This window comes from Polypterus senegalus, chromosome 4, assembly GCF_016835505.1.
Source record: "Polypterus senegalus isolate Bchr_013 chromosome 4, ASM1683550v1, whole genome shotgun sequence".
NCBI lineage: Eukaryota > Metazoa > Chordata > Cladistia > Polypteriformes > Polypteridae > Polypterus > Polypterus senegalus.
This window is the reverse complement of record NC_053157.1, coordinates 208,417,886-208,489,974: the sequence shown is the minus strand read 5'-3', so window position 1 is coordinate 208,489,974 and position 72,089 is coordinate 208,417,886. Positions and strand designations below refer to the sequence as shown.

The 72,089-nt window shown below is 37.5% G+C and overlaps 1 protein-coding gene across 1 annotated transcript; it reads left to right on the top strand.

Annotated features, from left to right (window-relative positions):
- The first annotated feature begins 44,237 nt into the window (after positions 1-44,237).
- Positions 44,238-47,981, top strand: noto (notochord homeobox). The gene is made up of 3 exons (XM_039752817.1): positions 44,238-45,066; positions 45,159-45,343; positions 47,725-47,981. Exons 1-3 carry the CDS (start codon positions 44,715-44,717, stop codon positions 47,941-47,943), a joined length of 756 nt encoding a protein of 251 aa, XP_039608751.1. The 5' UTR covers positions 44,238-44,714; the 3' UTR covers positions 47,944-47,981.
- The last annotated feature ends 24,108 nt before the right edge of the window (positions 47,982-72,089 follow it).

Below are 72,089 nucleotides of genomic sequence, written 5' to 3'. Positions count from 1 at the left end.
ACATTTTTCAATATCAGGATTCAAACATGACTGTGTTTAGGTTTACTTCCAGCCTGGTGCCTCTGTGACATTTGCTTAGTCTGTCTTTGTCATGAGCAGTTTATTTTCAGATATTCTAGCTTTCTCCCAGCATCCCTAGAACATGAAGTGTAGGTTGATTAGTAACTGTAAACCAGTCCAGCATGTGTGCACTACAGTGCATTGGTACCCTGACCAATTATTGGTTCCTACCTTGTATCCTAAGCTGTCAGGACAGGGACTCTCAACTACCTTGAACTGGATATGTGAATTAGATAACAGATTTATATTTACTTATCTGGCTGATGCCATTATTAAAGGTGACTTAAAACATTTGAGATAATGTTGGTCACATTTTCTTCTGTTTTTCCAGTTGCAGTACAGGCAGTTAAAATGACTTAAACATGGTCGCACAGTATCAGTAGCAGGGTGTGAACCCACAATTTCTGGGTTTGAAATCCAAAGACTTAACACCACACTGCCTTAATAATACAGTAGAGGGATGAGGTCTCAGTATTACAAAGAATAGAGCACAAAAGACCTCTAGGTTATATTCATTTTATTTTATTGAAGATAAAATATTAATCAACAATATTATTTTAAATGCACATCTATGTATGCCAAGTTCAAGTTTATTTTTATTTTAACAGAGTGGAATGAAATTCTTACTTTCATTTCTGATCAACTTGCAACATACTGCAGCTCTTAGGCACCGTAATCAAAGTATTACTACATCTTTCAACACCAGTTTGTGCCATTCATCAGTCATTATGTGAAATAGAGCCAGGGCACTTAATCACCCATGTTCCACATGCAAATGCTGTATGTGAGCAAATGTGCTATACCTGAAGGGTGCCTTAGTGTAGTATTCTCTACAGAAGGGTGTTATACAATGTAACTTTAGTTTAGGGTTAGTTATGTTCATGTATTCACACTGAAAATCTCTTAATAGTTTATTAACAGTAAGAATCACGTTTTGTGAAGGCAAAGGGGTGCCAAAGAACCCAAAATACGAACACACCAGTCAGTTGGGTTAAAATAAAGGGTGTGTTTATTACAAATACCTTTTATACACAAGCACAAGTCATCTCTCCTTCAATCATCTCTCCTTTCTCCCTCGCACTGCCCTCCTCCAGTTGAGTGTTGCCTTCCTTCCTCCCAGCTATGTCTCGCCTGGACTAGGAAGTGAGGTCCATTTTATTGAGGACCCGGGAGTACTACCAGTGCCAGAGCTGTTGCTTGTTGGAAGCACTTCTAGGTCACACAGAAGTCCCACATAACAGGGAGTAAATCTCCCTGCAGCGCCCTCTTGCAGCACCCATGGACCCCAGCAGGACTGCACTGTCGGACTACAATTCCCGGCATTCACTGCAGGTTCCCGAATGCGCTCTGGTATCAAAGGAAGCTGCCATTTAGTGACTGGGGCGAATTAACACCCCCCAGAGACAGTTCTGTCCTGTTTTTCCCTTTCTTCCTAGCCAAGGAAGGTCCTAGAAATATATCCGTTTGGGAGAGCTATTTAAGAAAGTAGGTTGAAGTGGCATGGACATGTGATAAGGAGAGACCCTGGATATGTGGACAAAAGGATGTTGGGAATGGAAGTACAGGTGAAGAGAAAGCGAGGGAGGCCAAAGCAGAGGTGGATGGACAGAGTAAAAGAAGATTTGAAGGAAAATGGTCTGACTGAGGTGGAGGTGAATGACTGAGCTGTATGGAGAAGGTTGATCAAACATATCAACCCTACATAGAAGTGGGAGAAGATGAATAGAAAGAAGAAGAAAATTTAAGCAATGTGAGAAAACAATACAAATCCTGGACAGATGTTCATTTTATCAATATTAATTCTCCAATGTAAAGTTAGATGAAGAGGTGAACATTTATTAATGTTTAGTTTGATACTTTTCATGAAATTGCAAAAATTTTACTTAAAACAATCTTTAGGATTTTTGTGACAATAGCTCCTAAGCCTTTGACTTATTCTGAGACAAAGAACATGGATCTAGTTTAAGCTAACATAAATGGCTGTTCAGTGGGAAAATGCACTGTGAGGATTTTGCTTTCAATAAGAAGCTCAGGTGTTTGAGCCTGTTGGGAAGTCAATTTGATAAATAAATCAACTTTATAAAGTACCTTTCTTAAAGTACAACCATAATAAGTTATTGTATACAGAAAACAGTAGAACAGCGTTTCTCAGCCTTTAAGTATTTGCGACCCGAGTTTTCATAACAGTTTTAATCTCGCCCCCACCCAAACATTTTTTTGAAATGTAGATGCATATTTTATTATGCCTACTTAACTTTTATCGACATTTATCTAACTCTATATTTATTGTTCTAGTATCAGAATGTAGTTTAAGTTAATTTGTTTTGGTTTCAACAGATGTTTTTTTCATATTTTTGATTCTTGTTTTCTTTTTTTCACATCTTCGCGCCTGCCTAGGAGGGCCCACCCCACAGGTTGAGAACCACTGCAGCAGAACAATTCATCGTGAATCCACCCATCCATTTTCTTAACATGTTTAATCCAATTTTTGATTTTTGAGATGGTATCTTTGAATACATAGTAAATTTCCAGGAAGCACTAATAACAGTAGTAGTATTATAGTCATTTTTTAAAAAAAAAGTAAAATCAGCATTGACGCTTGTTCAGTATGAGAAGAAACTATATAAAACCCTTGTTTGAAGCTTTTATGCCAAGCAGACCTGTCCCTCATCCCAGTTTTTAAATGTGTTAAACTGTAAAGCATGCAGTTGTTTGTGCTTCTACATAGTAATGTCTTCATTGCATGTGACCTTCCACTTCCAAAATCTTAATTTGCCAATATATATATAACCAATTACCTTATACTTTTGTCATTTGTTAGTCAAAGCTAAAAAACATTTAGATCACAATTTGGTGTTTTTTTTTTTTCTTTTCTCAGATTGTCTGGTTTGCCATTCTTCCAGAGGATCAAATAGCAATCAGTTGAAAAGTATGTCTCATTACATGGTAAATGTCTGATTTGTTTGTTGCCAGCTTGTAAATGCCAGAGATGTGATGCTGTCATTATAGAGACACCAGTTTTCAAAGCCTCTGTCCCACTGTGACTCACCACATTACTATTAGTTGAAAAGAATATTGGCAAGTTTGGCTTGCCTCTTTCAGTTTCGTCTTGCTGTAAAATGAAAACAACAAAGGCTGGTTGCCCTGGAGAAAATTAAACATACGTTTTATTGCAGCACACTTGGCAGGCTTTCAGACATTGTGATGAAGTAACATTCAAGATCCTGAATTCTGGACCACCTGCAAACTATCACAGTCAACTAATGTACTCTCTGAACTACACCGAGTTGTACAGAAGGTCAGGTGGATGATGCATACAAGGGGCCTCCACTAGAGGGCCCTGTGAGATCCTAGAAAAACAATTCTCAAGCTGTGTGGTCCTCTGCTATAAACAGCAAAGTCTACAATAGAGTACATTGCACTAATTAAGCCCATTGTTTCATTCAGTGACTCAAGTGTACCTTTAAAGCTTAGAACCGGAGCCATTGCCTTGTTAATGAGATACTTAAACTGAAATACTAAGCCCACTGCTGAATTTGTTGCAAGAGAAAGTCCTCTTTTGTTCATGGAAAACACTTCTCCTTTGATCAGGTGTCCATCTGCTTCTCCACTCTTAGGAGTACCCAGACATTTAGTTCTTATGGCAGGTTATGGCTTCTTTTCCATAGGTGCACCTGCTTCCTTTGTACTGGAAAGTGTAAGTTTAACCTGTGTAAACAATTTGTAATTATATGGCACAAGAGTACTCATGCATTCATAGCACAAGGTCACAATTACTTTGTGGTAATTAAAGCCAGTGGCATTAAGTAAAAGCAAAAAAAGTAAAGCATACAACATCTCTCATGGTGAAGTCCAACCCAAAATCCACAAAACTGCTATCCATGCCATCACAAGTGGATTACAATTAACTAATTTGCTTATTGTCAACAGTGGAATTTGACCTGTAGCCTTGTGGCTAGCAGTCTAACTCCTTCACCGCCAGGCGTCACAAGAAGAGACTCATAAAATCCAGTTGATAATCCCAGAAACTATTTAAATTGCAAACTTTCCTAACTAATTCTGGTATTCAGTCAGTCTTTGTTAAATATAGTTTTATTTATTTTATTTTTATTTAGTTTATTTTAGACTGCACCTTTTGCCGAAAGTAATTCTAGTGATGATGGCACAGTGGTAGAACTGCTGCCTCACAAAAAGGAGACCAGTGTTCACATCCTGAGTCCTCTTTATGTGAAGTTTACATGTTCTCCCTGTATCTGCATGGGTTTTCTCTGGATATTCCTAATTCTTCCCACAGTCCAAAGACATGCAGGTTAAGTGGATTGGTGATCCAAAATTAGCTGTAGCGAGTGTGTGTGTTCATGGTGAAATGGAATTGTGCCCTGTCCAGGGATTATTCCTGCTGTGTGCCCAATACTTGCTAAGTGAGTTTAGAAAATGGTTAATTCCATTGGTATATTATTTCTAGCAGTCAAAAGTTTGGAATCACCAAGAAATTTTCATATTTTTCATAGAAATTTATATTAATATACAATTTGTATTAAGGTACCCTTACATTGATTTAAAAATATAGTCAAGACATTACTGATGTTGCAAATGGCCATTACTGTTAGAAGTGACTGATTTATTATTTACTACTCATTTAGTACTGGAAAGCCTGATTTTAAGGTGCCGCAATACTCTCTCAGTGCATTCTTGTTTAGTAATTTTAAATGCTAATTGGTTATTAGATTTACCTTTTAAATTTTGTTAGTACTGATGAAACCTGTTGTTCTGTTTATTAAAGTAAGTACATTGTCTTTCCTTTGATTGGAAGATACTGGCATTTCTAAAGTTCAGTTCTGGGTTAAAAATGGCCAAAAAACAGTTGTCCCAGAACAATGTCAGACTATCGTATTGTTGTGAAATGAAGGTTATTCTGTGTGACAGACTGCCAAGAAACAGAAAATTTCATACAAAAGTGTTTACTACTGTTTTGAGAGAAGGGGCAAACTAGTTCAAACTTATACAGAAAAAGAAGTAGAAGGTTCACATGCACAACTACACATTTAGACTCTGTAGTCTGAGAATCAAATGTCTTACAGGTCTTCACTAGGCTACGTCCTTAAATACCAACATTGAAAATGCAAGCTACATTGAAAAGATGACTCCAAGATGCTAGTCTTAGAAGCAGAGTTTCAAAGAGAAAGCCGTATCTTTAATTGGCAAATTAAAAGAAAAAAATTAAAACGGGTAAAAGTTTGGGATCTTCCAGGAATCCACTATCCAATGTCAATGTTATTTTGCCCATCTATCTATCTATCTATCTATCTATCTATCTATCTATCTATCTATCTATCTATCTATCTATCTATCTATCTATCTATCTATGGTTGGCACAAACCACCCTGTCAATCGGCTCGGCTCTGATATACAATGTTTTACATGCCTGAGCCTGTCCCACCACTACTGACAGAAGGCAAAAACTGGCCAAAGAAAAGGTTCCAATCTGTCACCGGACATCAACTCATATTGACTCAAACAAGGGTGCTTTAGATTCACCAAATAAGGTAACATACATATTTTTGGGATGCGGAAGGACACCACTTGACATAAATGAAATCCATACGAACAGGCTAGGAATCTGCCAGCTGCATGCAAACAGTGTTAGGCCTGGATTCTAATTCAGTCTCAAGTGAGGCAACAGCTAGGATACAGGATTCACCAAGACTTACCACAGTCATCTCTACATGCGTAGTGTGTACAGACTTGATAGATAGTAAGCAAATCTTAACAGCCTCACAATTGGACAGCCGAAATATCCAAGTGCAGTACAAACATGCCAAATCTGAAACTCTTCAACCTTACCATATTAATATATACAGTAAATTGTGACAGAATGTGACTTACTATTGGCAAGTCTGCCATTATGGGCTTGAGTCTGATTTTTTACTCACTATAAGTAGATTGAATGATCTATCTATCTATCTATCTATCTATCTATCTATCTATCTATCTATCTATCTATTCAGACCCCTTCATTTCCTGCACACTTTATTGTGTCATAGATTTAATTTTAAATGGAAAAGTTTTCCATTCATGCTCATCAGTCTACACTCAATAACCTATAATGACTAAGTGAAAACATGTTTCCAGAAATATTTCCACATTTATTAAGAAGTCATCCATGTGCATGGTGGAAGGTCCATCATAAGGAATGCTCAGGCACACACTAGCATCTATTCATTTTAGGCCAATTTAGTTTCAACCAACACAACTTTGGAATGATGGTTTTGGGGTGTGGTGTTAACATTAGCACAGGACAACACAGAAACATGACATAGACAGTTCTGGAGTAGTGATCTGTATCCAGTATTCTGTATTCGAGGCACAAACTAATGTGTCCCCATGAACTGTCAAAAATGTTACACATTTTTACCAATCCCTCTCCCACTTGGACAGAGGCCGTGGTGCTGTAAGAATTATGTTTCTGGACTTCTCTAGCACCTTCAACACCATCCATCCTCTGCTCCTTAGGGACAAGCTGACTGAGATATGAGTAGACTCACACCTGGTGGCATGGACTATCTTACAAACAGACCTCAATATGTGCGTCTTGTGAACTGCAGGTCTGACATTGTGGTCAGCAGCACAGGAGCATCGCAGGGGACTGTACTTTCTCCGGTCCTGTTCAGTCTATATACATCAGACTTCCAATACGGCTCGGAGTCCTGCCAAGTTCGCTGATGACACTGCTATTGTGGGCTGCATCAGGAGTGGGCAGGAGGAGGAGTACAGGAAGCTAATCAAAGACTTTGTTAAATGGTGCGACTCAAACCACTTACACCTGAACACTAGCACGACCAAGGAGCTGGTGGTGGATTTTAGGAGGCCCAGGCCCTTCATGGACCCCGTGATCATCAGAGGAGACTATGTGCAGAGGGTGCAGACCTATAAATACCTGGGAGTGCAGCTGGATGACAAATTGGACTGGACTGCCAATACTGATGCTCTGTGTAAGAAAGGTCAGAGCCGATTATACTTTCTTAGAAGGTTGGTGTCCTTCAACATCTGCAATAAGATGCTGCAGATGTTCTACCAGACGGTTTTGGCGAGTGCCCTCTTCTACACGGTGGTGTGCTGGGGAGGCAGAATAAAGATGAAGGATGCCTCACACCTGGACAAACTTGTTAAGAAGGCAGGGTCTATTGTAGGAGTAAAGTTGGACAGTTTAACATCTGTAGCAGAGCAACGGGCATTAAGCAAGCTCCTGTCAATCATGAAGAATCCACTGCATCCACTGAACAGTGTCATCTCCAGGCAGAGGAGTAGCTTCAGTGACAGATTTTTGCCACTGTCTTGCTCCACTGACAGACTGAGAAGATCGTTTCTCCCCCACACTATGTGACTCTTCAATTCCACCCTGGGGAGTAAATGCTAACATTACGTTATTAAGTTATTGTCGGCTTTTGCATGCATTTTTATTACTATTTAATTTAATATTGTTTTTTTGTATCAGTATACTGCTGCTGGATTATGTGAATTTCCCCTTGGGATTAATAAAGTATCTATCACATGACATTCTCCAAGAAAAACATCTGATTTTAGTTATAATATTTTCTTAAGCCAATGTGTATAAAAAACATAATCATCAACTATATAGATAGTCAATAATCTATCTATCTATCTATCTATCTATCTATCTATCTATCTATCTATCTATCTATCTATCTATCTATCTATCTATCTATCTATCCACCAAACATTATACTTAACTAGCCAACCCGCGGCATAGTATACGCCGCATAATCAGGCCGCTTTTTAAATGATTTTTAAGCACAGAGGAAAAAATAAACATTTGAAAAATCCGTAATTTAATAAACCACCAAGAAAAGTAACATTGCAACAATGCACGCTACGAACCAACATACAATTGTCCATGACTGAAAACTTGTTCAGTACGCACTGCCCGCTTATGTGCCCGCCCCCAACTCCCTACCTGAGTCGTTTTCGTCTGTGTACAGTCCACACGCACCTGTGAGTCACGTTGACTGTTAATTTTCCACACACCGCCTCAGTCAGTTTCCACGTTGATTTTTCATTGTTCTTTGCGGTTCCGGCTGCTTTTTTTTTATATATAATCCACCAAGTCACCCGACCATGGGGGGTTTTACAAAGGGCAGGGATGTAATCAGTGCAAGCGTATGACCCGCATGTACTGGGAATTTCTCGTTCGTGGGGAACAATTGGAAGCCACGGTCTCCATCACGAATGGGGTTCAACGGCTTACCGACGCCGGGTCGACACACGTTGATCCATTCAGTGTAGCCCGCGTGCAGTACCGGACATACAAGTGCATCACAGACCTGTTAATGCTCAATCTCACGTGGCTGAAAGCCACTTGTCCCTCTAAGAATTTGGACGCCGACCGCTGTTGGGTCGTGTAACTATTTAGCAGGCGGGAGTCTCGTTCGTTTTCGGAAATAACCAGCTCCACCAACTAAGAACTGCCCTGCACCATCACCCACAGAATCGAGAAAGAGCTATCAATCTGTCAATCCTGTCCGTGTCCGGTTTCCTGTGTTGAGTCAAATGAAGTAAAAGGCTCCACACCTGGTGGTGCCCTTCCGTCAATTCCTTTAAGTTTCAGCTTTGTAACCATACTCCCCCCTGAACCCAAAGACTTTGGTTACCCGGTTGGCTGCCCGGCGGGTCATGGGAATGACGCCGCTGGATCGCCTTTTGCGGGCCTGCATTGGTGAAGCAGGTGAGACGGTAATGAAACAGAGGCACAGGGCTTATTGGTTTTTAAAGACTGTTTCCTTCATTGGGTTTTAACCAATGCATGGAAGGAACCAACACACAATCGTCTGTGCGGAGCTCAGGGTGGAACGGGAGGAGAGGAGAAGGACATCCACTCCGCTCCCTCCGTCATGCTAGTCTGCTGATTTCTCGTTCAGTATACACTGCCTGCTCATGTGTCATCTTTGTACAGTCCAGATGCACCTGTGACTCACGTAGACTTTTCATTGCTCTGTGCGGTTTTGGCTGCCTTTCTATATATAATCCACCAAGACACCCGACCACGGTGGGAGGGGGTGTGTGCAAAGTGTAGGAGTATCTAAGAAGATGCATGTTTGTCGCGGAATGCGGATTGCTGTATGTAGCGTGTAAAACAGTTTGCTATAGTGCATGCGGTCGTGCGTCGTAACCGTAAACTCATTTTTTAAAGACTGCTCACTTCATTGTGTTTTAACCTCAGTTGTAAAGGAACGTTTTAAGGATACCCCTCACAAACAGTTTTACACGCCGCATATGGCGATTCACCTCCGCGAGAAACATGCCTCTATTAACAGTCAACGTGGGTCGGAGCTGCACGTGACCTCTACGACAGACGAATATAAATGACGCCGGTTTTTTTGTGTCATCGTGTCCGAGTTGGTGGGCGTGGCTCTGTGAGTTGTCGTCGTATCCAATGGCATTAGAGTTGGTGGGCGTGGCTCCTTCCTGCGTGAGCCATAGGTGTCTCACTTGCCGGCGGCTTAGTGAATCCACGCCCCTTCCGGAGTGCTTTCAAAGGTTGTCTTGCCTTAGTGAATTATATATATAGATGTTTGGCCAAAATTACAAAAGTATTATTCTTACAGAGTATCATTACCATGACTACATATATTGCAAAATTAAAATATTGTTACTCTTCTACACAGTGCTCTGCAACTTACAGTAAATGGTAAGAAGAGTAAGAATCAGGCTTACCAGCACAGAGAGACAGTAAACAGAAAAATATATGGAGACAATGTAACATCATGGTTTATTCAACTAGCTGTCCATCCCACTGAAAAGTGGTGATAATGTTGTTTAGATAATCTTTTGATAAATAATTTAATACTGTCTATTACTCTCTTCACCATGAGTAAAGCAATTAAAACTAATATGTGCACTGCCTTGATAAAAATACCTTTTTTCCACCATTATATAGAATACAGTTTATATTTGAGATATAATCGGTTATGTTTATTTGAAATTTCCAATTGGACCACAGGCAGGTGAAGTGACTTGCTAATGCTCAGGGTTTGAACCTACAAGCTTAGGGCTTGAAGTCCAAAGCCTTAACCAGAACAGATTTCAAATTTTACACTCTCTACCTGGTTGTTGCCCATCACATCAGTTAAGAAGAGTCTTCTGTTGATCCTTAGTCTTTAATTTCATAAAATATTTTTTAAAGATATGCATATTAAAAATTAATCATGTTGCAGCTTGATAATGAAACAGATCACTACTTATTTCTCATCACAAGTTTGCTTTTTATCGTACCCATAATTCTGTTCACCTAATTTATAATCCTCCTCTTCCATTATAGTTTTGTGGGGAGTTTGTTTACCCCAGCAGCATCAGTCACATTGTAGAACTCAAATCTGACTGGGGTGCCTGCCTATCATTGTGCACACATAAATATTTTCTGACACTAGGCCAATTTAGAGTTTCCATTTAACTAAAATACAAATTTTTGAGAAGTGAGAACTCACATGGACACAGGTAGGACATGCAGACTTCATGCTGATAGTGAGCTGACATTAAATTGGATCCACATCCCTGGTATTAACATAATGCTATCATGCCATTTCAAACATACAATGCTGAAATTGGCTATGACATTTGTATGGCTGTTTATGGAATATCATTAGAAAACATCAGGTTGATTTAGCTGCATTCCCTGATAAGGGAATAAGGAGAGAATTTCTGTAGCAGTTAGAAAATCCTTAAGTAAATGACATACCATTTTGAATCTGCATGATCTAATTCAGATTTGTAAGGGCCAGATCCTGTCCTGGCAATCCTGGGTGCAATGAAAGGAGCCACTATGGATGGGATACCAGTATATCACAACAACGATTTTGAGTCATTGATTAACCCTAACATGTGAGTGTAGGATGCTAAACAAAGACTTACACAGACACAGGGAGACAAACAATCTCCACATTGACAATGACCAGGATGTCAACACAGGATAGTGAACTGAGAATACTGTGAGTATTTCTAAAACACAGTTCTTGGCAACTATATAGCCACAGTATAGCACAGAAATGTGTATATTTCGATAGTTGAAGCACTATCAGATAAATCAATTTGCTTACATACAATGAAAGGTAGTTCGAGTAGGGGCCTAAATAACATTGGAAAAACTTAATCACTGTAATAAAAGCTACCCCTATCCTTACTTTATGTAATAGTGCCTTAATTTTCATTTTCTCTAAAGCCTTTCATACTAAACATTGCCTATGAGTAGTTCATAAAGAGATTCTCTTTGCAAGCTCACAATTCTAAATTACTGAGTCAAGCAAGAAAATTTAAGTGGACATGGAATAAGAGTGCTGTCTTTCTTCCAGGCCAGACAATCAATACACAAAATCTGCAATCCAAGGCCTCCACCCTTGTATGTATACACACTTATTTGTTTCCAGGATCTGAGGTGGGTTAAGCTGTGATTAACTTGGTAATGACCCCTCTTCTAGGCTCTTGTAGGGACTCTGATGGCCTGTTGTTGTTATTCAAAGAGCCAAAAAAGTCTCAATTAACACCAGGCTCTCCTCAGCCCTAACCCATTAACTTGTCCTATTGAGCTTATTGATGGTTTTCAATAAAGCTCCAAATTGCTCTGCAGGACACTTTCTAGTTTTATACAATATGAAAACCACAATATAAAATTACTTTTGAATCAATGAAATCAGTTTTCATTAATTGTATTTTCTTACTCTCTTTTTAGACTCATTTTATGTATTTTATATAGCATTTTTCCTAGCATCTAAAATGCCAACACACATCACAACAGTAATCACTCAATAAGAAGTTAGCACCTACATAATAAATGTTCATTCAAATCAGAAATCTAATAAAATTTTGAGTTACCAAATGACCCATTTTATCAAATATTCATGAAATACAGTACCTTGCTATGGTGCTCAATATGAAAGGCATAATATAATATAAAGTGCTCACTGTATTTATTATTCTCATATCTATGACACTGGATAACACATTTTTTGAAACGTTTAGCTTTCTGAAAAATGTTGTGACTATGACAGGCAGATTCAAACTGAACACGATATAATTTCAGACTGACTGTGTGTTGTAGGAATTTGGAAAAACCTGAAATTACTGTTTGAAAAATTTAGTGTATTTAACTGTTGAATCATTTAATAAGGCTGATGCATTTTTTTTAGTTCAATTGAGTGCAAGAGCAGCTTACTGCAGCCATTGCATGAGGTCCTGTGCCAGTGCTAGAAAGAGGAAGCCATACCACAGGACATGAGAGATGCCAGAATCATTACCCTGTACAAGAATAGGGGACAGTAGTGACTGCACCAACTATAAAGGCTCCTCTCTGCTGGGTGTCATTGGCAAGGTCTTCACTCACACCCTCCTGAAATATCTGCATCTACCCAGAGTCACAGTGCAACTTCCATGCCAGCCGATCAACTGTAGACATGATATTCTCTCTCCATCAACTCCAGGAGATGTGCAGAGAATAGAAGAAGCCCTTCTACCTTGCCTTCACAGACCTGACTAAAATGTTCAACCTTGTCAGCAGACAAGAATTGTTCCAGGTCCTCATCAAGATAGGTTGCCAGCCCAGACTGCAGAGTATGATAAAATCCTTCCACATCAACATTAGGGGGACAGTGCAGTATAACAGAAGCACCTCTGAGCCCGTTGAGATCCGCAGTGGAGTGAATCAAGGCTGTGTCCTTGCTACAACATTATTCAGCATCTTCATCGCTGTGCACATGAAGCACGCATTTGGCTAGGGAAGTAATCTACCTACCTATAATATGTAAAGTGGGTGACGAGAATTATGAATGAAACGGGGATATTTTGTGATTAGAACTGAAATAAAAAAGAACTGTGCCCAATCCACTAGGCTTATTTCATGAACTAAGACAGCTTTATGTGCTCTGCAATTGTTTCCTATGCTATGCAAAAAAGTCTAAATTCTGACTGCCTTTCTGAAGACTCTGCTCGTATGTTTTTGAAGATTCCTCCACAACAAGGGCAGGCTGTTCAGCCTAGCCTGCCTTAGAACCAAAACGAAAGTGGACGAGTCCATCATCAGAGACATGCTGTTCACTGATGATGCAGCAATTGGAACCCACTCACAGCAAGCCCTCCAGAGCCTGATGGTTCAGTTTGTCCAGGCCTGCAAGGATTTTGGTCTAACCACAAGTCTAAAAAAGACCAATGTGATGGGACAGGATTCTGAGGTATGGCCAGTCATCACCATCAACAGCTACGAAGTGGAAGTCATTCACCAGTTCATCTACCTGGATTCCAGCATCAGTGACAACTTCTCCCTGGATGATGAAATCAACAAACGCATTAGGATGGCCGCAACAACTCTTGCCCACCTCAATGCAAACATCTAGGAGAACACCAAACTTATAATCAATACTAAGATAGCTGACTACACTGCTTGTGTGATCAGCACAGAGACCTGGATAACAAATGTCAGGTAGAAGAAATGACTTAACACCTTCCACCTGTGATGCCTCTACCACATCTTGGGCGTCCCCTGGAAGGACAAATTGACCAACACTTAGGTTCTGTTGTGTGCTGGCTTACCCAGCATGTACACGTTTCTCAGACAATGCAGACTGCACTGGTTTGGTCACGTCTGCCACATAAATGACAGTCACATCCTCGAAGACATCATCGATGGCCAACTGGCATCAGGCAAGAGAACAGCAGGCTGCCCACAGCTACGCTACAGGAACATCTGCAAGTGGGACATGAAGGGCCTACGCATCAGCACCAAGTCCTGGGAAGACTTTACAGCCAATCATTCAAAGTGGAGAGGCATCATGAAGCAGCACCTCAAGTCCAGAGAAGAAACAGTCTGGAAAGCAGCAGTTAATAAGCAAGGCCGCAGGAAGCAATGCTGCTCCACAGACATAACTGAGTCCACCCACAAGTGTGACCGCTGTAACAGAGATTGCCACTCCGGCAATGACACTGCAACAATGGCAAAAACAACAACAGCAAGGGAAACTAGAGCACAGCTTTCCAAAGTCATCTTTGACTGAAGAAGGCCTTATGCTATGCCTAGTAGCAGTGCCACTACTCTTACATTTTTGTGATCAACAATCCAGAATTCATAAGATACACCAAAAGGTGTTGGGGAAGAAAAATCTTCATTGTCAAATGTAATTTACTTTTAAATTCTTATTTATTGCATTTGAACAACTTTGTTCTGAAATTCTGTGACCTGTTTTTAAAGATCCCATTGATACTGATATACCGTACATATACCAGACTGTAATTTGTCTTTGTTTTCAGCCTTTGTCTATGTAATCAGAATAATAAGTTTAATGTGACTGTGCTCTGTACAAAAAATATTTTATAAATTCTCTCACATGTACAGGCCAGATTTAGCACACAGGGGCTCATCATTTAGAATTGCTAGGCAACTATTAGAAAGGGACAACTACGAAAACGGGCATTGTACTATTTCTGTATGTTAGAGATGAAATTGAATCCTCTCCTTGCCTTGTTTGGAATGGCATGATTTACCTAAGTAAGGGCCTGCACAGGGAGAAAACAGTATAAAAGACTTGGACAGCAGCCAAACACCTTGAAGCCGACGGATGGGTGGAAGATTACATCATCTGATCTTGAAATTACTTTCAGCGCATCGATGAATGTGGCAGACTCTCACATGGGTTTGTCATTTGGCTTCCTTTCATCTGTTAAGCCCCGTAAATTGTCATTAAAGAAAGCTAAGTTATTTTCTCTTATGTGATTTCTTACTGCCGTATCACTATGGGAGGGATATTGCTTTTTTACATTATATCTATATAGTTTTGAGTTACTTAAAGCACTGCAATTACAAAAGAACTTATTCCAACCAGGGAGCTATCGCCCCCTAGAGGAAATAGTCTATAGAATGGTTTCCTCCAGATCTACAGTATAGATATGTCCTATTAACTGATTGAGCTATGAACCATAAAGAAGACTGATTTATTAACCACTACAGTTACTTTGTGTTTATTTTATTTACATTTTTTAATAACATCACACAAATGCTCAGTAAAAATTTTCAATATTTCTACATCTGCAGTGCTGGCAGGTTAAGTAACTTGCTGTAGTGCACATTGGATATTGATAGCTTTGTGGTTTATAGTCATGGTTTTTTCTATGATACCTGCGTTTCCTTTTGTGCATATGATTTATTTTAGACTGTTGCTTAGAAAAATCATATATTAGACTGATGCTTTTATCTAGAGTTACACAATTAGGATACAGCATAATTGTTTGTATTTATTTTTACAAATGAAGGGCAAAGGATTTAAGTGACTTGCTCAGAAAAGGTGCATCTGAATATTGTGGTAACTGCCGTAGCCATTACTCCACACCATCTTTGTTATGGTTGATGATTTTGGTTTTATTAGTATGTAAAGCTATGTATACTATATAAAATGAGATCTGAAGAATTTAGATCTACAAAGCATCCATGTTGGTTTTATCTCCCTTATCCTTAAGATATGTTTTAGGTTAAATTTGGGGACTATGTTTACCCTGTATATGTGAATTGGGGTATTTTTAAGCATACCCTGCAATGGACTTGTGTTCCATCATGAGTTCTTAAGAGTTGGTTAAGGTCTTGTGTTGAGTACTGCTGGATAAAGTGGGTGGCTGTATCAAGTCATAAGACACAGGAAGCAGAGAGTTATGGTGCGAGAAACCCTAACAGAAGTAGCTGATGTTAAGAGTGGCGCCCCACAGTGGTCAGTTCTAGGGCTGCTGCTATTTTTATATATATATATATATATATATAAATAATTTAGATGGAAATATACCTGTAATTAAGAAGCTGGTTAAGTGTACAGATGATAGCAAGCTCTTGGAAGATAATCTAGGTCTTGGACAGCATGCAGGCTTGGGCAGATTTGTGGCAGATGAAATTTAATGTAAATAAATGTAAAGTATTATATGTAGGAAGTAAAAATGTCAGGTTTGAATATGCAATGGGTGGTCGGAAAATAAATTGAAAGTACACCTTATGAGAAGGATTTTGGTGTCGTAGTGGACTAGTGTCAACTGCCAAACAGTATTCAGAAGGCATTAAGAAGGCTAACAGAATTTTAGGTTATACAGCACAATGTGTAGAGTACAAGTCCAAGGGATTCAAGTTTATAATGCACTGATGACACCTCATCTTGAGTACTGTGTGCAGTTTTGGTCTTCAGGAAATAAAAAAGACATAGCAGCACTAGAAAATGTCCAGAGAAGAGTGATTAGGCTGATTCCATGGCTACAGGGGTTAAATTATGAGGAAAGATTAACAGAGCTGAGCATTTTAAGTTTAAGCAAAAATAGACTAAGAGGAGACATGATGAAAGTGTTTACAATTAAGAAGTGAATTAGTACAGTTGATCGAGACTTTAAAATGAGTTCATCAAGAACATGGGATACAGTTAGAAACTTGTTCCTGGTAAATTTCACACAAACATTAGGAAGTTTTTCTTTATACAGAAACCATACATAGGCACATAGAAAGGTTACCAAGTGTTGTGGCAAAACAGTAGGACTTTCAAAATTAAACTTGATGTTATTTTAGAAGAAATAAGTGGATAGGACTACTGGATTGGTGAAGAGAGGAAAATCTAGACAGTCTATACAGATTTATTTTACTGTTATGATATCAAAAGAAAAAAATCTGTAGATTATAAATGTCGAACAGTTACTCAATTTAAAAAAAAATGTTTATTTTATATATTGTTTATTTAATCTATTATATATTTGGTGTTTATTGCTAATCTCCATTCCATTTTTTTTAAAATGTATGCTGCACTTCTGTTCAATTCAATTCCATTGAATTCCTTTGAATATTCAAAAACCCTTTTCAGAAATGGAAAAGCAGTGTAGCCTTTTTTAGTAAAAGGGGACATTTCATAGAACTGAGGTTTTGTTAGCAACACAGTGATCAGGATGTTCTTCAGTAAACTTGTGGTGCAAAGTAAACAGAAGGCTTTTCTGATGTGTTTGGCAGTTAACTCTCATTTACTGACTCATTGTGTGACCAGGAAATGCAATTCTAACACAGCCACGGAGGTCGGGGGGAAGCAGCAAGTCTCTGTGTGTACACTGGATTTGCTTTTCTTTAGCTTTTATTTGATCTACCATTTATATTCATCACTGTGACTTTTAGATGTGTGCTGCTATAGGCATAAAGTTTTTCACAGGTAGCATATAAATCTTAATTTAAACTTCCATCTTCTTCTAATTGGGTTTAATTATCCATCCATTTTAAACTGTAACACAAAAATTATATTCAGTTAAATAAAATAATATTCCCATTTTGTGGACTGCATAAAGTATGTTAGTACTCTTATACTAAATCTTTATGCATGATAAATACATATTTTGTGTATATTGCATGATTCTTTCTTCAAAACGTATGATTATATAGTTTATCTTTTATTCAAACTATATTTGTATAGCATGCTGAGCTCAGAAGTGCACTTAATAAGAAAAATGTTATCAAATTAAATTGATTAATTGTGTGTATGAATTGTAGAAATCATTCAAGTTTACACAGAGTTGGCACAAACCACCCTGTCAATCGGCTCGGCTCTGATATACAATGTTTTACATGCCTGAGCCTGTCCCCCCACTACTGACAGAAGGCAAAAACTGGCCAAAGAAAAGGTTCCAATCTGTCACCGGACATCAACTCATATTGACTCAAACAAGGGTGCTTTAGATTCACCAAATAAGGTAACATACATATTTTTGGGATACGGAAGGACACCACTTGACATAAATGAAATCCATACGAACAGGCTAGGAATCTGCCAGCTGCATGCAAACAGTGTTAGGCCTGGATTCTAATTCAGTCTCAAGTGAGGCAACAGCTAGGATACAGGATTCACCAAGACTTACCACAGTCATCTCTACATGCGTAGTGTGAACAGACTTGATAGATAGTAAGCAAATCTTAACAGCCTCACAATTGGACAGCTGAAATATCCAAGTGCAGTACAAACATGCCAAATCTGAAACTCTTCATCCTTACCATATTAATATATACAGTAAATTGTGACAGAATGTGACTTACTATTGGCAAGTCTGCCATTATGGGCTTGAGTCTGATTTTTTACTCACTATAAGTAGATTGAATGATCTATCTATCTATCTATCTATCTATCTATCTATCTATCTATCTATCTATCTATCTATCTATCTATCTATCTATCTATCTATCTATCTATCTATCAAATGTAGTGCTTTTTATAGAGTGGATTCAGAAAACTTTCAGGCCCCTTCATTTTCTGCAGACTTTATTGCATTGTTTAAATGCATAAATCTACAAATGACACCTCACTTAAGCAAGTGTAATCAGTACATTCATTTGCATGATGCAAAACCAAACAGTTAAGAAAATAGTTTTAAAAAATTACAAATTATTTAAATGTCACACACATTCCATAGGTTTGCTCCAGTAAAACACGTTAATCCATTATAATAGTTTGTATCTGTAAATTCAGCTATTACAAATATCTAAACTTGTGATATTCATCCCATACCAGTGTAGTAAGAAATGAGACATTTTTGTAGGTACGTTATATCTTGTTAAAGATTACCCGAGGTTAAACATTGTACAAGAAAACACATGTGAGATTGGAATTCATGAGGGCAATAACTTTTCACTCATTGTGGAAACTAAACTCCATTTGAAGAGGGCTGATCAGTGTTTCTATTTATCCATGGAAACTGGACATTTGTTTATAGAATCTCGTAATGCAGAATCTATAGAAAGACTTTAAAAGATGTAGATGTTGCTCAAAAACATATGGCTCTGGATTCCATGATGTACAATAGAAATAGACAATTTAATTTTCTCTATGTTTTATAAATGGATGAGATATTATTTTCATGAAAGCTTTCGGTTTTTCAATAGAAAAATATGTTTTGTTTTGCTCAAAATGTTTGGAAAGATGTGTGTGTTCATGTGTTTGTGTGTCTGTCATAATATTTGTGGACAGGTTTTGGGTGAATTACAACTATTCCGCTTTGAGGTTTCAAATTTTTAAAGCCGTTAAAGATCACTGCTCAGAAGATCATAATATTTGGCAGACACATTTAGAATATGGAAAGAAAGGATTCTGTGAATTTTGAGTTTACTCCAAAGCTTAAGCATTGAGCTTTGAAAATTCAGATTTTTCATACAGGGTAATCACAGCAACTAAACTCAAAATATAAAGTATATATTAAACATTGATTAATTAGATGAGTTTATTAAATTACCAAAATATCTGTTTGTGACAAGTAGTTGTTTGTTTACAAAAAAAATTTCTACTCTAAATTTTCAACTTTATACCATAAAGTTGGGGTGAATTGGGGTGCTAGGAGCAAGACCACTCAGATTCATGGATTTCTACTCCATATGCTCTTATTTTTAACATTTTCAATGAAACACACTGTGAATAAAGAGATTAATGCAAAATATAAACAGTTACTGGTGAATTGGTATTATTAATTATTTTCCAGATTTAAGACAAAAAATGTCATTCAAAACATTTCATATTTTTAATTACATGAAATATGAATTAATATTTTAAATAAACCATAGTGGGCTGGCACCCTGCCCGGGGTTTGTTCCTGCCTTGCGCCCTGTGTTGGCTGGGGTTGGCTCCAGCAGATCCCTGTGACCCTGTGTTAGGATTCAGTGGGTTGGGAAAATGGTATGGCATTTAAAAAAAAAAAAATTGCCTTTTGTGTATTTAAATGTGAAAAATAAACTTCAGTGGTAACGTATCTTCCTTATATTTCAGTAAATTCCCACCAAATCCTGTACTTTTAATGTACTGTAAATAAGGAGAAAGTCATCTCAGATTTAATATTCTTTTACAAATTAAAGTAAGAATTCCCTGCAAACATGGCAATAAATCTATAAATTGCCTGTCACCAAATAAAATGTGACAAATCATGTACCCTCGCAGTGAAAGTTATTAGTCTATTATTTAGGACATAAATGAATACTACTACTTAAAAATTAAAATAGCCAAAATTGAAATTATCTTCCTCATTTCAGTCATTTTGCATAGGGATGATCAGTACTTCTGTCGTTTTGTGAAACAATTAAAATGATGCTACATCCCGGTATTTCCAAGTACAGAATTTTTTTAAAAACTAAATTGCACAATATTACTAAAAGAGCCAGAAATGTATTTGGCAAAACACAACTAAGTGACTAAACAATATTTTTAATATTGTCCACTTGAATAATAACTTTGTTGTCATTGTGAAAACCTCTTATTTATTTCAACTGATAACCTGAAGTTTTCCATGTGTTGTTTTTGTTTATATTTTTTAACTTAAGTTTAACATTCCATGCAAAAAGGTATTTAATAAAAGCCAATCATTTTGCATATAACACAATTTAAAAAACAATGCTATACTTTTTGCATTATATTGTTGGAGACCTGTTGTTAGATATACCTCAGGTTTATTTAAGGAAGAGTAATTTTAGAACAAATATATTTTACAGTAATTATTAACCATGCATTAACATATTTTTCAATATACTGCAATATGTTAGAGATTCTAATATAGGAAATATTTATGTATAAGCTAATTCTTCTGAAATTTTTATCTCCACCCAAATTTCACAAAACATTCATAAGGACAGACCCACCACACAAGTCCTGGACACCTGCCCTATTTGAATTATACGCATGGAAACCGCTTGATGCCTTCTTATTTCAAACTGAATCACGGCTGAAAAGAAACAATACCTTACTGTTAAGGCCAAGACATTTAAATGCAAACATACAGTCATTCTGAGCGCTAATGAGTCCAAACTTAGGCTAACCAGCTCCCCAACTTTTACATATTCAAGCCCAATGCGTATTGGAGCCAGACAGGTCGTTACTTGTCAAGGTATGGTGATTGGCCGTCACGCCCTACAACATGAAGCCATTGTTTCAGCTGTGCTCTGTTTCCAATTTTGACCAGCCCAGTCCTTCCAGAGCTCAGACACCTCTGCTTGAAAGGTCATTGCATGGATGAGACTTTATGTAAACTCATTACAAGCAGTAGTGATAAATGTCATTGTATTTATCTAAATGGCCAGAAAAACCTCCAACATGTCAAAGCACAGTTAAACTCTAGCCAACTCTTGATGCTCCTGGTCAGACCAAGGCAAATATTCCATTAACTTCACCTTTTATGCTCATTTTTTACACAGTTAAGAGTTTTCTATTTCCTTAATACAGTAATAGTATGCTGTTGCATACAATGTGCACCAAATATCCTCTCCGCACTCACCACTTCACCATTCCTGTTAAAATAAAAGGGAAAATTTTTACAGATCACTCAGTATTTACATTAACTGTGCAATTGTAAATAAAAAAGGAATAGCAGAGAAGATATTTAAGTTATATTATAAAGCTGCAAAGACAGAGCCATGACAGTGGCAGTGTAATATACTCTGTGAAATGGAAGGTCAAAAAAGAATTTAATAGTAAGCACGATTTGGCAGGAATGTAATAGCTGCGAGTAACAATAATCACCCAACTATCAGATGATGAAAACGTAAAAATGGTTTATGAATTCATAATTGTAAATATAGATTGATATTTAACTCTGGGTATCAGAGTTCTAGCAAGTGGAAATGCCTGTTTTCACTTGACATTCTGTAATAATTAACACAGATTTTAGAATACAACAACAACAACATTTATTTATATAGCACGTTTTCATAAAAATGATGTAGCACAAAGTTCTTTACAAGATGAAGAAAGTAAAAAGAAAGATATAACAAAACAATGGGCAATGCTAAGTAACAAGAATAATGTAAGGTCTGATGGCTAGGAGGACAGAAAAAAACATTTAAAAAAAACTCCAGAGTTTTGGAGGAAAAAAAAACAAAATCTGCAGGGGTTCCAAGGCCACAAGACCACTCAGCCCCACTGGGTATTCTACCTAACATAAATGATCTAAATCAGTCATCATGGTTTTCAGGCTTCACATTGAAGAATTAGCTGACGATGGTCATGTGAACCTCTGGCCTTCAATCTATTAATGTAGAGACTGTATCAGATCTCCACCACAGAAAACTGGAAAAAGAACAGCAGGGAAAGTAGGGGTTAGTACAGATTGCGGAGCAATGATAAAAATTATAATTAAATGCATATACAGAATATAAGGGTTACACTAAAATGAAGCTATAAGAAGCTAATATTACAATAATGGGTTTTTAGCAGTTTTTTAAAGTGCTCCACTGTATTAGTCTGGCGAATTTCTATCTGTAAAATATTCCAGATTTTAGGTGCATAAGAGCAGAAGGCTGCCTCAACACTTCTTTTACGTTTCACTCTTGGAATTATAAGCAGAAACTCATTTGAAGAGCTAAGGTGAGAGGCATTCCGAAATATAGGATAGAGCAAGTTTATTTAAGGCTTTGTAAACCATAAGCAGTATTCTAATTCTAAATGGCAGAGGTAACCAATGTAGTGACATCAAAACTGAAGAGATGTGCTCTGATTTTCTTTTCCTAATTAAGATTGTGGTAGCTTCATTCTGCACTAGTTACTGTCGATTGATGTCTTTTTTTTTTGTTAGCCCTGAGGGGAGTGCGTTACAGTAATCTAGTCAACTAAAAACAAAAGGGTGAATACAGATAATGCAATTTGTTAAAAAAAAATAAAACATAAAAGAGAAAGCTTGTTTAATCTAATTTAGGGTCCAAGAAGCTAGACTTACTTCAGAAGCACTGGACACAGGGTAGCTTGGCACACACACCGACAAAGGCAATTTGGAAGTACTAATCAACCTAACATGCATATCTTTGGAGATGGAGGGTGAGTCCCAATATATATACAGAGAAATTAAAAACATAACGTATTAAATTAAAATTTCACAAATAATTTGAATTTTAAGTTACACTCAGAAGTTCATAAAGTAATAAACAGGCATTATTTTGTGTCACAAACATGCGCATGAGAGACAGCTAAATGGCTCGAAGGAGGGTAATTCCATGCCAGACCAGGTGGTGGTAGAGTGCACTAACTCTTTTCTTCTTTCCTCTGCAAACAAGCTATGGGAAATTCTGCATGGGCCCCAATGATGTTACTTCCGATTCTGGCCCTGATGAGATCATTTATGATTCCAGACCCAATGACACCACTTCTGGTTCTAGCCCCAGGTACCTCATTTCCTCTGCCTGACCATAAAATCACCAATTTTGCATCCTGTAAACCAATTCTATTTTGAACTTCAAAAAACTAATTTCTTTGCCTTAACAGAACAACCTACAATATACGGGGCAGCTACCCCAAACCTTTTTTGGCTTCTTTTTTCTTTTTTTGGTGTGACACTTAGAAACACTGGGGTCAATAGTCTTATATAATGCAAGGTACTTTAATTTCAAGAATTAGAACCAGTAGGATAACTAATAGATAACATGAACTGAATAGATAATAAATCAAATAAATTGAATGTTGAAATTAGATGCACCAGGAGAAAACAACAACAAAGAAAAGGCAACTTTATCTACTATGTAATAAAACGTGTAAAAAATTATAATAAATATAATAAAATAAATAATAATGTGATCTCTGTGTGTGAGTCCTGAGCCTCTGAGCAATCTGAGTGGTCAGAAGGCCCCTGGATGTGACTGATTAGTTTGGTTTTGGTGATGCAATTGAAAGAGGAAGTGCAAGTGTGAGACACCCAAGAAGGAGTAAAGGTGAAAGAGGCATGCCAAAAAATGGGAAGTATAAAAGCAAACTGGAGGTGAGCAAAGCCCCCCAAAGGACAGTCAGAGAAGCAGGCTTTACAGAAATGCACTTGAATGAGGGAGCGCCGAGCCAGAAAGATTCAGACACATGACGATAGAGGGGAAAGGTGTTGAAGGTACATGTAGGGCAAGAGATATCAAATATTTTTGTATGTGGTCTATGACTTGTAATGTACAGTAACTAGTAAGATAGAGGAGAACAGTTAATTCAGCAATAAAGTTGAAGGCCCATGAATGAAAGAAAATTTGAAATCCTGTAAACAAGAATGGAAAATTGCTGTTAATAATGCATCTACAAATAGAAAAAGATATTAATAGTAAGAGAAGTGTCACAGGGAACTACTGTATGTTTTACTGAGAACAATATCGGGAAAAATAAAATTAAAAAAAATAAGGGAATTGAAAACAGAATAAACTGTTCAGCTGTAAAGACATTAAGCATATGCCAGCAGCTCACTCACTCAGTTTTGAGCTATTTGACCAATTGAGGATCTCAGTGTGAACATTATAAGCTGGAGAGAGTTATCCAGCTTATCCTCAACAACTGTGTATATCCTCAAGCTGATCCCAGAATATATGATTGCTCCAGCATGCCCTGGCTTTTTTCTCAGCCTTGTATTAATGTGTGGACATCATAACATTTAAAATGAGAATGATAGTATTGCAATATCTGCATTTAAAACACAGCCAACAACAGGAGATCCAAAGAAGGTTTTTTTTCTTTACTGTATTACCACACAGTATAGAAGGCTAAGTTAACTGGCACTCACATATCGTCTTACAACAGCCTAACAGAAAATATCAGCCACAAACATAGAACATTTCAAAATAGTTACTGTATATTATTTATTACAGCTGGTAAAGTTCCACTGTAGCCATCTTACTAGGTTCCCAAACCACCACAACTGACTCTTCTTGATCCACACAGTGTTTGTGCTCCAAGGACCTCCAGAATTGTGAAACTCCTCACCTTTTCACTTCCAGCTACATTAAAAGCATATTAAATAATTTGGAGATTATATAGAACTAAGCACAACAAACATTAAACAGGCTAATAACAAATCAGTTACCTTGGCGATCCATCATGTATTCTGGAGATGTTGTGATAATACTGATGTGACAGGACTGTGTAATGGACATGAAGATGACATATTAAAATGGTGATTGTGCTGCTGTGTCAGTTACTGGTGAGTTAATACAACTTGGAACATTCAGTAAATATGTGAATGGATGGCGATTGCAAAATATAAATTCTTTTGTACATGTTTGCTAGACAGCCAACATGGGTTTAAACAGGAAAGACAGAGATCATGTTGTTGAATATACTGGATTCTATGAAAAACAAAGATTTATTCAATACCAGTAATGAGAAAAACATTACCTGCATTAACATGGAAAACAATTTTAATGCAATAACCCATGAGTGATAAATCATCAAACCACGGATAAAACAGATTTAGAGTGTGTTGTGCAAGATTCAGAATTGTTTTACATATATAAAATAGTAAGTTATGAAGTGAATTTTTATTTCTGCATTTGGTGATATAAAACGTCAGATCAGATCGGTGCTAGGTCACTTTTAACTTTTATCTTATATGTAAAGCAGAATGTGGGTTTTTCTGCTATACAAATCAACACCGTTGATCCTGTCTCTTCCACCTCCTACTCAGATTCCACATTCATACAGGAGAGGACCATAGCCCAAGTTTCATTCTGAAAATGTTCCCCTTGTGAAGCATTATTAAGTGACAGCACCTGCGCTTTGTAAGGGAAGTGGCCCAGAAGCCAGTTTTGGTACATGGCACAGTTATGGAAAATTGTTATCCACAGTGGGATTAGTCAATAAAATTTGGATTTAGAGAAAAAAATTGTATTCCCTGGGGAATTTATTTATGGACTGCATGTGCACTTTATTCCACCATAGGCAGTGTCAGGTACTCCTGCTAGTTAAATTTAAAACAGAACTAAATTATTTAAAATAGCAAACACCATAGAGCAGGGGTGTCCAACTCCGATCCTGGAGCACTATTGTGACTGAAATTTTTATTCTAACAGTTTTTTTTGTAATTAATGACCAGTTTTAGCTGCTCATTGACATATTTTGTCTTAATTTTAATTGACTTGCTATTTAAAACATAAACCCTCTAATTGCTTCTTTTTTCCTTAATTAGCAGCCAAACAATAATGAGATCAAAATTAGCCAACACATGACTAGCTAACCTACATCCATCATGCGATATGTATTTAATATTCAGTTATGGTGGGTGAAAATTTCTTTTGCAAATATGCATTTCCCTCTCATTAAGGTTTGTTCATTGTACAGTTTTTAGAAAATAACTTAGCTTGGCTTATAGATAGATAGATAGATAGATAGATAGATAGATAGATAGATAGATAGATAGATAGATAGATAGATAGATAGATAGATAGATAGATAGATAGATAGATAGATAGATACTTTATTAATCCCAAGGGGAAATTCACATTATTATAAAGACTTATTTAAAACATATGATGAGATATAAAAGGCTTGAATAATTTGAGGGTGCTAAGTATTGTGCCAGAAATGGCAAAGATAATTAGTTTTGGGAATTTTGTCAGAGAATAAAGTTATAATAAACTGCAAGCAACTTTATGTTTGATGAATATCCCTAAATACACAAAGAGAAGATGCAAACTAAACCAATGGAATATTGTGCTAATGAGATGAAAGTACAAGGCATGTTCTTTCACTGTGTATAAGCAAAGTTTAAATTAAATGAAATATGGTTTCTTTTTATTTTTTCCCAGTACAATAATCATAATGCATAACACAAAGTCAGGACCAAGTCCATGAAACTACTACTATTAGATGGTTAGTGTTGTTCTGATGTTATTATGATTTCCATTAACCCTCTATTTTTTATTTTATTTCTTATTGTCTTAATTAATTTGATTGTTTCAAGTGTTTACATTTTATTATATGTAACTTGGCTTTAACTGCATTTATTTTGATTGTTATTTGGAATAACCTATGTTGTACATTGACATGTGCTAGTTCAATGATATAATCATTTTTGACTATTCAACAAATTGTACAGGCACATGTGCTCCTGGAGTCATAAAGAACTGAGAATTTTGTCTAAACTGAGATTTACGATTAATCAGTTTATTAAATTAAACAAAACTGAGTAAATTAGAAGAACCATGCTAAAAGAAAAAAAAAACAGCCTTTTAATGAAGTATCAGAGTTATCATGTATGCGTAATGATGGGCTGTTTGGAGGCTCAGTTAGGCAGTTAACTTCAGTTTATTACTACCAGAGGCACCATAATCTCACATTGAACTAGAAAAGGAATGCAAATAAAACTTTATATTAATTTTGTCAACTTCATAATGTTGGTCAATATTTACATAATTTAAGTTAAAAAAACATTGTGAGATGTGGCCGGCTTGTCATCCCGGCCAATACCCCCAGGCCGCCAGATGGAGCCCTCCCTGCAGGGAATCCTGGACAATGGAGTTTTCATCCTCAGCCCTGCTGGATACCACAGGGGCCCCAAGAGGGAGCTGCAGGGAGGATCAAAGACTTATCTGTGCCCTATGACCCGGAAGTTCATCAAGGGAAGAGCGACGGGCTTCCGGGGTGAAGAAAATAACTTTTACCTGAACCGGAAGTGATACAGGATCACATGGACTGGGGATTGGGAACACTACCAGGTCAGGGAATATAAAAGGACTGTGGGAGTTCCCAGATGGCGAGCTGAGCTGGGTGGAAGGGTGGCAACGCGTCTGGGAGTGGAGGAGTGATTTATTGTGTATTATTGTTAATTTATGAGTATAGTGGTGGAGAGTGTGCTTTGTGCACTGTGACATTTAAATAAAGTCAACATTTGGACTTTTATCTGGTGTCTGGAGTCATGGACAGGGGTTCAAGGGAGCGAGAGCGCCCCCTATCTGTCACAACATCCATTTTTAAACCTACTTAATTCTATTCAGGATTACTGGAGTTGGTGGCCATCTTCGATTACATATACTGTAAGGTGAGTAGAAAAAAAACAACAAAAGATTCTGTTAGTCAGAAGGGTGTGTTTATGAGTGACTGAAGTCTGATTGCAATGTCAAAAGAGCAGCAAGAGCTGACACCAGACCAGACACAATGACTTTAAATAGAAATTGCTTAATATAAAATATATATTAATAATAAAAAAATATGTATGTTCAACTTTAAATCAAATCATTAGATTTCTAAGACTGTAGAATGTCCACCCATTCAAGAACCGCAGGATATTCAATAAACTGTGATGTTTACTTGGAAGGACAAGAGAGAAAAGAAATTTCACTTCTCTTCTCAACATTCTCTTCTACGTAGAGCAAACAGAAGGTTTATATAGTCTTGAGCATTCAACTTTTCATCTTTAGTTGAAATTTCAACAAACTAACTTAATTTAATAAAGCAAACACATACAATAAATTACAACTGACTTCAACAAACATAATAACACACAATTTAAAATACAGATTCAAAAGTCCAAACTGCTTCTCCCATGATCCTCTATTCACCAAGAATTTGTTTGGCCTACTTTGACTACAAACCTATTGAAGGAAAATATCTTAAAAATACTTAACAAAAAGGAATAAAGGTAATAAAATGTATAATCTCATGTGTAACACAAGTATAGTGTATGTTTAGTCACATTGTTCAAAGAAGGGATTTGAGCACATGAAGAGACAGATTGTTAGGAGTTACAATGTGTATTATTCTTTTAGGAGTTTTCCAACCAGAAAAATATTTTTGTAAAGGGCTAAATGGAGCTCAAATCAGTAAATAAGACAGAGGTCAGAGCCAGATAGTCAAAACCAATGAGCAAAAAAAGTCAGGTCAAAAGATACCCAAAAGAGATTTCAGTTTGTGATTTTTAATAAAGAGCTGCAAAGTGGTGCATCTGTAATGTTGCTGCCTCACAGTAAGGAAACCAGCGTTCAGGGTTCCAGTGCCCAGGTTTCCTCCCACAGTCCAAAGACAAGCAGATTAGATGAATTGGTGATACCAAATTGGCACCAGGTGTGTGTGTGTCTGTGTCTGTGTGTTCACCCTGTGAGAAATGGATGCCCTGCCCCGGGACTGTTTCCCTAAGACCTTGCTCTTGATAATGTGGATTTGGAAAGTGGATGGATTCATTCTTAATTAATCTGCAAACCTTTCTGAAAACATGTTTCCACTTATTATGGGTTATTTGATGAAAATTGATGGGCAAAAATGGCAAATCTGTCTTTAAAATTAAATCTACACAATAAAGTCTGCAGAAAATGAAGGGGTCTGAATACTTTCTGAATACACTGCATAGGAAAGGCACTATCTTTGATCCCAAGTGGGATGGATTGTCTTCTCATTTTTCTTAAAACAAGATATACTATCCTATTTAAGTCTTTAAGAATGACTTTTACACAAATGATGAATACTCAGCAGCTGAAATAAATATGATAGAATGCATAATAGCAAGACTTTGTGAATCTGCAAGGGGAGAAATCAAAATAATGGATATTGTATGACAAAAGTACTTGCTCCTAAATATGGCATTAGATATTGCCATTTCAACCAATGATTTCTAACTGTTAATTTTGATCGTGTCAAAGTAATTTAAAGCTTGCCTGTGCATTGCTATTCTCCTCTAGTGTTGTCAATCCATCCATCCATCATTAAAACTCACGTGATCTAATTATATTCTCAAAGAGAGTCAGGGTCTAGTATTAGGCAAAAGGCAGCAACCAAACCTGGAACGGTATCAATCCATCCAAGGACTCATTCACATATCCACACACATTTCTTCATATCTGGCTAGGATTAGAGTTACCATTGAATTTACTCCATACACCAGCAGGTCAGGATTTACCCGTTAATAAAAATCTTCGCAAATGCAAAGTGAACATGTAAACTCTAGACACTGATTTAGATTTGAACTCACTTTCTTAAAATTGAATTCTAGCCACTGTTTCAAGGTATTACCCAATACTAATACTACTTCTTCTTCTTCTTCTTCTTTTGTGCTGATAATTCTCATCACATCAATAGCAATTAGTTACTCAGTAGTTGCATTTTTAATTTGCATGCAGTTGAACATAAAGTCAATGAACTATCTAAGAAAAGCTTTGCCTGTTGACATCCTTTGTGTGTGTGTGTGTGTGTGTGTAATCAACTGCTCTGCCAAACACAGGTGTTTGAGGCAGTACCTCCAGGTGGAGATACAGATAATAAACAGGCGGGCGAGACAGAAGAGATCTTAGACTATAAGGGAAGTGGTGGGCCCGTGTGTCTTGTGGTCGTCTTTGTCTAACTAACCGCGTCAGAACAGAACGTATTTACTTTTTCTTTTCTGCAGTGCGGTGTCAGGCAAGGCAAATAATTGGAAAGTTCAGAAGTTAAAGGGAATTACTGTTCCCGCAAATGTTTGAACGTGTTTTAACGGTTATTTAAAGTCTGTGAAGGTGGCTTTTGCACTAATTCACAGAGATGGAAATAAGTCGAAAGTTTGCAGAGCTGACTTTAATCACCTCCAAGAAAAGAGGATGCTGCGTCTTAAAATAGTGTAAACAAGTAGAAATGTTCTTTAAAGACGCCGCGCTTCTTTTCATCTTGTCATTTTAAGGTCCCTAATTAGGAACTAATAATAGGAAAATCTACTTTACATTACTAATTTCCCGCAACTCATCTCCGGTGTCCAGGTTTTATACAGCTAACATATGGGACCCAAGACTTGGAACTTAGTTAAGAGACAAAAGAATGCAAAAAAGGAATGCTTAAACAAAAAGAAGCTCAAGAATCTCGACCGAATAACCAAAAAAACTTCATTTATGGTTGCCAGTAATGACTCAATTTGTTTATTATACCTCCTAATGTCTTTGTCATGTTTTAAAATCGGAGTTAACGGAAACAGCAACAGTTCAATTCAGATTCAAGCGTGCACTTTATCTTGACCACACATCATGCTGCAGTAAGGTGTCCTTATAATGCTGAACTAAAAATACATTATGTGGTTATGGTAGTGCAACTCTCTTGACTTTTAATCGAGAAAAGCATTAATAGACCTTTAGAATATCAATATCGGTGCACATCTAATCAGATAATGTTCACCTTTTCACTCAGCCATCCATCCACTTACTGCACCCGAAATTCAAGAGATGCTTGAATTTTCATACCTGAGTAGTCTGTCTTGTTAAAACAGATCGTGGCGCACATGAAGTCTTTGCGAAGTTTAATTAACTTCGTACGTTTATTCATTTACGTTCATTCGTTCATTCGCGCACTCATATGTTTAACTATTAAAGATGTTCAATGTATGTATCTAATTTCAAGTTACTTCAACTTAAAATAGCTATTTTTGCTGTTAAGTCTTGCTTACCTTTTTCTAGTTACATTGACTTCATTTGTTAGATGTCACACTAGCACAATTAACTTATGGTGAAACAATGCCATCAAATTATTTTCTTTCTTCCGTTTCAGGGACGGGTGTCATTACACACGAATGTTATGTTAATCTTGCTCAAAATTAATACTTTTTTAATCTTCAAAACATGGCATTCCCATTTTCCCATATGTCATGTTGTACTATAATATTTGTATGATATTTTGCATAAAACGGCACCTTTTGTTGACAAAACTTACCGAGGGATCCCCACACCTTTTTATACTTGGACAGGATGTTAAAGACTTTTAGTAAATTCATTTTTTATTTTCTAAATGGGTTTTTCTGTTGTTTTTGTTACATTTTTGAAACACGTTGTATGCACCGCACATCAGAAAAATATCTGTTTCTATGTTTCCCATACGACAATGTAATTAATGTTAGGATTGCATGCAAAAACTCAAAATAACGCCAAATATGCGGTAAGAATTGAACTAGGCCTACTACAAGCATAACAACCTATAGATTCTACCACAGATAATTCTTTGCATTTATATAGCGCTTTTCTCACTACTCAAAGCGCTCAGCAATTGCAGGTTAAGGGCCCAACAGAAAAGAGTCCCTTCTGGCATTTACGGGATTCGAACCGGCAACCTTCCGATTACCAGTGCGGAGCCCTAGCCTCATAGCCACCACCGCCGCCCTATCAGTCATCTGTTGTAAAATAAGTTCATTTAATTAAGAAAAATATGTATCTTCAACTAAAAAAAGGACAACGTTTAATAAATATTATATTAGTAAGAAATCACAATATATTTGGAACCTATACATTTATAGATTAGGAAATTCTTAGGTTTGAAAATCCATCCATCTACATCCTATCACAGGGTCAGAGGAGTCTGCTGGAACCAAACCCAGCCAACACGGAGCACAAGGCAGGGAACAAACCCCAGGCAGGCGCCAGCACATACACACCCACACACCAAAGACAATTTAGAACCACCTGTATGACTTTGGGAGGAAACCCACACAGACACAGGGAGAACATGCAAACTCCACGCAGGGAGGACCCCGGAAGCAAACCCAGGTCACCTTACTGTGAGGCAGCAGCACTACCACTGCACCACTGTGCCGCCCAGGTTTAAAAATAGTAAAGTTTATTTTGTGCTAAAAAATATTTAAATATCATTACAAAAAATGATGAATACTCATCATCTAATTAATGTTAGAATGTATAATAGCAAAGCTTTATGGTTAAATCAATATTTGGAGCTATCTGACATTCCCATCTGTCATCAAAGGATTAATCCAATTTAATATCACAAGAACCTGAGAATATCTCTGCAACATCAAGTGCAAGGTAGGAAGCCTGGCCAAACTCACGCTCGCTCATATATTGGATTTAAAAAGAAAATCAAATAGACACATGGTGAATGTGCAGATGCCATGCAAACTCAGTGTCCGTATGCTCAAAAAAAAAAGAAACTTTGAATTACTTAAAAATATTACGTCAAGTTGTTCCACTTAACAGAGTTGAGAAATTTCAAAAATATTTTATTTAGTAATGTGCACTCAGTTAACTCATATAGATTATACATAAATGACTTAAGTAAATGCAAATTAGTCTGATACATTTATTTAACTTAACAACAACAACATTTATTTATATAGCATATTTTCATACAAATAATGTAGCTCAAAGTGCTTTAACATATAGCTATGCTGAAGTGATGAAATTTCAATATGTAAAATCAATACAAAGGCAACTGATTCAAGTTACCTAATCAGTTTAAGTTAGTTTTAATTAATTAAGTGTTATTTGTTCTATGAGAATGCCAGGTGTTAATAGAATACACTGTTAAAAAAGAAATCACGCAAACTGTTCACAACGATAATTCTTTTATTTCAGCTTTCAAAATCAGTTTTTGAAAACATTACAAATAAGCTTAAATACTCAAAAAGAAACACACAAAATCAACACAATGAGATCAGAACCATCAAAAATATTGTAGCACCGCTTTGATTTATTAGTATTTTGCAGTCTAAATGAGAGGTGAGCTGTGTGTCTTTATTAGATTCCCAGATATAACAGCACAATTATGTTTATACAATCTTCACAATAACCAAACTCCAACCATGCATCTCAAATAAATCAGATTTGCAGAAGTTTAATCGCTCACAAACCAATGTTTGCTGAGTGCGTTTTTTTATCAGGCTTTTTTCCCACTACTTTTTTTGCCTTCAAAAGTTATAATTTATCATGCTGTACAAAAATATTTGAAACAATCCACCAAAAAGTAAAAAAAATATATATATTAAACACATAAACCAAACTGGTGAATGCAGTTTCTTTAAGTAGGACGTTTTCCTGGATCAACATCATCTTGTTTATTAAACAATTTTTCCATTTACCAGACACTTAGACAAATGAAAAAATTATTTCCAAAAATTTGTATTGTTAGTATCTGGACCTTGCCTGAAAGTCTATGAGCATCAAGTTACATTATGATTTTCTGAACAAACTCAAAAGTGTACTTGAAGTCAGATGGGTAGTTCAAGTTGTACACCTTGACTAGGATTCCAGCATCCTGTGGAGGATCAACAACATTTGTGCCTTCGTGTCTAATAACATTTTTTCCAATGCCAGTATGGCTCATTTCTCTTTCAGCACTGACAAAGTTCACATCATATATATAAAACATACATGGATGCAAGGGTTTGACATATCTTAGTGTATTTATGTCATGTGTTACACAGATAAATTTATGGGAAAAGACTCCATCAAGGACAACAATTACTATTTTACCTCAGTGTCAATTAAAATACACAGCCTTCGTGTCAAATACATACACCATCACATTTTACCACACTGATAACTAACCTAGTTAGCAAAATAGCTGTACCAACACTATGGTGAAACAATTAGAAGTTAAGAGCACTGTTCCGCTCAGAATGGCTACATTTGTAGTCTACCAAAAGGACAATTCTGTTTCAGACTGTATATACTTTTTTCAATTTAGAAAGAATGATTTGGACAAATTACTAAGTACGCCTTTATGAGCTTTTTAGTGACTTCGTTGAGATAAACAACAAGTGCTTTAAATTGACAAGCTTTCTTTGTTGTTAAGGTATTATTCTGAAAAAGGGAAATGAAATATGACCAAGCAGCACCTTACCCATATGTAGAAAACAAACAAATGTTTAGTAAACCACGTTGATCAAAAATCTGGTCAATTTCAGCTATTACGTCTGCCATTTTGTATCCTATTGTACCTTCTTTTTTCCGGAAAGCTTTGGACAGTTTGCTCATACTGTATATTAGTCCAGTTGTAAAATATATTTTGGGGTTAATAGTATATTAGTGATCTGAATGAATTCTGTACTTATCTGGAGTTTTAAAAAGATCAAATATTGGGAAATTATAATAAAAAACCCTTACAGTGGAACATTACAGACAGGTTTCATTTGATGATAGCATTTATCCATCTATCGGCTAACCCACTGAATCCGAATACAGGGTCACGGGGGTTTGCTGGAGCCAATCCCAGCCAACACAGGGCAGGAACCAATCCTGGGCAGGGTGCCAACCCACCACAGGACACACACACACACACTAGGGGCAATTTAGAATCGCCAATCCACCTAGCATGTCTTTGGATTGTGGGAGGAAACCCACGCAGACACGGGGAGAACATGCAAACTCCACACAGGGAGGACCCGGGAAGCGAACCTAACTGCGAGGCAGCAGTGCTACCACTGCACCACCGTGCCGCCCTGATAGCATTTAAATATTTGTAAATATATACCGTATTTACTCCAGTACCACGTACCCTTGTGTAAGACGCGCACCATAATTTTTACAAAGAAAATCATGAAAAAAGTTTTGCCCTGTGTACGACGCGCGTTGTGATTGTATAGGAAGCGTTTAGAGAGAGAGAGAGCGCTGTCGAGCGAGAGTGAGAGCAAGCGAGTGAGCGAGCCCAAGAAGAAGTAAACATTACAGAATTACATTTCCTCGTGTATGACGTGCACCTGAGTTCTAATGCTCATTTTCAGGAAAAAATGTGCGTGTGGTATATGCGGAAATACGGTATATAAAAAAAGTGATGATGTAAAAAAATAATATATAAATATAAATATACATATATATGTATATTTATATTTATATATATTATTTTTATTATTTTTTACATCATCACTGTTACATAACAATGCAAGATAAATTGAGGACAATAATGACTGACAACCTGTTGGCAAACTTCCTAACTTACAATTAACTACACACAGTTTGTGCTTCTTGCATGATGTTCCCTAATGGACTGCAGGTTTTAAAATCATCTACAGTACACAGAGGCACAAAGACAGTATACGTTCCTGGCTTGACAAAAATACTTTTAAAGTGATAACCATATTGATAAGATCTGTACTGCTCCTCATTTCCTAAATGCCTGTGCCCTGCATGATTATTAAGAACTTTGCTCAATATATTCTTTTGACTAAGTACCTGTTGAAATGAATTCGGTGTAGGTACATATTGAAAACTTTGATTGGCTTCTGACTCAAATATATATTCAACTGGATCTATGACTTCAAAAATTTCCCTGTAATAATGTTTTCGTTTGAAAGCAGTGGCTAGTGGGTCATCTTTTGCCATACTTTTCAGCAATGGGAGGATGTTGCACAGGTCATTTCTTTAATGACAAGCTGGTCCACAAAGAGATTGTGGTTTTTAAAGGTATCTAAAATAACTTTCTTTCAGATGGGCAATGATGCAGTGCTCATCAAGTACTGCACATCAATGACTAACTCCTCAGTTGGTATAGTTGGAACATGGAAATAGTTTTCTAGTTTTAGTAAACTACATGCAAATTTGAGCCCTATAGCTCTTTGACAAATCTAGTGCAGTCATTGTAATTTTCAATATCACTATCAGAATCTTCATTACTGTTACCACATTCATCTGACACTTTGTCATCAGTTATGTTTTCAGACAAATATTGAGTCTCCGTTACAATCCCTTATTTAAAATTCTGAAATACATATAGATCTTTCTGTTTTTTATGGGACTTAATAGTGCCACAACCATTTATCTGGAAAGAACAGTCTGCAAACATGCATTGTACTGTTTTGTGACTCTTAAGATAGTTGTTGCTGTGACAGAAAAAGTCCTGTGCTGATGCTAAATTAGTATGTGGGCATAAATGGCATTTAAATGTTCCCAAACTTTCAGACTTTTTATCAGCTTTATTGGAATGTGTTCAGCTTCATGTTGTGAAAACGCAAGATCAATCAGAATGCTTGTATGGATAAAGATTCCTACGACCATAATGGCCCTGAGCTAACCTGTAATGCTTTAATAGGTGAGACCTACATGACACTTCTGCCCCGCAATCCTCACATTGTCGTAATCCCTTCTCTGTGAATAGCAGAAAAGTCAGTTGAACTATTTACTATGCAGCCACAAGTTCATTCAAACATTCTTCCACGAATGTCTATGCAAGGCAACCCAACTATTGTAGTTAGGTAAAGAATGGCACAAAACTAAACTTGCATGAAGCTATAATGGGTGACACAGATAGCTGTAGCTACAGAGGCCGGCCAAAGACACGCAATTTAGCTTTGTAGCTTACAGACTAACTAGCAATTAATTGCATATAAACAAACCAAATATTGCTAGCTACCAAACCGAGCAAGTACGTTTTATGTCTGCAAAAGTTATTCATACAAATATTATAAAACTAACGCATACCGGTATTTCGAAGGATAACCATAGAATCCATGTGAAAAGAGTTTACTTTTATCTCCAGTAGCCGACGGCGATAAGCTGAGAGAGCAGGAGAGTACAAACAGACAATCACACAGGCAGGGGCTACGGTGTACACAAAGGAACAATAACCTTTACGTTCCTGGAAAGTCAAACAAAATGACACCTTTTATTGGCTAACTAAAAAGATTACAATATGCAAGCTTTCGAGGCAACTCAGGCCTCTTCATCAGGCATATTGCTTGCTTGCCATGCTTGCATATTGTAATCTTTTTAGTTAGCCAATAAAAGGTGTCATTTTGCTTGACTTTTCTCTACATTCATAATGGCTAATATGGTACAACACCCTAGTACTGCTTTACATTCCTGGGAATAATTACGTTTTACATGATAACAGTGTTTGAACCAGGAACTCAGATGTTGTGAGGAAGCAGGAGCAGGGCTGACCACTTGGCCACCTTGATTACAGACTGCCGTGAAAAAGTATATGCCCCCTAATGTCTTATCATTGCAGTTCTTTGACACAGAATGTTTCTTGGTCATCATCTTAAATTCGACAGATAAAAGGCCCCTGAGCGTTCATTACAAAATAATAGGCTTTCCATTATCTTTCACAGTCGTATCATTCTTGTCTTTTCCAGTTACTGGTACAGTCCAGGTAAAAATCGGTACCACGAAATGACACCCTGCCCAATGCTGCCCGGATAATTTTGATACACTGTTTTTGAGATTGTAAATATAAAACATTCTCCGCATTTAAGAACAAAAGTTAATGGACCAACTTCAGAATTAATATGGACCAAGCTGGTACATCTTCACTGAAGCTGGCCCATTAACTTTTGTTCTGTTTCATTTTTTTATAATTCCTCCAACTCACATGAAGCTAAATTTTTATTTTTCGAACTGCCTTTGGTATCTTTTTCTAATGATCTATTTGCTCTTTTATGTACCGCTTCTTTCAGTTGTTTAGAAAGTTGTATTATTACTTCTGCTACTACTGGTATATTACTACTATAATAATACTAGTAATAATAATAACACAATATAATTTTTATTGTGATATTAAAAGAAACAAAATATTCAAATTATATCTAAGTATCAATTTAATATATATATATTTACTTTTTTATCTAATGTCAAACAGCAGTTATTGTAGTGCTTGAATGGTATTAAAAACAACATGCATTGTCGCTATTTTATTATGTTTAATATTCATGCTTTCAGTGGTTTTAGAAATGCTTCTGTTACCTTAATCCCACCATATTAAAATGAACGTTCGGGGAAAGAGAAATTCTTTAAAGGAAAACATACAAGAACTACAAGGATTATAGTGAATTTTACATCGCAATATTAGCCAGCAACATCACAAGACGCTTTAAAGTACACTTCACACGAGTCTAAACTTTTTAGGTTGTCAAGGTTATATCATTTAATTTTAAAAGATTAGTAATGTCAAATACATGCATTTATTTATTTGGTTGGTTATTTATTTAATGAGCTTCTGTAAAAGGCCAGATTTCTCCCATGACGACAAATAAAGTGCTATCTCTATATCAATTTTAATTATATGGTGCCATTCTCATCTATTTTCTTTAGACAGATCCCTTCTTGTGATTATTTCTTTATATCTAAACATATTCTCACGTGGCGGCACGGCCTCGCAGTTAGGAGACCCGGGTTCGCTTCCCGGGTCCTCCCTGCGTGGAGTTTGCATGTTCTCCCCGTGTCTGCGTGGGTTTCCTCCGGGCGCTCCGGTTTCCTCCCACAATCCAAAGACATGCAGGTTAGGTGGATTGACGATTCTAAATTGGCCCTGGTGTGTGGGTGTGTTTGTGTGTGTCCTGTGGTGGGTTGGCACCCTGCCCAGGATTGGTTCCTGCCTTGTGCCCTGTGTTGGCTGGGATTGGCTCCAGCAGACCCCCGTGACCCTGTGTTCGGATTCAGCGGGTTAGAAAATGGATGGATATTCTCACGCGGTCGGTTTTTATGATGTGGGTATCGTGTAGATAGAGTAAAGCTAAATGTTGTTTCCCTTTTATATTGCTTTACATTACACATTTTGATGTGGCATTTATGCGGAATGTATGGAAAATGCACACTTATAATATTTACTCAAGAAACTAAACAATAAAAGAACTCCAATTTGAAATGACCGCTGGTTGCTTAACAATTTGAGGAACCGAACCTGTGACATCTACGTCATAAGACATGACCGCTGGTTGCTTAACAATTTGAGGAACCGAACCTGTGACATCTACGTCATAAGACATTTTCACTTCAAAATGCATATCAAGGCTTGGAGAAATGACCATCCAGCTATATAACGCTTTATTGCAGTAAAATACGTGGGACATTCAAAAAAATTCCGCACTTTTTTAAACTCTATTTATTAAGAGTTTCAAAAACAAATGACATCACTTTTCTACATAGTCACTTTCTATTGCGATGTAATTTTCCCTGCGTCGTACCAGCTTTTTAATTACTACCAATTACTACTCCTTCCACCCGTCACCGTTTCCAACGAAAATATAAAAGTGCGGAAACTTTTTGAACGTCCATCTTATCAACTCTGAAAGCGCAGAGTTGAAGACTTTCTTAGTGAGTCACAATTGGTACCGAGCTCGACGTCCCTACCCATACAGTTATACTTTGGCTAAAAAAAAAGAGTTTAGCAGAGTGAACGGCTTTGCCCGCATGGTCTTGAAACTGGCGGGGATTTTGCAAACCGTTGCTGCTAAATTTCATGAGACTAGAAAGTGCCATATCTCACTAGAGTGCTTTAATTAGCAGATCAACCCCTACATTAGAGGGGGTGATTTGGATTAGTTGAGTGGCAGTTTGTTAAATTAGCAGCCAGTTCTCTGAAAAGTAAACATCTCTGACCGTTCACGCCTTGATGACCACTTTAATATGCAGGCGATGCTGCAGCTGCCCACACTGCTCTTGCTCACCGGCTTGTACTTTTGTAATGCACTTTTGCTCTGTCGGTCCGCGTCCATTTCATAATAAATTACTTTCGCCACGCACTCCCACAATTAACTTCTGGGTCCTGTGAAGTAAGGCTCAAAAAGTTGGTACCCAACTGTATGAACATTAAAGCAAGTATAATATATGGCAATTCTTTATGTAATTCGAAGCTTTATATTGTATAAGTAGCACGACCAACTGCTTTACTTTATTTTCACTAAATCATTACGACTTTTTTTGACAGTCAAGTAACTGAATATCTGCAGGTGTGGTCCAGGGGTGTGAGTTTTCCCAGCTCGTTAGAGAACGCGTAAAATGAAAGAATTTATAGCTAATGGCCATCTGAATCCCATCAAACCCGCATTTTCACCGAGTAAAGCCGTTATGGTAAAGCTGTAGGTGAGAATCCCACTTTCCTTTGTGTGGACGTTTCGGTATCGAATTCAAGGACAGCCACAATTTTAATTGTTAACGTCAGGACTGAAGTGAAGAAAAAACAGGACAGCGCTTTTTAACTTAATGATCGCGTATTAACTGCACTTACTGTGAACGCGTTAAAAGCTTCTTCTTAGAAAACCAAAATCAGTAATTGTTGATTTTATATTGGATGCTAACATTATTATTTCGTTGCATCACAAATCAGCCACCATACTCTTGAACATTCTTAAATGGCATTACTCGGTTCAGTTTTTTGAACTATTGCTTGACAAAGAACTCTTTTATTCTGTGAATGCTGGTTCTTTGTATAGAAGTTGACTTTTTAGGCTTTAAAAAGAATACAAATAAGTGGACAAAACATACATCTTTAGTGTATAGGACACCAGACAGGATAATGACAGGTTAAGAAAGACTGAACGCCTGTGTCACTGCCTGCAGCAAGAGACTTTAAAAATCAGGAATGTACTGGTATTTCAAAAATCTGGTATCATCGGTTCATGGTCATCTACGGAGCCTTTTACTGATCTAAAAGAAAAAAAAAGGTTATTTCTTTAACTTTCATGTGCCAAATGTGCGTATCTTGTATGAATGTAACAGTGAGCATTTCCGTGAATGGGTTATTGGACGGTCCAGATATGGTCCCGACTTGCAACTGATGAAGCGACACCTATGTTCTGTTGTTATACAATTCTCAAGCACTCGCAGTCCAATTTAAGGTCACAGGTGGTGAAAGTTCATCATTGCAATGCTTTGGGCAAGGCAGAAAACAGCCGTGGAGCGTTTTAGGGTTCTAGTCCATTAGAAGTTCACTCACATACATACTTACACTCGACCATTTTACAGTCGCCCCGTCCAACTGACCTGCTGGTCTTTGTGGAGGTGGGAGAAACAACCAAACATGCAGACATAGGAAGTGAGCTTGCAAACTCATAGGGCAAACTCGGGATCCGAACTGTTAAGCGGCAGCGCTACACAGTGAACAACCTATTATTATTATTATTATTGTTGATAATATTAATAATAAAAATAATAATAATAATAATAGTAATAATAATAAAGACTTTCGGTGTGGCGCATTGGTTAAGGCTTTGAACTTCAAGCCGGTTGTGGGTTTAAACCCCACCACTAACTCTGAGCAAGTTACTTCACCTGCTTGTGCTCCAATTGGAAAAAACAAAATAAATAAATAAATAAATATAATCAATTTTATCTCAAATGTTGTAATTCGCTTTGGATAAAAGCGTGGGCCAGGTAAGTAAAAGTTCATGCCGCCTGAAATGTGGTTTCCCTACTTACAGAGAAAGAGTATGTAAGTTGTATTATAAGTTTAATATTGTTTGTTTAGGACTGCACTAGCGTCTATGCAAAAATTGTTTGCAAACTGATTGAAGATAACAAGGATTTTAAAATGATATAGGGTTCAAAATCAAATCGGCAGATACCAAAAAGAAGTATGATTTAATGGCGACAGACAAAAAGCAAAAGATATGCCATGTAACGAAGTAATATAAAAGCATAGCGAAGAAGTCCGAAACAAATCTCACAGCTTCAGCCAAGGAGGTACAAATACTCGAGCTGCTGGAGTTTCCAGATGTGGAAAGTTTGCGCGTGTTCTTCCCTCACATGCGTGTTAAGTTAATTGATGATCCTAAATTATCATTATTGTGCCATGTATTGTGCTGCCACCCGTGTCAGTGTTCGTTCGTGAAGATTCTGCAGTGACGGACGCCAGATACAAATGAGAGACAAATATTTTTTTCTATTATTTGATTTAAGGAGGATTAGTAATGATGATGTAAATTCACAAAAAAAAAACACACAAATACAAATGATATGGAACATAATTCGTTTATACACTCCTAAAAAATAAAGTTGTCAGTGTGGATCTATAAAATATTCCAAATAACCAGGAATAGATGGAAACATATTTGCATGTGAAATACCAATATGCTGCATACAGTACACTCAGTTCAGGTTTCCTTTGTTAGTGCTTAGGTAGCCTCCCACATTGAAGATTTCAGGGTTTTTTTTTCTACATATTAGGAAGTTTTTCCAAGCACTGCACGCACACATACAAAAAAAAAACAAAAAACCTTTATTTACAAAGAACCCTTCTCAGAATGAAAGGTGATTTGTCAGCATTGAACCACACAACCCAGTAAAGAACCACAAAGTGGCATTAAAGAGCCATGATTTATAAGAGTGTACATAAATCTGTAGACCAATGACTTGGCACCAGTCAGTCAATCTGCATGAGCCTGTTAATCAAATGATATAGTACTTGAGATTTTGCTTCCAAAATTGAAATTAATAAAGCATTTTGGACATTTTCCTTTCACCTGCTTAGTGTAGAAGGGCGCAAAGCAGGAAGAAACCCTGGACAGGGCGCCAGGACATCATAGGGCAATCTCCACCGTATACAATTAATATAAAAGGTTAAGCACTCAAGTCAGTATTTCTTGTAAAATTTTGATTCATGTTAAGACTTTTACTATTTTATTTAATAGAGGGACCTTGTTATTAAACATTGACTCGTAATTGTGGCAATTAGACACAGTGTTGATATTATTTAATGAAAATGTGAACGTATTCTTTATAAAATGAATGCCTAAAGTTTTTTTGTTTTTTTTACTATTATCCAGATTAATACATTTAATTAAATGATTTAATATTAAAAAAAAAAAACACATACACATTGGGTAGAGATATATGGGCACCAACTAGTGGAGAGCAGGACAAAATAGATTTGTGACTAAGAATTTCGTTTTGCATTTCGGTCTTGCAGCAATATAAAGGTGAAAATAAACGTAAATGATGGGTCTAGTATTCGTGTAGTTCAAAGTAATGTAGCAACAGATGTTTTCTTTTACGAAATATACAAAAGTTAACCCGTGACCCTAAAAAGCCGATTCTGCACTTATTTCGGCCTCAAAACTATACCACTGATTTTTTTTTTAGCACTTTTGACATACCAGAGCTTAGAAGACTGACTGAGTATTAAAGTTATGTCTGCACTGTTGACCTGTTATCCATTTACCGTTCATCGCATAAAATACAGTTGCTAAAGACAGTCATGTGTGTTGCTGTGCGAATTTAAAGTTTATTTTCTGAGAGGTGATGTGAACCTTATGCATATCAATTTTAAACATCAATGTATGCAATGGTGCGCCAATTGGATCTTTTATTTTTATAATGTGATTCATACACTAAATACAACTAAAGAAAATCCAGTGCTTTCGCATTGCTGATAAGTATAGCTTTTAATGGTTGTTACCGTTTCTTTTTTTCCCCAGAATATTAAATTAGAATCCATCCATCCATTTTCTAACCCGCTGAATCCGAATATTGGGTCACGGGGGTCTGCCGGAGCCAATCCCAGCCAACACAGGGCACAAGGCAGGAACCAATCCAGGGCAGGGTGCCAACCCACCGCAGTAAATTAGAATTACAATATTAAATAAATATGAAAATAGAAACGAGACATATCTGAATCCAAATACTTTTTCAGATGTCTTACAGTGTTATTTGTTTGTATCTTCTGCTAAAATTGGTCATTGCATGTAAGCAGGCTCGACTTTGTAATATCCATTTCTTTTGTATTCAACTACAACATCTCATTTAACATTTTTTAATTCGACTTCTAAACGGGTAGATGGATGGATCACTGGATTCAGTCTTCGACGGGTGAATGTATGGATGGAATTATATTATAATATGCAGTGTGTTATTTATTTCCCACGTATAACATAAACAAGAAATCAGAAAACTTTTTTTTTTCTTCTTAATTATGCAATGCACAATGGCACTATAACCAGCTAGACACAGTTTCCTATAATGCGATTCCTCCGTCGACTTTGCTCTCCAAGGGCGAAACTATTTGTTCCGCTGCTTGTTCAACATCTGTCAGCTGGCTTTGAGAATTAAGACACGAAGTAAGATGATTATGTAACATCAAGGCTTTCGCAGCGGTAATGATTGCTTTTGGAGATGGGCCCTTTCAGAAATCTGCACAAGCCGCAACCCCCACTTAACCTGAAAGAAACTCCTGTGTGCACGAGGTTTCGACAGCATCTTGTTATGGACACGGCCATTAAGATATTGACAGTCACAGCATGTTGCAGGTCAATCAATTAATTGGATCCCTTTTTGGGCCGGTCGTTTTTTTTCGCATGTGCTACTTAAGACGTGAAAGGCTTAGCGGGGGTCTGTTAACACTTCGGGGCAGAGGGCTGCCTATAAGAAGAGCTCATCCTGACTCTGGACAAACATACGAGCCAATTCAGCGAACTCCTTGGATCTAAAAACAAGAGGACTTGGGCAGTACTTGGGCATGGCTTTTGAAAATCGTGGATATCTGCTCCGACCTTATGCATCTCTTTATCCTGAATACCCTGTCAGCAGACAGGTCACATCGAAACCGGTCTCTAGAAAATCTTTCACCATCGACTCACTGCTGGCAACTCCCGAGTCAAACTCATCGTTGGATAGACCAAGCTCTTTGTGCAGTGCAGGGAAGTGCCCGCTTCCCGCGTCGGACTTTACAGCTGAAGTGCCCTTTTATGCTCCACTGCCAACACATCTGTACCCATCGAGTCCAGTTCCAGCACAGTCTGGCTACCCAGTGTACTACTGCCCGCCCTTCGGCTATGCAGCACCCTATCGTGGGGCAGTCTTTCCCAACGGTAAGCACGGACGCGTAATAATCAAAACAGTGCTGTTTAAAACTGTTTACATGTATTCTGATGTGCTGATGTTCGCATCTGATCTCTTACAGATACCCACCTGTCTAAACACGGCCTTCATTCTCTTCGAACCAAGGCCGGCAAGTCCAAGAGGGTGCGTACGATATTCACCAATGAGCAGCTGACCCGCCTGGAGAAGGAGTTTGCCCGGCAGCAGTACATGGTCGGGTCGGAAAGGTTCGTGTTGGCCTCCGCGCTACACCTCACCGAGGCTCAGGTCAGTACCGACGTTTTTCAGATTCCATGCTATGATCACAGAATGGAGGACTAGGTACATCAGCTTTCAACATTAAAGAGATATTTAGTTGGCAAGCTGGAGCTGAGAAACCCGTCAAAGTATCTCGATAGCAGTAGCAAGTATACCTCAAAACCATAAAAAAATAAACCGAACTGAACTGCAGTATCTTTTAATTAAGATATGAAAGAGTAAATTGTAAAGGGCATTCATTTTAAAATATCTGCTTTGACTGTTTCATTATATTATTACGATTATTACTATTTTTCTAACTATAATGAGCTTTTTGAATTTGAGCTGGTCAACATGAAGTGCGCTAAAATGACTGCATTTATTTAAAACACTATCATTTACATACTTCCAAGAGTTAATTCCATTGCGCTGAATATATATATATATATATATATATATATATATATATATATATATATATATATATATATATATATATATATTACTCTAGACTATTGTCCTTGATCCATAAGAATACTTAACGTGGTCCTCTGAGCAACTGTATACCGGTTTATTGTTATATAATTCAACAGTGGTCAGTAGGTGTCATGGCAAAAACATATGGTTATTTATTACAATTAAAACTGCAAATTTTTATTTACAAGTTTTTTTAGCAGTATACTATTTTTTTAATGATACAGTATAATAATATTTAATGGTGCAGCTTTCTCACCGAAAGGAGACCAGGGTCCTGTCCCAGGTGCTCCCTGAATGGAGTTTGCATGTTTTACTAATGTCCATGTGGGTTTCCTCCCACAATTCAAAGACACGCCGGTCAGGTGGATTGACGAAGCTAAATTGCCCTGATATGTGTCTGTGTGTGCCATTGTGTTTGTTCAACCTGTGATGAACTGGTGCCCCATCCAGGTATTGTTCCTGACTTGTGCCTGATTCCTGCTATTCTGTTAATGGTGACACAGTCATCGGCTATAGAATGTGCAAGTGGTCTGGGTGATCTTTTGGAAATGTGCTATATAAATTAATTTTGCTGCTGGGATAGGCTCCAGCATCTGCACTACCCTGCTCTGGATAAGCAGATTTGGAATATGGAGGGATTTTTTTAACTTACTCTGTCCATTCAAGTTCCAAGCTGGAGTACAAACCTTATCCCTATCACATTGGTATACAAGGTCAGAACGTTTCCTGGAGGAATGACACTAGCACAAATTCAAGTTACTTACTTCTTGATTTAAAGCTTATGAGTTGTGCATGTCCACATATTTTGCAAATGTTAAAATACAGTACCTCACAAACTAGAACTATATCATTAAAAATAAAGTTGCTAAAGTGGTTCTTCAGAGTGATGCCATAGGATGACCATTTTTAATTCCCAAAGAACTACCCACATGAAGACCCAGGAAGAACCTTTTAATTAGATTTCTAACAGACTCCATAAATAACTGAATAAATAATAACAGATTTGTGAAATAGTCAATACCATTTACATTTTCTTTTTCTGTTAGTATCCTGCTGGTAGCATATCACTCACTAAAGATTTCTGTTTTGTCCACATATTATGAAGTTATTCACAGTCCAAAGAACCGATTTCATACCTAAAGAACCTTTTCCAGAGTGAAAAGGTTCTTTGTTAAGCAACAGGGATCCATTCAAGCCAGTAAAGTGCCAATTCAGTACCAGCATTATTAAGAATGTAGATGGCTTAAGATATTGTTAAAAGTAAAAAAAAAAAAAAAAATCTATATTCAGCAAGACCTCAGAGCACCAACAGTGATATCTACACACAGGTGCACACTCACATATACTGGAAAACCTGCTTGTACAGGCAGCAACAGTCCAAATCAGTAATGTAAAGTACATTACAGGTGGCATTAGTGTTTCACAGAGCCATCATCCTAACTTTGAATCTGTCGCTCACTTGTTGCCTATGTAAAATTTGCATTTTCTCCATGTACTCAATTCTTCAGCCGCTATTTTAAAAAACATATGGTTAGGTTAATCCGCAAGTCTCAAATGGTCTTGTGTGAATGGGTCCTATGATGCACTGGTATCCAGTTCAGGGCTGGTTTCTACTCAGTGATGCCAGGAAGGGCTCTGGGAATTGGATTAAGTGGATTTGAGAATGTTATGTTACTGTATGTTCGGTACTTTACAACACAGACATTTGGCAAAGGAGGATATGAGAAAAATGAACTTGCAAGTTAATAGATAAATAAATGAATGTGGATGCACATTTATGATTATTATTCTCAGTTGTAAATAAGCACTTGCGTCATTTGTTTTCCAGTAAGGCCCTGATACATGTACTTTTCCATGCCCTGGTATTAAAATGTACGTTAACTGGGATTAGTGTGCTGACTACTCATGTTATTTTTCTTATCTGTTAAAAACAGGTGAAAGTCTGGTTTCAAAATAGGCGAATCAAATGGAGGAAGCAGTCACTGGAACAACAACAAGCCAAACTGGCAAAACTGGGCCTCTCAGTCCCCCAGCCCAGCCCAGGCTCCCAAGGCCATGGGGATGATGATGACGAGGGGCATGAGGATGACGAGAATGATTCTTTGGAGGGATCTTCTGATGAACTGGATGTCTGCTTGTCAAGCCCATCTTAATTCAACTTTTCACTTTAACATGGACTCTATAATTGTGCATAAACTACAGTACTATAGTATTTTATTTGTATATATGTAAATAATATATTAAATGTGGAATGTGTTTGCATAAGTGAAGAATACATCCTCAGAGTTTAATAAATTATGAACTTTTTTCTAAATATACTTTTGTTGAAGAGAATATATCTTTTTATTCACTTTATTCTATATATAATATGTTTATAAATAAACAAATTCAGGACAAGTAGTTTCCTGTGTTATTTTATTATAGAATGATGAGGCATGACCGTTTTTTGAATGAAATGCAGATTTCTCTATTAAGCAAAATGTGTTTAATCAAAACTTTGACACAGTGGGTAGAACTGCCCCATCATGGATCCATCATCCTAATTCAAATTCCATGCCTGAATATTATCTGTGCTGAGTTTGCACATTCTCCTCATCTGAGTGTGGGTTTTCTTCTGGCCACATCAGATTTTCTGACACATCTACAAAGACGTCATTCCAATCCTTGTGTGGGTATGCACGAGTGGTCCCTGCAATAGAGTGGAATCCTGAACTGGGCTGTTTCCAGTGCTCATGCTTCACAATAACCTTACATTGGATTAAGCAGATTTGAGAATATTCTATTTCAGCAATGTAAAATTCACTGTGCAGTTAAAACAGATTGGCAAATTAATATTAATACTGTAAAAGTTTAAAAAGATAGGAAATGAGATGCCAAAGTCACAAAAAAGGAAGTTGTCTCTTTTACCTTAATGCTATTTTTCATCTTTTATGAGTGTGTTTGAATGGTTTTATTTCAATTATTATCATCTAGAAAGAATCTGTGTCAGTTCAGATCTGACAGAAGACTGTACTAGAACAGTTCTAGATAGATAGATAGATAGATAGATAGATAGATAGATGGACTACACCGAGAAAGAAGAATACAAATGGGTAATAATGGCAAAGTATGGGTTTAATATTAAAAATGTACAAATGTACAATTAAAAAATAAGTGGCCAACATATGAATGTGAACGTATGGTAATAATTAAAACCAACAGGTTTGTCCATCTCTCCTTTTCCAGGATCACAGGGAGAAAAAGCTTGTCTTGGCTGCAGACCAGTAGAATTCTTAATTTTCATAAAGGTGACATTGTATATTTTTTAAATTTGATTTTTACTTGTCAGGTGTTGTGACTAACAACATGATCGGTAATACTGCTGCCTCACACTTCTGTTGGTTCCCGTTTGTCAAGTCCAATCCTTGCAGTCTTAATATTGGGTTTACATAAAGAGAAGCATTAGAGGTAACAACTTTCTTCACAACTATAAAATCTTTCATATTAAATTTTAATGGTTCTAGTCAGTAAATATGCACTGCAAAATTTGTATATGTTAACATTCAATATTACAAAAGTGTGGTAAATCAGCCAAAGAATAACAGTAGATGTGGATAATAATGGATTTTTTACTATTTGAAAATGAAATATAGAGGTGAAAGAAAAATACATTGATTAGGTGATAATTTTGACTACATCTTTAGTAACAGCAATACAAGGAACACCTGCAAATGCTCCATTAACAAAGTGATTTAAAATTGACCTTTGAGCAAAAAAGTAAGAAAAAAGTAAATTTAACATAAAATGCATGTCTATTTCCTTTATTTATTCATTCATTAAATTTTTTATCAGCTATCAATCCATTTCTTCAGATCATTACCTACTCAGTCTTGGGAGAAGGGTTATTGGAGTAGTTGCAAAACAGACATCAGTTTTGAATAAGAAGACATTCAGCAGTTCAGCATGGAGGGTACACACGTTCATAAGTGTTTAAGAAGTTTAAAGGTGGTAAACATCCTGATAATATATTTGTAGGTATTTGGGAGGAAACCAAGGCCTTTAATTTTATCTATATGTCTATGATATAGTGCCTTTATATCTATCTATCTATCTATCTATCTATCTATCTATCTATCTATCTATCTATCTATCTATCTATCTATCTATCTATCTATCAACTGTATTATGGTGCTGTTCAAATCTAGTGATAGTTATATGAAGAATGACATATATAACAATGATTGAGTGAAGTATTGCAAATGTCAAACATTTGGACACCAACCTGGTCATCCTCATTTAAATCAGCTAAAAAAAAATAATGAAAAGGGTTGGTATGTGCACCAGTACAAAGAATAACAAAAGCAAAGTAAGAAAGTTGTCAGGCTAAGTAAATGGGTTTATTTTTTGAGGTTGCAAGGAGCGCTGTCCTGAGGTGCAATCTGTTCTAAAGTGAATGCTTCCTTCTGGCAACTGGGTGGAGTCAGTTGCCCTCACTGGGTGTCTTCTTGCTTGGAGGGAACAAAAGAGGAGGGTAGCACAAGACACCCCCTCTCAACCCGGAGTGATCCACATGCATGCCTGTGTGACTCCTATCTGCATTTTTATCACTCTTTAATTTAATATTGTTTTTTACCAGTATGCTGCTGCTTGAGTATGTGAATTTCCCCTTGGGATTAATACAGTGTCTATCTATCTATCTATCTATCTATCTATCTATCTATCTATCTATCTATCTATCTATCTATCTATCTATCTATCTATCTATCTGTTATATAGTGCCTTTGTTATCTATCTATCTATCTATCTATCTATCTATCTATCTATCTATCTATCTATCTATCTATCTATCTATCTATCGTTTCAAGTTTCCATTCACCCATTGTGTACTCAAATCTAATATTTCTACTTCCTAAGTGAATACTGCAAATTTACTTACACAAAATATAAGTATCTGACCATATCTAAATTCTGTTCGGGTTCATTTGTGATCATTTGAATGATTGCAGATTATCCACCATTTTATCTTGTTTTGTATAATTTGTGTCTGGACTGTGACAACCTTTAAATCAAATGCCAATGAACAGTTGGGAAATATGTGTTTTCCAGTGAGAAATTTCACATTACCTATCCTATGAAGTGACAGCTCTTAGATGGTTTAATTGGAGAAAACTACCCTTCCCAAAATTACATGATGGAATGTTTTGATGTTATTCTGATGTTGTAATAAAAGAAAAAAAAACAGCCTGCTAGGAATGGCAACTTTGTACTTTGTAGTATTTGGAGAAATGTGAAACATGCTTCATGAATTTAGTATTTTCGTGATAGATAGATAGATAGATAGATAGATAGATAGATAGATAGATAGATAGATAGATAGATAGATAGATAATATATTGCTGTTGGTATAAAGGAGCCCCAGTAGTATTTCTTGACACACTTCTGCTAAATTATTTGTTGGCTGAAAGTTCTCAGTGTTAGTTTGTCAGAAAGAGGATGTGCAGCATTGCTCATAATGGCACTCAGAGGTGTTTTAATCCTGTCCTAAGCCTGTTGAATTGGTAGATGCTCCGAAAGTGATGTTACCAGCCCAACACACCATAGCATATAAAATTACACTGGCTATCACAGAATTGTAGACGATTTGAAGGATGTCACTATCCACATTAAAGGAATTAAGTTTCCACCTGCTCTGCCCTTTCTCATATAGTTCCTATGTGTTCTGAAACCAATCCAACCTCTCATTAATGTGGACCCCCATGTACCTGTAGGAGGGCACCACCTCTATATCCACTTCCTGAATAGTGACTGTACATAGAGGCTCTTTAGTGCGGCAAAAGTCCATAACTAGTTTTTTGGTTCTGCTGATGTTTATTTGCAGACAATTCTTTCTACACTGAGAAATAAAGTTCTCCAACCGACTGCTATACTCTGTCTTATCCGCTTTATCAATACACCCCATAAGTGCAGAGCCATCTGAGAATTACTGCCAGTTACATGACCTGGTGTTATATTTGCAGTTGGAGGTGTACAGAGTGGAGAGAAAAGGAGGCAGAACTGCTCCTTGTTTTGCTCCAGTGTTGCTCACATCTGTATACACAATCCTTGACTCTCACAAACTGCAGTCTGCCCAACAGATAGTCCATTATCCAGGACACCACTGGCACATTCACTTGTTTCACTCTGCGTCTATCCCTTAACAGGGCTGGATAGTACTGGAGGTACTAGAGATATCAAAAAATAATCATCACAATGTTGCCAGCTTTGTCTAGGTGAGAAAAAGCCTTGTAGAGCAGATAGATAATTGTATCCTCCACTCCAGGAGGTCTAACATAACAGAACTCATATAGTGCAGGGCCAGCTTCTCAAAGGTCTTTATTATGTGAGAAGCAAGTGCCAAATTATGTATAATCTTAACATTTAAAATCAGTAGATTACTGGAAAATGAGTGCTTTTGTAAAAGCATTCCTAAAATAACACCAGTTAACACAAGTTAAAATATGCCACATGTTTAATTTTTTGTCCATGTTAGTATATGTTGTGTTCATTTCATTGTTTCTTCACTGTAGTTATATTTCACTATTAATATTGGTGTCAAACAGGCCTAGCACTGAGAGAAGCAGAGATTTCTTGTATTTGAAAACTAGCTTTAACAAATTTGTTTGTCCTATTAATTCATGGAGAAGCAAATTAAACAAAAGGCAATTAAACTAAATATGTAATATAATCCAAAACATATATATTCAAAGTGCCTTACCACCTTGTTTTAACTTCACAAACTTTCCTTCTAGCCTAATCAGATTATTCCCAAATCCAGTTTCCTATTCTAAGCATGTACTTACTTTAAAAGAAAAAAAAAAGAAAGAAAAGGACGCACACTAAATCTCCTTTGCTCACTTTCCCAGAGCCTTTTGCATTCCTCTGTATAATCCATTTTTGTCTGAGATTGGTTTAATTACCGCAGCAAAGACAATTTTTACACTCAGAGAAGGGTAGAAAAAAAAGGAAACATGGCAAGGTGGCTTCTTCCACTGGAACTCACTGCAGAGCAACATTTCGATTGTTCCAAGAGCGTTATGCTTGTAATGTCGTTAGCAGAACAAGTCTAGAAGATTGCATGCCAGGCTTTACAATGAGATGAATGCTAATTCATACATGAATTCTATGAAAAAGGAAATCAAACTTTTCATGAGCAGTATTAACAAACAGGTGTACTTCTAGCGAATGTGCTGAAACACCAATATAATTTTGACTTGAAATTTCTTTATAGGGCGGCACGGTGGGACAGTGGTAGCGCTGCTGCCTCGCAGTTAGGATACCAGGGTTCGCTTCCCGGGTCCTCCCTGCGTGGAGTTTGCATGTTCTCCCCATGTCTGTGTGGGTTTCCTCCAGGTGCTCCGGTTTCTTCCCAAAGACATGCAGGTTAGGTGTATTGACAATCCTAAATTGTGTGTGGGCTGGCACCCTGCCTGGGATTTGTTCCTGCCTTATGCCCTGTTCTGGCTGGGATTGGCTCCTCGTGACCCTGTGTTAGGATATAGCAGGTTGGACAATGACTGACTGATTTCTTTATGGAAGAATTTAATGTCTCCCATATTTCAGGACATAATTATGTCCTAGAAGTGCTTCCTAAGCAGCTGTAACCAAGTTCTGTTACTGCACATCCCTGCCGGGATTTCATGCTCTTTCAGCTGCTTATGCCATCTACTGGCCCAATAATTAAATAATATCACAACTTTTATTAAGAAATATGTAAAAAGTGTCTTTTCAAAACAGCAGATATAGCAAGAAAGTACACTCAATGTTTACTTTTTTAGGTCTTCTTGATCATTAATGCAACGAGCCTGCACCTCCAAATAGACAATCAGATGGCTGTATCTTAATAATCATAGCATGCAGATGTGGTTCAAGAGGTTTAGTTGTTGCTTCATCACACATTAGAATAGGCAAGACTTGTGATCCAAGTAACATTGTCAGAGGCAAGATTTTAGGTGTCAGACATGTTGGCTCAAGTAGGTTATATATATATAGCGCTGCTGCCTCGCAGTTAGGAGACCCGGGTTCGCTTCCCGGGTTCTCCCTGCGTGGAGTTTGCATGTTCTCCCCGTGTCTGCGTGGGTTTCCTCCGGGCAATCCGGTTTCCTCCCACAATCCAAAGACATGCAAGTTAGGTGGATTGGTGATTCTGAATTGGCCCTAGTGTGTGCTTGGTGTTTGTGTGTGTCCTGCGGTGGGTTGGCACCCTGCCCAGGATTGGTTCCTGCCTTGTGCCCTGTGTTGGCTGGGATTGGCTCCAGCAAACCCCCGTGACCCTGTATTCGGATTCAGCGGGTTAGAAAATGGATGGATTGATGGATATATCTAACAATACTACAACTTCTACTGCTTCTGTAGGGATAATATCTGTGTGGATCATATTAAAAGTTGGTTGTAATGCACTTTCCAATTACAACGAAAATTTTCATGGACATATTGTAACCTGAACATACATGTAATATAATTTGTAAGAACAGCAGTGGGCCCACTACATATAACCCTCAGTGACAGCCTATCCATAAGTTATTTTGCTCCTTCTATTTATCAGATTGTTTTCTGATACATGTATCTATCCTCTCTTCCATATCTCCATCTTATATTCTAGTTTATCCTTTCCTTCATAATTATTTAACATTTACTGCAGCCCTCATGTAATTTATTTCTCCTCACTATCTTCATGTGAACATTTCAGCATAAAAAGGTCAAGCACACAAAGTAACTTTATAACATATACAGCAGTAAGTAGATTAATACCACTAAATCTATTGGCTGGAGGCAGACGGCTTGTTAGCTGAGTTACACTTAACCCCCAGATTAACGGGACAATTCTGAAAATCAGGTTTAGTCCACTGGCTGCATAGCACTGTGTAATCTGGTTAAACGGGCAGAGGAGTGTCAATGAAAGCAATAGACCGCATGCTGCTGACTTGACCTGATCTCCTCCTTCCAAGCTTCTCCACACACACAGAGAGTTATATTAAAATGTAATGTTCTTTTGAAGAGGAATGCATTCTACAAAGCAGAGAAGACAACACTAAGTAGATCAGGAGATAACAGTGTCACTTGATGAACTAATTGCTGATGTTAGCCCCTTACCCTGCTGAAGCTGAAGAGGACAATTGGCTTTCTGGGAGACTTGGTTCAGTTTATGGCTAGACATTATTTTTTTTACTTTATCCTCGTTTCAGTGAAAAGTAGACAGATTTTCTTTTTTGGTTCAATCTTGGAACAAAGTCGGTTAAGGACACCCTCTTAAAATATTGTTTTCTATGAATTTTATCTAACAAAAATTATGCTAATTAGCTTTATGCTAGATTGCTAGTTTTGAATACAAGACACTGTTTAGTTGTGTTCACTCTGAAATATCAAATGTGAAGCTGTATCAAATTTCTTTCCATTGTTTTTCACAGTGGTATTTTTTACTACATTAATCAATTTATAAAAGTCATTGTTGTGTAAGGTGCAGTATATATGAATTGTTTTGTCATAAGCTTGCCTAAGAAAGTATTTACCAATGTGTTTTATACTACACACCTCAATGTAAAACAAAGATCTTGGCAAAAGTCATTTCAATTAATGGAGAATCAACAGCAACTAATACAACACAATTTCAGACTCAGGTTTCACAGTTCTATCACAGCTGAGCTATGTTCGTTGATCCACATCTTTAGCTGATCAGCTGCCATTTCAAAAATAACAATGGACACAACAACTTTTTAATTTACTTAATCTCTGCAGTCACTATGGAATTAACTGTAAAACAGCAATTATATTAATTGATTTATCCTTATGCTCGCTACTAAATATGCTCAGTTAACATTTGGCTCCACAGTATGGGTGGTATTTGAAAAAATGTTGCTATTTGATGTGCCCATTATTATAATCAGCTCTGCATAAAATAAATATTTATTTATGGTGTTGTCAGATATTGTATAATGGAAATATTGATTAAGTGACTGTATTATTTTCCTGGAGATAGGGTTTACTATGATAAGATCCATTTTACATAAATGTTGATTGCTTGATTGTGTTTACTTTATTAGAGAAGAGTAGAAAGGGCACTATATTATATAAATATTTGATATTTGTGATAGTTCTTAGTATGAATTGTATTGAATGAATATTGATTGAGTGATTGATTGATTAATTAAAACATCATAAAATGTTTGACAAGAACGGCTATTTAGCTCAACAAGATCATGTCTCTGATTCACATATATTGTCCAAAATAACATCAATTTGAGATCTGAAGGCCCCTAAGGTTTTACTCTCCACCAAAGTACTTTGTAATTTATTCCATGTGTCTATGGTTCTGTGCATGAAGAAGTGAAATTTTGCTTCTTTGGGCTGCTCCCATTAAGGGTCGCCACAGCGGATCATCTTCTTACATATCTTTCTGTCCTCTGAATCTTGTTCTGTCACACCCATCACCTGCATGTCCTCTCTCACCACATCCATAAACCTTCTCTTAGGCCTTCCTCTTTTTCTCTTCCCTGGCAGCTCTATCCTTAACATCCTTCGCCCAATATACTCAGCATCTCTCCTCTGCACATGTCCAAACCAAAGCAATCTCGCCTCTCTGACTTTGTCTCCCATCCGTCCAACCTGAGCTAACCCTCTAATGTACTCATTTATAATCATATCCATCCTATCCTGGCCTTCATTGGTCCTTCTATTAATTTACACCGGCTGGGTATAAAGTTATTTATTTGTTCCGCCGGCCAATCCGTCTGCGTTGTTACACTTGCCTCCCATCTGGGTAATGGCTTCTTCCCTGTCCCATCCAGGATTATCCTTCCATGACATGTAGGAACTTCAATAACATGGTTGTTCAAAGCTTTTGTATTCTAGCCTTCATCATTCGTAATACTTTTCACCTTGAACACTCTTTTACTACTAAAATACTGAAAAAATCAGTTTGGGTCATCTTTCACCTTTTCTAGCTGTCTTTTAGCCTTCCTAATTTCCTTTTTCACATTTGCATTCACTCATTGATCGATTTATTGATTCATTGTTTTTACCTTTTGGAATCTCCAATTGCCAATGGACCCCACCTGCATATTACACTCAATAAAATTTCACTCTTCTATCTTGGAGTGTTGATCACTCAGAACTTTGGCTTCTCTCCCTGCCTAATAAAATAAACCAGCTCAAGACTCCATTTTAGATGCTCCCTCATCTTTCACAAGGTCAAAAAAATGCTTTTGATGCAAAATTGATTTTGATGCAGAATAAATACATAACGACATGGTGCCATATGATAGATAGATAGATAGATAGATAGATAGATAGATAGATAGATAGATAGATAGATAGATAGATAGATAGATAGATAGATAGATAGATAGATAGATAGATAGATAGATAGTCAGTCCTGGGTTCACTGTCATGTATAGGATGCACATGGAGAAACAGAAAAGCTTTGGGTAAACTATGGCATCCAATTGATGCTCAATTGGTATTAAAGAGGCACAAAATTCTACTCCTACCATCAGTGTGTTGCAGTAGAAATTGGAATTCATCAGACCAGACAACTATTTTCCTGGTTTCAGTTGCTTAGTCTTTATTATCATGTGCCCATTGTTCTCTCATTTTCTTGCACTTAGGTGACATGAGTAAAACACAGCATGGTATCCTGCTGTTGAAGGCCATCCACTTCAAGGTTTGAGATGCTACGTACTGAAAGATCTTTCTGCACACCACTACTGTATTGTAAAGAGCTGTTATTTGGAGGGAACTGGAAGGCATTAAGACCTTACCCTACCCAATATGTGTCACTTTAAGTCAGGAGTGTCCAACTCCGATCCTGGTGGGGCGCAATAGCTGCAGTTTTCATTCTAACCATCTTCTTAATTAGCCATTTTTGCTGCTGATTAACTTGTTTTGCCTTAGTTTGAATTGATATGACTCAGACTACTAGTTGTTTCTTTTTCCTTAATGAAGCATACCCGGGTCTCCTAACTGCAAGGCAGCAGCGCTACCCACTGCGCCACCGAGCCATAATGAGACACAAAATAAGCCGTCACATGACCAGCTAACCTGAAAATAAAGAAAGATGAAGGTCTCGTCATGTTGGTCTGCTCATGTCATCAAAACATCATGACAGTGGTCTTAGAAAAAACATCCATCCATTTTCCAACCCACTGAATCCTAACTACAGGGTCACTGGGGGTCTGCTGGAGCCAATCCCAGGGCACAAGGCAGGAACCAATCCTGGGCAGGGTGCAAACCCACCACAGGACACACACAAACACACTAGGGTCAATTTAGAATCGCCAATCCACCTAACCTGCATGTTTTTGGACTGTGGGAGGAAACCGGAGCACCCGGAGTAAACCCATGCAGACACGGGGAGAACATGCAAACTCCACGCAGGGAGGACCCGGGAAGCAAACCCGGGTCTCATAACTGCGAGGCAGCAGCGCTACCACTGCACCACTGTGCCGCCCCTTCGAAAAAACAGAAAATCAAAAGTCTGCAGTGGCAGAATGAGAGCAACAAGTCATGATATTCAATAACAGCTTTAATTAAATGCAAGAATTGAATTCCCATTAAGAAACTGGCTGGAGTGAAATTGGCAGGAGTTTGATGTTCCAATTTAGCTGGTCATTTGTTGGCTTGTTTCACATCTCATTTCTGTTTACTGCCATTTCATGAAGAAACAAATCAATTCAGAGGACTGAATCCTTAGAAACAGGGCTATTAAAATGAAGGGAAAAGGAGTTAATTAGCAGTGAAAACTGCTCACTTGTTAGGAAAAGGGTTAGAATGAAAACCTGCAGCCGCTGTGGCTCACCAGGACCAGAGTTGAACACCCCTACTTTAAGTCATTTGACTCCAGCACACTACAAAGGAGGAAGTAAAGCACTCACAGTTAGTTCACTTTCAAGGAGGAGCAGGAATTCTACTAAATTGGCCAAAGGCATTATAGAGGAGAGGGTCCCTGTCATGAAGGCTAAGGGAGAGAGAAATATACAAAATTGAAATGAAATGATGGCAACAAAAAATAATGTTGAAAGTAATACTGCCAGAGCTCTGTTTTCATAATTGCTTCAATTAACTTTTTATTAATACTTTCTTTTTTATTAAATGTGGTCCAATGATTTTCAGATAGAAACACTATTAAAGGAGCTTCTTGGGAACCTAAGGAATAATGTTTTTAAGTAATTAATCAATCTCATAGCTCTGAGAACCATGAAAACGCAGCCTTACTGAAAGATAATATAAAAAAAAACAATAAAAAATAATAATATAAAAATTTTACTTGGTGCCGCAAATGTCAGTCTCGGTTCATTCTCTCTAATATTCCTTCTGTTTTTTATCCCTTCATTTGGTGTTCAAATGTAATAAAGTACACCCTTGAAGAAATGTTGAATATTCAGCAATTCACAGTGATTTGACAGTTTTTTTTCAGAATTAAGAACTTTTCTGGATATCTTAGCTGGTGGAGCAGCAGTAGTCACCAGCAGATGCAGACACAGGTATAGCAAAAGGGGGGAGCGTGTTGTTGCACCCATTGAGACACCAGAGTTTTCCAAAGGCGATTCCAAATTTACATTTGTCGAACCTCCGCTCTTTAGACAATAAAATGGATGAACTGTTACTCTTCACCAGAAATCACAAGAACTTTTGTGTTGTTTCACGGAAACATGGATAAAAGAATCCATCCCGGACTCTGTATTACACCTGCACGGCTTTCATCTTTACATAGGAGACCACGCTTCGGAGACATACGGGAAAAGAAACTCTGCTTTTATATCAATGAAAGTTGGTGCTGCTCTGACATCTATGGTCATAAAGGCCTTTGAGAAACTGATGTTAGCTCATCCAAAGGACATCACAGCTCCCTTGTTGGACCCCCTGCAGTTTGCTTATGGAGGGAACCAGTCAGTGGACGATGCAGTCAGCATGGGTCTTCATTACATCCTGCAACATCTTGACAACCCAGGGACATATGCAAGGATTCTGTTCATGGATGTCAGCTCTGCAGTCAATACAATAATCCTGAAACTCCTCCACTTGAAATTCACTCAGCTTCTATCCCTACCTCCAACTGTCAATGGTTCACCAGTTTCCTGACCAATGGGAAACAGCAGGTGAAACTCACATCTATCTATCACACGATCAACACAGGTGCCCCCCAAAAATGTGTCCTCCCTCCACTGCTCTTTTCCCTTTACACTAATGACTCCACCTCTAAGGACCCCTCTGTTAAACTTATCAATGGAATGTTGATAAGTCTGCATGCAGACCAGCTGGTTGGTATAGTCAGAACAATCTGAAGCTAAACACTCTAAAAACTGTGGAGAAGACAATGTACTTTAGTAGATGTCCCACAATATTATCCCCCCTCTCCATACTTAATACTGCTGTTACAGTTGTGGAAACCTTCACGATTCTGGAATCCATAATCTCCGGGGACTTGAAATGGGAGACCAATGTAGGGTCCATTGTAAAAAAGGCACAGCAGTAGATGTACTTCCTGCAACAGCTGACGGAGTTCAACGTTCCACAGTAGCTTCTGATTCAGTTCTATACAGCAGTCACTGAGTCTGTTCTTACCTCATCCAATAACAGTGTAGTTTGGATCAGTGACTAAACATGACAATCCAGTGTCCTTCCTCCAATCACCTCAAGTCCAGGCCTTTCAATACTCCAGCCTTTCTTCACCACCTCCACTCCTCTTCTCCGAGCTTCATCCTCTTCGTCCCAACTCTGGCTGATGATTGGAGGGGAGGAAGCTCCTTTTATTTCCACCCGGATGTGATTCAGGTGCCCCCTGATGAGCTTCCTATAGCACTTCCTGGTGTGGCAGAAGTGCCGCATGAGCACCCGGAAGCACTTCGGGTGTCCCTGGTATTTCTTCCACCAGCACCTCTGGGTGTGGCAGAAGTGCTGATGTCCAGGGCTCCTCACTCATTTGGGTGCCCCCTGGCAGTGGCCATGGGCTCCTATAGGGTTGAGCTTCCATGCTCCATTCCCGTGGCCTCTGTACCAACTAGGACAGCTGCCTTCTCGTGGTCCAGGGGAGGCACAGTCACTCTCCTAGTCCGTCCTGGTGTCGCAGCTGGGCACAGACCACCACAATACATAGAGTATTTTCAATTTCCCCATGGGTTTAATAAAGTTATATCTTATCGTATCTAATCTCTAGTGGTGCAATCAGTCACTTACTAATGATGCCATCATTGACTTCTGGTTGGTGGCCTGGTACCTTCATAATAGCTAGGGACAATCAAATTATGTTAATTACTGCATCCCCTGCTCCAACATTCAATTACAATGACTTCTGCAAAGCACTAACCAAGCCTATTTCAAGAACATGCGTCAAGAGTTCTGCTTTTAACTCACAATTGTTGCAATCTCATTAAAAATGAAAAACTTTTTTATTTTTATTTTTGTTACATAACATTCTAAATCAACTTATTGTTCATATGTTCTATAGTAAATACAAGCAACAAAAAGCATTGTTTCAGTCAGGAGCAGGAGTGTCAAACTCAGTTCCTGGAGGGCCACGGTGACTGTAGGTTTTCCTTCCAGCCACTTTCTTCATTAATAACCAATTGCAGCAGGTAATTGAACAGACTTATTTTTCTTTCATTTCAGTTACCTTAAATTTTAAGGTTCAAAACCATTAAACACTTTTGTTTTCCTCAACAAACAGCCAAACAATAATGCAAAGTGAGGCAGATAACTTGATCTCACGGCACTTGTGTATCCATCACTCAGTATCTGTTTCAATAGAATATCAAAAAAAAAAAAATAAAAGTGAATGCCTGAGAAGTATTGATTTGTTGTGGTCCATGAAGACTTTGAATGGTGCTTTCAGAAAAAATAATCTCAATAACTCTGGAAATGTCTGGTAAAAATTAAAAATATCAGCAAGAACTGGCATTTAATTAAGAAAATGGTTGGAGAAAAAATATTGACCCTTCAGAAACTGAATCTGTGACCTCTCAAGATAGAAAGTCATCTGTTGGCTCACTTTGCATCTCTTTATTATTTAGCTTCTGATTTTTTTTAAAAAAGACATAAGAGTTCTCAAACTTAAAAAGCAAGTCCATTAAAAAAAGGCAAAAGAAGTCAATTCCATTAGTTACAGTAATTGAATACTTAATGGAATGAAAACCTGCAGCCACTGTGACCATCCAGGTTTTAGTTTCACATCCCTACTCCAGAAACGCATTATATTACAGAAAAGAAAAAAATGCAAGTTTAGGGCATATTACTCATGTACATTTTAAAGAAAAAGAAAAAAAAAGAAAAGAAAAGCTCATGCACTCCACCTCCCACTGCCGGTGATTTTAATGAGGTTGGGATCATGCGATCTTTTCATCTCTTTTTTCCATCCATCACTAATTAATACCATGCTGATGCTGTCTGCTTACAGCCAAAGACAGAAGGATAAACTAGAGACAGTTCCTGATGTGATAGGCCCCTTTTTCTCTTGTAACTTACCATCCCACTGAGGAGGCCAGTGTGTCCCTGAGGTGAGCATGGCCTGGGAATAGAAAAAGGGAGTCAGCTCTCCACTGCCATTTGCATCCCAATTAGCAGGGAACAAAGCCAAGGCAAGGGGGGCTAATACGGCACCTTGGAATAACAGCATGGTCTGCACTGTATTATTAGTCCATCAAAAGCAGGTTTTGCCAACATTAAATCCCCATGTATTACACGTATTAAAGCGCCCCCCCGTGTTGAATGCTTTCATCTCAATCTTTTCAAATCGCACTTATCTTCCAATCAGTAAACGACTTCAGCCTCAGCCTTAGACTTCTATTTGTTTGAATATAGCTGTGGCTGTGACTAATGTGCTCTACGTGAAGACAAACAAATATGTACACAATAAGCTAGGCCTCCCTGTGATCAAGCAGAGCAACTGAAGATGCCTTCAAGCTAGGTTAGCCAATCCATCAGCCTTTAGTTCCTATTGCACCTTTACAAGGTGAATTATACTGATAAGAACGATGAACATAAAAAGAAATCCTATTTTTCAAACACTTCCACATGTATGCCACAATTCCACAAATATACAGTAAATGTACAGTATATTTTATATGCAGTCTCCCTTATAGGTTGTTCATCTTGGACCTGATATTCTGTGGTCTGTATATTTTTTTACATTCCTCTCTTGTCTTTGTGATTCATTTTTCTTCTGGGTGCCCTGTTTATTTTTCCCCCACCTTCCCAAAGATGTGTAGGTTAGGGGAATCAAAACTGTTAGAATGTGCCCTGCAAATGGTGTGGACTAGTTCCTGCCTTTACACCCAGTGTTGCTAGAATAGGCTCATACTCCCTACGACCCTGAACTGATATAAAAACAGTTTGGAATATGTATTAGGAGGCCAGGAAGGACCTCCATATACTATCATAGAATCACCCCGAAATATAAATCAAAAAATCAAAGAATTGAATACACATAGAAGAGAGTACGTGTGTGGTAAGCCATGACATGGGGCTTAATTATAGCTTTACCCTTTCTTTTTATAAATAATTTTTCTGTACTTACCTTTATGAGTTGAGTTGGTGTAGTGTACAACACCAATAAGAAATGGCTAGAAAGATGTACACCATCACCATCAGTCACAATCAGTCCGAAAAGCTGAATGGTTCTACTTATCTACTAATCTCAGACAGCCTGGTGCTTCTATAACTCTGACCGGCCTTACAAAACAGTTTGTAAGCACTGACTACTCATCACCCTGTAGGCGAGTTAGAAAATTTGTTTTGAACACTGGACTTGTCTGTTCCGGTCAGATTTAAGCGCTGACTTCTGTCCACTGTCTGATGGTTAGTAATAGCAAGTTCACAAGTCTTAATCATATTGATATCCTCATTGCATACTTTTAGTTTTACATTTAATGTATAAAACTTCATTTTTACTTACATTAATCTTCATTTGCTATATGTTCACCAACATCCACATTTTGTTCCATGCCCATCCTTAGAGGTTTTCTGTCTCTACTAATCTATCTAATTTACTACAATTTGCAAATACATTGTGAAAAGGATATTTTAGGGGTTTTAATGACAGGAAAACATGATAGAGTGACTGCTGAATACGAGGTGTGGCAGAAAAGTAATGAGACTGATTTTTTATTTACCAAAGTTTTTATTTTTTTCAAACATCAATGTTATCCCCTTCAAAGTAGTTCCCTTGGGCAGCTACACACCGATGGAGACGTTGTTCCCACTGTTGGTAGCAGCACTGTAAGTCTTCAACCGGTATGGTCTTCAGCATGTCCGTTACACTCTTTTGGATGTTTTCTAAAGTCCCGAAATTACGTCCTTTGAGGACATTTTTCAGTTTAGGAAAAAGTCACACGGACTGAGGTCAGGTGAATAAGGGGGCTGGGGAACCACAGGAATGCCTTTTGAGGTCAAAAATTCTGTTATGGAGAGGACAGTTTTTCGGCACCATTTTGGCACAGACCTTTCACATGTGCAAATGTTCAGTCAAAATTTGATGAACGGTAAATCTGTTCAAATTTAATTGTTCACTCAACATTCTTAATGTTAAACGACACAAGAGTGTTCACACGTTCGATGTTTTCATTGGTTTTCGAAGTTGAAGTCCTCCCTGAATGGTGTTCATCTTCAACGTGTTTTCTGCCTTCCAAAAATGATATGTGCCAGCGAAAAACTTGAGCTCGGGATAAAGAATGTTCCCCATAGGCCTGTTTTAACTTTTCAAACGTCACACTTGCAGTTTAATGGCACAACGTTGCTCCAAATTCCACTGTTCCATTTTGCGTGACGCACAACCAAAAACACAACTTCGCTAATAGCAGTCACAAAAATCACGTAGTTAACGGAAGGAGTTGAAACTCGCACTGAGCTATGGGAGGGTACTGATACACGTGCTCTATCAAGGACAACAGCGCAGCATTGCCAGATCGCTTGCAGTGTTGCCAGTCTCATTACTTTTCTGCCACACCTGTATGTTCTTGGTCCTTAGTGAAAACAAATCATGCCCAATGTGTAGCCATTGAAAAGGGCTAGGAGACCATCTTCTGATGGAGCAAATGACCCAGGAGTAAAAAAAATTAAAACATCTAGTGGGAGAGACTGAAGAAGAGAATCCAGGTGACTGGATTTTCACTGCTGCAAATCAATGGAAGACCCATGGTAGTATTTGGCATGACACCTTTCTATGTGCTCGACTTTATTCATCCACTTGAGAACTAAATGATGAGACCAATATTTCCACAAACCTTTAGCTTTCTTGATGTGTGTTCCTACCACACAATACAACATAAATTAAAAAGATCCAGGACTGCCACCAGTCGGACTGCACATCTGACCTCTTCCAATTCATAGACCAATCCTCACACCATAACCAAATTTTTCACATTGTCTTAGACAATCCAGCACCTACTTGCACAGGTATGTGGCTTAGTGACTTAAGTGTTTAGCGCTGTGATGTCACGTATCCAGTTCCCTGGGTTTGAATTCAGATGTTATACAGTACATCATTCACTGCTGGGCATGGGTTTTCTTTTGGGTACTCAGGTTTTCCTACCACATCCCGAAGACCGGCATACTGGTTCAACTTGACCCCATAGTTAGTGTGAAGCATGTGTGAACTGCACCCTGTCTGTTACGATTCTGAGGATTTGGTAGTTGCAGATTGCATTTTTGCACATATTTGGAATTTTTATTTCCATTCTTATGATTTTCTTAGACTTCTGTTTTGTGTGTTATTTCTCATGCCATCATTAAATGATAAATGGTATGTGATGTCATTTACCCGGCAATATTTAAAATTAGCTAGGCTATTCCATCATAAATCATGAACTACTGGTCAAGCACTTAAATTTATGTGCCAAAGCCTCATCAAATTGAAATGAATTAGACACAGGGTAACTGCAGCTGAAACACTTTACTCAAGGGTGTCATTCTTGATACAACCATTCTAAGATGTTTTTGTGTGTATTTATAAAGTGCATTGCTCTTCTCATTCCAACAGAGAGTGCATTCAACTAACACTACAACATATAATAGAGGAATTTTTAAATTAGAAAAATCCCTTTGGAGCTCTTTAGCTGGGCACAGTAGCTGATAGTGTGACCACTCGGGTTTTGTGAGGCCAGCGTGCATGCTATTAATTGAATTTCTTATCTACACAATTTATTTCTGCTGCTTTTTCCTAAATTAATGCAAGCAGTTCAGCAGAATGCTTAATGAACTCAATAGAGTTTCTTTGATTCTTATTTGTTCCCTGTATTTTCTGTTTATATTTTTCTTTAATTAAGTTATTGTACTAGTTTATTTGTTGCCAAAATTACACTACATTAATCATGTCCTTAAAGTATTCTCAATGAGAGTGTTAATGTTTGTGATGCACAAACCAGGCAGGTGATCCAGAGGTGGATAGTTTATTGACTAAGTCATAATGGATCTGGCTTTGAAATGACAAGGCCGTGCACTAAGTCTCCATGACAGAAAAAGAGGCTAACCATTTTTTAATTATACAACCCCTACCTTTATTACAGTACTATGCGAATAACTCTGGGATGCTATTAAGCATAGAAGGCACTATATAAAAAAGACACTATGTACGGTGAAATGTTTACTGACTATTGTTTGTCTAGATGTGTCCGCCTTAATGCGTTGTGGTCAACCTAGCACTATGTATGCCTATATGATCAACATTCAAGATTTGCCACTTTCATTAAAAAGAATTAGAACATTATAACAATCTAGATGAGATATGGCCATTCAGCCCAACAAAGCTCGCATTTATTATCCACTTAATTCTTCCAAAATAAAATCAAGTCTAGTTTTGAAGGTCCCTAAAATCTGACTGTCTACCACACAATTTGGCAATGTATTACATGTGTCCACGGTTCTCTGTGTGAAGAAAAACTTACTAATGTTTGTGCAAAATTTACCATTAAAACATTTCCAACTGTGTCTGTATGTTCTTGCTAAGCTTATTTTAAAGTAACAGGCTCAATCCACTGTACTAATCCCCTTCATAATTTTGAACACTTCAATCATGTATCCTCTTAATCTTCTTATGTTTAAATTCAAAGGGCACAGGTCCTTTAACCTTTCCTCATAATTCATCCCCCTCAGTCCTGGAATGAGCCTAGTTGCTCCTGTCTGGACTTTTTCTAGCACTACTGTGTTCTTTTTGTAGCCTGGAGACCAAAACTGCACACAGTACTCCAGATGAGGCCTCACCAGTGTGTTATAAAGCTTGAGCAGAACCTCCTGTGACTTGTACTCCATATATCATGGTGCTATATTACCTAACATTCTGTTTTGCTTTTTAATGGCTTCTGAACACTGTCTGAAAGTTGATTGAGATAAGTCCACGTTTTTTTTCCTCTTCTTCTTCTTCTTCTTCTTCTTCATGTTTTCCCACTTCCATGTGAGGTCGATGAGCTTGATCAACCTTCTCCTCCCAAGTCAAACCCTTTTTCTTTAGATTTTATTTTATTTTATTCATCCACCTCCACTTTTGCATTCCTGACCTCTTCTTGTCCTGTATTTCCATTCCCATCACTCTTTAGCCCACATATACATGGTCCCTCTTCACCACATGTCCATACCATTATACTTTCCTGTACTTTCTTAGATATCTCTCTCACTGTTGTTGTACCTCTGATTATTTTCACACATCCATCTCCGTATTCGTATTTCTGCCACATTTAACTTCTTCTTCAGCTACTGCTTTTACTGGCCATGTTCTACCTTCATACGTCATTGTTAGTCTTAAAAAGTTACCTGTAACATATTGTGACAAGTCCACTACTATTCCTAAATCATTCTCATAAAGACGGGGTCACTTCTCCTTGCAAACTAAATTTCACGTATCAGCCTAATGTAATTTTTAAATGGTTAAAAAGATTACAAATGAACAGTAAATCCAATATGTGCCTTTTTTGTTTTTGAGTTTCTGATACATGTTTGAGACTTTTTGAAATCAGTAATACTTTCTGAACTAATGATATATAAAAAGAATTGATGGTAGCATTGTAACAGTTTTCGCAGGGCTTTTTTAACATGTAATTAGGCATTTAATAGATGTAATACTCTGCTGGGCATCTGTTCCTCTTATTCATTACTGGATGATTATTACTCAAAACAAATCATGAAATAATTGTACCTTATAGGTAGGGCAAGCATTTTTTTATTTCAGACAGGTTACTTTTTTCTTGCTACTTCACTGTTATTTTAATAATTTAGTGATTCCTTGCAGCAAGTGCTCCCTTGGCACCTGTGATGTCAGGAGTTTCCTATTATTAATTAATGCTCTCCATTGCTGAAATATTCAAAAGATGGCACTTGCGTGTTGATTGGAGGACTCTGATATAAGTAACAATTTATTATTATGATGTTGTTTACATGAATTGAATTTAATTAAGCAAACTGAAACTAATCAATAAGTAAATTTAGTGTCAAGTGAGGAAACAGTGTAACTTATTGAATCAACCTACTTAAATAGTGAAGTTTAACATTCTCTCTATATCAATTATACTACCATGTAACAACATATATGTTATATACTAGCTGTACCCCATGGCTGCGCCTACATAGTAATGAAACGGGACAAACTTTAAAAATCAATAGACGTTGGCACCATATCTGATCGTGTTCAGCTCTGAAGGGAGAGCGTTCTCCGCATGGGGAGAAAAGCACATGGCTGTGATATCTCTGGCAATCAGCAGCTACCCTCTAAAACACCTGTAGCTCTGATCTCTCTCTCAAAAATGTAAAACGTTACTCCTTAACAATCTGTAGATGATAATGTATGTTGAACAAACTAGGATCTCTAGCTAAGCGGAGGCAAGGTGTACTCCAACACATGGTGAGATGTAGACCAACTCGAACAGAGGCTAGCGAGTGAATGAGGAAGGCCATGCCCCCTGCTCTTGGCCCACAACCACTGTCTTGGATTTGCATAAATACATCGGTACCGCAAGCGAACTATGGTACTTAGTGCGATGAGAGAAGTCGCAAAATCAACCGGAAAGTTGAAGCAAATTATAGAAAACAATCAGATCTAAATCCGTTAAGCAATTCTCTCGTGAAAAGTGGACAGACATACGATAGAACATGCTTGGAGCACAAAATGTTTAAAACCATTTCTTAGAGAGCACCTATGGACCAAGGGTAACCTACATTCCAAATTTCAAGTCCCAAGTCCTCATGGTTCGGGAGATTTCATGATGAGGGAGTCAGTGGTATTTGGCTTTTATATACAGTATATAGATTAATATACTGTCACTACATGCTATTCAGTTGGTCTATCTTATCTGTACTAATAAAAGGCAAAGTCCTCACTGACTCACTGACTGACTGACTGACTCATCACCAATTCTCCAACTTCCCGTGTAGGTAGAAGGCTGAAATTTGGCAGGCTCATTCCTTACAGCTTACTTACAAAAGTTAAAAAATTGTAAGCGTAACGATCATAAATGGAACCTACTTACGTACATATATACAGCCATATCCTGCAGCTCGGTTGCCGTGTGAGGCGGAGTTGCGTCCTCCATCAGCACGCCTCCCACGTAGTTAACTCCAATATTGAGTATTGAATCCAATAGACACGATGCCACTAAACATTCATGGGTGAAGGACTGTGCTTATGCAAACGAAGATGAGATGGTCAGGGATAGACTAGTGTTTGGCACAAACTCAGCGAAAGTGCGAGAGAAACTTTTAAGTGCCGGGTCTTACCTAACATTAAATAAAGCTGTGGACATCGCAAGATCGCACGAGATAGCACAAGCACAACTGAGAACCTTCGATGCATGTACTCCGAGCGGCTCACATGAAGTGACTGTGAACGCAGTACACAGAGAACAACCAAGAGCTCCAAAGAGTGCTGAACAAAAAACGCATTACACAATTGAGAAGGCAGAAAAAGAATATGAAGCGAGTGACGCATACAAGCATATTCATAAGTGCAGCTACTGCGGAAACAAAGCACAGTGTAAACCTTAAGCTTAAATTACGTTCATAGACACACTACCACTGGCATTTGTCATGCCTACGACGAATACGATATTCGTGAGATACAAGTTTAATGAGAAGATGCAGGGTATAAGCAAGACTTTTGATCACTTTGTAACGGATTAAAATTGCTGGTGAAGGACTGTGCTTATGCAAACGAAGATGAGATGGTCAGGGATAGACTAGTGTTTGGCACAAACTCAGCAAAAGTGCGACAGAAACTTTTAAGTGCCGGGTCTGAGCTAATATTAAATTAAGCCGTGGACATCGCAAGATCGCATGAGATAGCACAACCACAGCGGAGAACCTTCGATGCATGTACTCCGAGCAGCTCACGTGAACTGACTGACTCCAAAGAGCGCTGAACAAAAAACGCATTACAAAATTGAGACGACAGCAATAGAATATGAAGTGACTGACGCATACACACATATTCATAAGTTCACCTACTGTGGAAACAGACCACACAGTGGAAAAAGTCAATGTCCAGCTAAAGATAGATAGATAGATAGATAGATAGATAGATAGATAGATAGATAGATAGATAGATAGATAGATAGATAGATAGATAGATAGATAGATAGATAGATACTTTATTAATCCCAAGGGGAAATTCACAAAGGAAGACAGTGTAAAAAATGTGGTAAATTGAAGCACTTCGCTAAAGTTCGCACGACTGGGAAAGGTAAACCCGTGCATGCAGTGTATGATGTCTCAGATAAAGAGGAAGACGAGCTGTTTATTGATGCAGTAGGAAAGGAACAACCCTCTGACGCTGAACAAGCCTTTGTAGACATATCAATAGGAAAGCAAGGTGTAAGGCTTAAGTTTAAATTACATTGTTAGACACGCTGCCGCTAAATATTCTCAGGCAAATCCACAACTTAATACCGGGAATGCCTGTTAAACATCTTAGATTCACGAGTACCGATTTGGGTGGTGATCACTTCGATGAATGAAACCTGTTATCTTTACAACGGTTGACAAGGAAGATGAGATGGTCATGGATAGACTAGACAAACACATAATGTAACTTGAACACAACACATCCTCCAAATACGAACCTGATTGAAAGAAATAATGATAATCAAATCCTTGATGACAACAACACTCATAACAGTCACAAAACAATTACATTGACAATCATGTTACATTATTTTTAAAATGTTTCCATTTCTTTTTCATAACTTCTTTAACACACTACTTCTCCGCTGTGAAGTGCGGGTATTTTGCTAGTTACTTTAATAATGGGGTTAGGGTTAATAATTATTATTATTATTATCAGAGAATAATAATAATAATAACAATAATAATAATAATAATAAATACATTTTTTATATAGCACCTTTCCCATGCTCAAAGCATTTACAATGTCTGTGTCGGCATGCATTTTCAAAAGGAAGAAATAGCTAAAGGTTATTTCCACACATAACGATACAAAATAACTGAAAAGAAGGTTAGGCACAAATTGTTTTAGCATTGCACATCTAACATTTCTTCAGCAAGGGAATAACTTTCATCTATTACACTGAATGACATTTTTCAAAATTTAACTTCCACAGACATTTTTGGTAGAAAGCATTAAACTAAACATAAATTTCAATTGAGTGTATAGAGAAGCATGAAATTAATGTTGATTGAGTTTAATGTGTTTAATCATTTAATAATGTTGACATGCTGAAGTGAGCTAAATCTGTTTGCTGCTGATTTTCATTTGTACACCTCATCTGAAGCTTCATCTTTCAACCTCCAACAATTGGACATCAAAAGCCCCAATGCCGCTTTTGCATTGTTGCAATGTCCCAGTAAAACCTTTTCCCGTTTTCATAACTAACTGTATCAAGAACACCAGGGAAGAAGTCCAAGTGTAAATGCAGAAAAGTTCTTTACTGACATGACACACTTCATGGTGTTGTATGCTTTAAGCATATTGTTAACAAGCTGAACATAATTTGGTGCTCTGTATTTGCCAAGAAAATTCTCAACAACATCCTTAAATTATTTCCATGTGATTTCTTCCAGCCCCACAAGCAGATCTTCTAGTTGCCTATCATTAAAATGTATCTGATTTTGGAACCAACAAAAATACTTTCTTTAATCTTAGCATCAGTTAATCATTGAAAATACTGTACCTTCCTTGTTCATCACTTTAGTGAAAGCTTTCACCATTCCAAGTTTATTCAAGAAGGGGAGACAAAAATATCTTTGTTGTGACTACAAGTGGTTTATGTGCAACACTTTTCTGCCCTCATAGAGTGGCCATTTCATTTTAATATGATGAGACTCTTTAGCCTGGCTCTCCCTTTCCAAATGAAGCAAC

Excerpts from the sequence above, each read along its gene's own strand:
- noto (XM_039752817.1), top strand. The coding sequence starts at position 44,715 with ATGGCTTTTGAAAATCGTGGATATCTGCTCCGACCTTATGCATCTCTT. Across the intron at positions 45,067-45,158 it reads TGGGGCAGTCTTTCCCAACG|ATACCCACCTGTCTAAACAC; the intron begins GTAAGCACGGAC and ends GATCTCTTACAG. Across the intron at positions 45,344-47,724 it reads TACACCTCACCGAGGCTCAG|GTGAAAGTCTGGTTTCAAAA; the intron begins GTCAGTACCGAC and ends TGTTAAAAACAG.